The sequence below is a fragment of the Nicotiana attenuata genome, chromosome 7 (genome assembly GCF_001879085.1).
Source record: "Nicotiana attenuata strain UT chromosome 7, NIATTr2, whole genome shotgun sequence".
NCBI lineage: Eukaryota > Viridiplantae > Streptophyta > Magnoliopsida > Solanales > Solanaceae > Nicotiana > Nicotiana attenuata.
The window spans coordinates 108,870,604-108,942,692 of NC_031995.1; the positions used below are offsets into that span (position 1 = coordinate 108,870,604).

The 72,089-nt window shown below is 38.2% G+C and overlaps 3 protein-coding genes and 1 long non-coding RNA gene across 5 annotated transcripts; 3 read left to right on the forward strand and 1 right to left on the reverse strand.

Annotated features, from left to right (window-relative positions):
• On the forward strand, window positions 18,016–21,147 carry LOC109230624. The gene is made up of 3 exons (XR_002068690.1): window positions 18,016–18,116; window positions 19,491–19,566; window positions 20,890–21,147. It is a non-coding gene; the product is annotated as an uncharacterized LOC109230624 (long non-coding RNA).
• Window positions 34,357–40,323, reverse strand: LOC109229680 (ferredoxin-2-like). The gene is made up of 6 exons (XM_019395208.1): window positions 40,017–40,323; window positions 39,871–39,934; window positions 37,872–37,960; window positions 36,842–36,910; window positions 34,868–34,912; window positions 34,357–34,738 (listed from the first exon to the last, which is right to left on the reverse strand). Exons 1-6 carry the CDS (start codon window positions 40,254–40,256, stop codon window positions 34,694–34,696), a joined length of 552 nt encoding a protein of 183 aa, XP_019250753.1. The 5' UTR covers window positions 40,257–40,323; the 3' UTR covers window positions 34,357–34,693.
• LOC109229679 lies at window positions 41,499–48,949 on the forward strand. 2 transcript variants are annotated; one of them, XM_019395206.1, is made up of 12 exons: window positions 41,499–41,784; window positions 42,016–42,105; window positions 42,203–42,308; window positions 43,523–43,758; window positions 44,082–44,203; window positions 45,094–45,514; window positions 45,585–45,825; window positions 45,907–46,119; window positions 46,223–46,315; window positions 46,396–46,494; window positions 47,175–47,504; window positions 48,718–48,949. In XM_019395206.1, exons 7-12 carry the CDS (start codon window positions 45,823–45,825, stop codon window positions 48,808–48,810), a joined length of 831 nt encoding a protein of 276 aa, XP_019250751.1. In that variant the 5' UTR covers window positions 41,499–41,784; window positions 42,016–42,105; window positions 42,203–42,308; window positions 43,523–43,758; window positions 44,082–44,203; window positions 45,094–45,514; window positions 45,585–45,822; the 3' UTR covers window positions 48,811–48,949. The 2 variants fall into 2 exon arrangements, with proteins under 2 accessions (XP_019250751.1, XP_019250752.1); XM_019395207.1 differs by lacking the exon at window positions 43,523–43,758.
• On the forward strand, window positions 42,070–44,603 carry LOC109230346 (magnesium transporter MRS2-I-like). Its single transcript, XM_019395854.1, has 6 exons — window positions 42,070–42,105; window positions 42,203–42,308; window positions 43,523–43,615; window positions 43,714–43,758; window positions 44,082–44,203; window positions 44,595–44,603. The coding sequence occupies exons 1-6, from the start codon at window positions 42,070–42,072 to the stop codon at window positions 44,601–44,603; spliced, it is 411 nt and encodes a 136-aa protein (XP_019251399.1).

Here is a 72,089-nt window from a genome sequence, read left to right on the forward strand (position 1 = left end):
GATCAAACCGATTGATCCTTTGGGATCCCAATCATCTTCTATTTCAATCATGTGAACACTTCCACCCTTGTGATCTGGTAGAGGGTTGCTGCGGACGTTCGGAGCAGGCTCCTTTGCCACGATAATCTTGTTATCAATTAAAGCCTGGATCTTGTCCTTCAGGGAGCGGCACTCATCAATAGTATGTCCCTTTATGCCAGAATGGTATGCACAGGTTTTGTTTGGGTTAATCCACTGGGAAGGGTTTTCAAGAGTTATGGCAGGGACAGGGGTGACATAACCAGCGGCTTTGAGTCTTTCGTACAACTGGTCGATTGGCTCGGCAATGGCGGTGTATTATTTGGGAGGTCTGCGGTCAAAATTTGGTCGGGGTCTAGGAAAGTTTTGGCGAGTAGGAGGTGATTGATAGTGGGATGGTTGAGTGTTGTAGGATTGGTATACTTGTGCGGGTTGGGAATATTTTGGTGAAGTGGGTTGGTATGTGGGAGGTGGAGGTGATTGATAGGTAGGTGGTGGAGCTTGGTAGGAAGGTGCGGGGTAATTTGAGGTAGGTTGATATGTAAGAGGGGGTATAGGGTAGGTTTGGTATTTGATTGGGGATTTTGTTCTCTGTGCAACCATCACGGCACTCACATCCTTTTTCTTGGATGTGCCACCAGACTATAGAGCCTTGTTGGTAGCCTGTAATGCTTCAAAGTTAGTGACCATACCACTTTTAATACCTTCCTCGATCCTCTCCCCTAGCTTGATGATGTCGGAGAATTTCTGGCCTTTAATCAGCATCAACCTTTCGTAGTACTGTGGGTCTTGAGCCCGGACGAAAAATCTATTCATTTGTTCTTCTTCTAAAGCCGGCCGAACCTTAGCAGCTTCTGATCTCCAACGAGTAGCATACTCGCGGAATGTCTCCGTGGGTTTCTTTTTCAAGTTCTGGATGTAGAACACATCTGGCGCATTCTCCATGTTGAATCTGAACATGTCCATGAAATCGGATGCCATACTTACCCAGTTTGACCACTTCTTCGGGTCTTGGCTAATGTACCAAGATAGCGCATCCCCTTTCAGACTTCTCATAAAGAGCTTCATGCGAACCTTTTCATCCTTTCCTACTCCGACCAGCTTGTCGCAGTATGTCCTCAATTGAACTCTGGGATCCCCGGTGCCATCTAACATTTCAAACTTGGGAGGTTTGTACCCCTCGGGCAGCTCGACATCTGGTTGAATGCAAAGGTCTTCGTAATTCAGTCTCTCGATCCCCTTGCTTCCTTCGACACCATGAACTCGGCTAGTCAGCTTCGTGAGTTCTACGGCCAGATTCTTCATAAGAGAGTCTTTGCCATCAGACTCAGGTGCGCTTGAGGCGGGCTGAATGGGGTATGGTATGGTTTTCACATAGATGGGGGTGTTGTGGTGATGATCATTTGTGGAGTTCAGTGGTTCGGGGATGAGCAGTGAGGTGTTGCTTGAAGTGTGGCATGTGTTGCAGTGGTGATGGGGAGTGGGTTGGTTTTGTGGCTTCGGGATGTTTTGAGGAGGTATGGGATTTTGAATGTTGGGGAAGCTGATATCCGGGGTAGTGAGGGAAGACAAGCTTGCCATGTTCCGAACTTGGTCCAATTCTTCCTGAAATTTCGATAACTTCTGTTCGAGCTGGGAGGCACTTTCCTTGGAAACCTGAATACCCTGAGAAGTCTCTACCCATTCAACTGAGCTCTCCTTTCTGATGTTGCTCAAATCTTCCAACTTTCCTTTGTTCTTGTTTCTGATAGGACTCGGAGGAGGAGGAGGTGGAGGACCCTTGGATCTTGTGGAATATGATGACGATGCCAGAGTGCACGAACTAACCTTTGGGGAGGGGAATAAGAAAAAATAAAAACAAAAGGTAACAAGTTAGTAGGGATCGTGAGAAGAAAATATTGCAATATTTAAACACATAGCGTAATAAATTGTGTCCTAAATTGGGAGCCTCGTTGTGCCCGAGGTAGGCCTACCGAAAAGTAATTTTGGAGAACTAGAATGCTAAATGCCTCATTTTATTGATAAAAAATAGACGAATCCCAAAACGACATTAAATAACAGGAAATAAAAATGTCACTAATGGCCACTAGCCTTATTACATTTTATAAAGTGGAAATGGAAACTCCTATCTATTTGGTCCAAGAAGGACCTTCCCCAGACTCGGCATCATTGGCTCCATCGAACAGCTTCCCTAGCTCGCGCAGTCCCAGCAACAGGTAGGCTATGGATGATCTTGTTGTTGGGTTGGATTTCCAAGAGAGAAGGTAGGTTCCCTAAATATCTCTGGATGAGAGTCTGATTACTGGAGTGAAAATCCTTCCACCAGCTTAGCAGTTTGGGGTGGATATTGGTGACCATCCGAATCTGGGGACTTCGTGCCTCATGTTTCTGCAAGACAAAGGGTTAGGCCCTTACCCCCACCGGACTCGACTATTTGAATATCAATAATTGGCATAAAAAGCATTTAGTTCTCCAAATGAATGCACAGAACGTGGTAAGGTCCGTTTGGGTTTCAAGGAAACCCAGTGGACTTTGGACAAGGCTATCTTAAAGAGTCATTATGCGGACAACATAACTAACTCGGCCAGGTTTGACCATGATGCATGTACAATTAAACGGAGTAAGGTTTCTATGGAGTATTAGACTGGTACCCTTGAGCGGACAACTCAAGAGGGAAAGGCACGGAACCGTCGACTACACCGTTGATCGACTGGTTTTACCGCAAGTATGCCTTTGCCGGATTTAGGGGGTGACAATATCGGAAGGGCGCAACCACTCATTATAAGCGTTGCTATGGTATTTTGTTTGGCACGAGTGGAATATGATGTTGAAAAAAATGCAATACAATAATTAACAAATTATCATGTATTTTCACAATAATTGCTCATAATTACAACAGTATTGAAGGAAAGCAGTAAAAGAAAGCATTAAAGAAAAGAAAACAAAGAACCAAGTCAGTTTTGTAGTAGAAGAAAGAATAAATACTTAAAGGCATTTAAACAAGTAAAGAAACATAAAGTCACAAATAGCATGAAATGGTAAAAGCCTTAAAGAAGTCCCCAGCAGAGTCGCCATGTTGTCGATGCCCCCTTTTTCTCGCGAAATCGGGTTTATGACATTTGGGCGGACAACTCTTTTCCTTTTGGGAATTGGGTTTGCAATTTAGAAGTGTCGCCACCTAATGATTAAGTGCATTAGGACACTAAAGAAATTTGATTTAGAAAAACCAGAGATTGGGTAAGGGCTTGAAATTATCTCGAGGGCAAGGTGTTAGGCACCCCTCAAGATCCACTAGTGTGGTTCCCGGCCATGCTACAATTGTGACTTTAAGGTACAAATAACATATAGACAAATAAGGCTTCAAATAAGAGGGGATTTTTCACGTAAAGGTTGCAAATAGATGGAGTGAAAAGAAACGAAAGAAAAGCTGAATTTTGAGAAAAAAAATAGTTTGAGAAATTTGAAAACGATGAAATAAACCAGTAAAAGAGAGGGGGGTCCTAGGTTTATAAATAATATGGATCACCCCACACAACACCCGGTAATCACTTATACACGTGGTGTTATAGCGTGGTCATCATATCCATATCTACCCTTTCCCACCCGTTAAGGTATTAAAGCGCGGAATGGTCTCGTTTACTTATTGCATGCTATTACCCGTCCCGATCCTATCAGTCCCGGAGGCATTGAGACTACTAATCCTAAAAGGGGAGGGAGTTGGGGCTTTTCAGAAGTTTTAAAAGGATAAAAGTCTAGGCGACAAACAAAAACACATAATCAAATAGGGGAGAAGCAAACAGCAGTTAAGGCTCAAATAGGCCTCCTCACTTAAAGACAATATATGGCATGACTTCAAATACTGGTTATGGTCTGAATTAAATTTAAAAGCGTTAGGACAGGCTGATTTATCACATATTTCTCAGATGAGGAGTCCGAATTAGCCTTGTCTGGTTGTAGTTATCAAAGCTGACACAGTTAATTAATTACCTAATGATTTGCCTAAGTGAGACCTACAGGCATGGTATCTAACAGAGCGTACTGATTTTAAAGAAAGGGGTCACTAGTGCTATAAACAAAAGATCTGCAGATTTTAAACGAACTTGTGACTGGTTTTAAACGTATAGATAAAATAGACGAGGCTGATTCGATTGATTATTCCTATAGGCAAGTTATCTAAGCGTTATTGGTTTCAAACGATTACATAGATGCAAGAGTCCTATAGGCATGGTATCTAGAATGAAGTTGATTATTATTAGACCTATTTGTTTGCCTAATGACAGGTATATGCAGAAGTGCAGAAAAGAAACCTAGGATCATGATTTCTATATGCAGAAATGCAGGGACTTAGAGACAGGATTTCTATATGCAGAGATGCAGAAATAAATGACCTATAGGCATGCTGTCTATGTGAACGCAGGAATTAAAAATCCTATAGGCAAGTTATCTAAGATGAGAATGCAGAAGTTTATAGGTAACCAATAGGCATGTTTTCTAAGATGAGAATGCAGAAATAAATAACCTATAGGCATGTTTTCTAAGATGAGAATGCAGAAATAAATAACCTATAGGCATATTTTCTAAGATGAGAATGTAGAAATAAATAACCTATAGGCATGTTTTCTACCCTTTTTCATACATTCATCCCCATCCCTTTCCACTAATCCATCCCTAATGGTTATTACAAATTATTACAGACCTGAATGAATCAAAAGAAAGAAAAGTAAAATTACATCAGAAGTTCCAGCTACAACCAAACAGCCTAATTCAGACTCAAAGTCCAACAATATGAGATAAACCAACTTCCAGGATCAGATTTCCAAAAGCCTTTCTCATCCTTTGGGTGTGTCAAAGTTCCAAGGAGCTTTATGAACTCCAGGAAGGCTTACACCCAATTATATTGCAGAATTAAGATTATGGTGCAGTGTGGAATAGCCAGCCCTCGAATGTCCAAGTTTAGAGGGAGCTCCAGGTCCCAAGGCAAGGCTCATAAGAGGGGGGAAGAACTTAAGAGTCTAAGAATAAGTGTAAGTGTATCGGGGGGAGGGGGGGAATTAGGAAAGCCATGGCAGGCTGGTGGTCATGCCCAGCAATTGGGAATGCTGGCACACCCCTGACCAGCCTGTCAGCCCAAAACTTGGGAGTTAGGATCCATTGAGGACCAGGTTCTGACATGGGCAGTAATTTGGGTAATGCCAGGCCAAGAACTCTAACTCAGACACATAGAGGGGAATGAGGGGTAGGGATTTACAATAGAAACAGATGCAAGGAAGGAACATATTAGCATAAATCATTGAATCATGCGCAGTAAAGTAAACAGGATTGCAGAAACTGTAAGTAAACACATAGGGGTGAGGCAGGAATGTTAACTCAGAACATACCAGTTTCAGAAGAAATAAGTAAAACCAAGTTGCAAGCAAAGCAATTCCAAAAGATCCCAAGCAAAGCAGAATATCGAATTCAAAACAGTATTGCAAGTGTGCAAGTATTGTTTAAAGACTAGTGGTGTGAAGGTTGTGTGAAGAATGAAGTCGCGTGTAAAAGTGCAGAGGGGCAGTCCCTTTTATAGTGCAGAGAAACAAGTAAGAAAGGCAAGGAAATATCATTGAAATCAGTCTCCCTTTGGTTAAGGGATTCTTATTCCAATGGGTAAAAGCCAGTTAAGGAAAGAAACTTTAATTAAAACCTTTCAAAGTAGCACAAAAGGGGTAAATGCATAGAAGTTATTTAAGGAAAACAATTAAAAGTACACGGTTTGTGCCAAATATGGCAAGGGAATCAATCAAACAGCCATGAAACCAAAATTACAAGTTCAATTTGAATGAACCAAGTCAAGAAAGGTAAATGGGGTTCAATCGAAGAAAAATCAGTGGCAATTCGTCAGCCTTATTAAAAGGATTTCAGAATCAATCAATTAGTTGGCAAAAAACCTTTTGAAAAAGAAATTTCACATATATAAAGCACACCAATCAAGCAGAAGGAATCGTCAGGTTACTTAGAAAAAGAGTCTAACATTGAAAGCCTTAGAGTCACAAGCTAAAGGGATTCAAGTTCAGTTGCGGACTCATAGTGAGTCTGAAAGCCTAGGGTCCCAAAGTGGAACCCTAGTACCACTTGCCAAAGAAACTCCCAAATCCTAGGGTTTCGAATTGAGTCAGACATAGAGGTGAGAAAACAGGTCATTGAAAGAGGCTCAGAAGTCTTTTCTAAAGACTGAGAGAGACAAACACACACGATAGAAAGAACACTGATTCAAGGTCATGAGAACACGTTTAAGAAAACTCGGAATTTAAACAAGTTCAGAAGAAAGAGATGATACGAGTTTTAAACAAAAGTGGATGAAATATGCTTAGCAGGAACACAAACAGAGTTCAGTAAAGTGAACAAAATCAAAGAACTCAACCATAAACACATATAGCAAACAACACGGATTAACATGCGAGTACAGGAATAACAACAAAAATAAAAGAATCTTGCATAATAGAAAGAGAAACAAAGAGCAACCTCATGCGTAGTAGAAAAGAAAACATACGAGCCTAACATAGATGATCACACATAAAGAAAGAACAGAAAGAATCAAAAAGACATTTGAAGAAACTTTTTCAGAAACCCTAAAATCGAAATTGAACGATTTTGAAAAGGAAATTTGGGGAAAACCTTTAAAATGTCAAGTAAAGCCCAGACATATCACAGATCTATGAAAATAAGCAAGTACGAAACCTCAAACGGCTTAGAGTTGCAGAGAAAACCCTAGAAATGAGAAAGGTCTTGAGGAGAGTCAGATCCTGAGTCGAAAAGACTCATATTGCTTGAACATGCCGGAATAATGGCCGGAGAAACCATAGATCTACAGATCTGAAAAGGGCCATCGAAGTCGGGCTTCAAACCTTGAATAGCATAAGTCTGATGGTGAGAAAAGATGAGTACAGACCGTCCATGGCCGGAGACGCCATGGATTCCAGTGGAAACATGGTGAGATAAGGTGGAAAACGATTAGGGTATCGGAGAGGTTCGAGAGAGTTTGAGACGAAGAGGGTTCGAATGCGGCGTCTCAGGTGAAATGAATTAGGTCAAGGGAGGTTTGGGAATTAAAAAAGGAGAGGGGAATTTATGGCCGTTGATCAAAATGATCGACGGCCTGGATCAAAGGGGAGCCGGGTGGGTTTTTAAATTGGTTTAGGGGTCGGGTAATTTTGGTTTAATTTGGGGCGGAATTGGGGTCAATTTAAGGTTAAAATTGAAAGGAAATGAGGCTGTAATCGAAATAGAAATGGGCTAAATGTTAAATAGCCAATTTCCCCCTTTTTATTTTATAAAAATAGTAATAATGATTTTAAAAGTAAATTAAAAACACTGAGCCAACAAATACCATATAAATATTAAAATAAAAATAATGGAAATAATTTTATAATTATAAAATGCCACTAATCGTAAAATAGGTTGCAATTACATGCAATTTAGCTTTAAAAATGCCAAATAAATTTGTAAAAATATACAAAAATCACCTTAATTATATATTTGGTGTAGATATGAGAATAGAAATAAATTATTCACCAAAATGATAATCTTGGGAATAATTATTGGATTTTGAACTGCTAAAAATAGACAATAAATTGATTTTAAAATCTTTAAAAATTAGGGAAAAATACCAACACTCTTGGGCATGCTTATATATGCATGTACATGCTATTTTGAAAGTATTTTGCATATAAAAGTACATAGGGAAAAAATTGGGAAAAAACCCGATTACCCATTCCCCCACGAACCCAAATATATAATTTATTTTGAAATCGGACCTCAAATCGAGATCCAAATCCCCAATTTTTGAAAAACCTAGGTTCTATCCAAAACACCCAATTTCCCCCATGAAAATCCTTGATTTTAAGTTGAAATCATGTTAAAAGATGCTAAGAATTGAAGAAAGTTAGTTAAAAATGAATTACAATTGATTTGGAGAAGAAGGAATTCTTGAAAAATCGCCTAAGTGTGTTTGTGTTTGAGAGAATATGAAAAATGGGGTTTAAAATCGGCTAAGTATAAAATTACAGGTCTCATATGTGGGAATTGCGAACAGGGGTTCGTAATTGCGAACCAACCTCTGCTGGCTTGGGAGTTGCGAAAAAAGTTTGGGAAATGCGAACCTGGGAATTGCGAAAAAAGTTTGGGAAATGCGAACAATCCTGGGAATTGCAAAAAATGTTTGGAAAATACGAACCTAGGAATTGCGAAGAAAGTTTGGGAAATGCGAACAGGCCTGGTAATTGCGAAAAATGTTTGGGAAATGCGAACCTGGGAATTGCGAAGAAAGTTTGGGAAATGCGAAGTCTGCAGGCCTGCAATTCCTTAAGTCCAAAATTTCACCCCGTGGCCTATCCAAAACTCACCCGAGCCCTCGGGGCTCCAAACCAAATATACACACAACCTCAAAAATATTCTACGGACTTATTCGTGTACTCAAATCACCAAAATAACATCATGAACATCGAATTAAACCTCAAGATCAATGAAATTTCTCAAAACTTCTTTAAACATTAAATTTGCATTTAAGGTCCGAATCATGTCAAAAATGATATCCGTTTTTCATCAAATTTCACAGAAACATCTTAAATCATATATAAGATCTGTACCGGGCGCTGGAACTAAAATACGGGCCCGATACCATCATGTTCTAATCAAATTTCATTTCAAATTTCCTTAAACAAATTTCAGAAAACAATTTCCTTCAAAAATTCGTTTCTCGGGCTTGGCACCTCGGAATTTGATTCCGGGCATACGCCCAAGTCCCATATTTTCCTACGGACCCTCCGAGACCGTCAAATCACGGGTCCGGGTCCGTTTACCAAAAATGTTGACCGAAGTCAACTTGAATGCATTTTAAGTCAAAATTTCAATATTTCACAGATTTTTTCATATAACAGCTTTCCGGCTATACGCCCGGACTACGCACGCAAATCGAGGTGAAGGTAAAAGAAGTTTTTAAGGCCTCGAAACACAGAATTTAATTTAAAAGCAAGTGATGACCTTTTGGGTTATCACATGTTGTTGGTATTGTTGTTGTTGTTGCTTGTAATAGGGATTTGGTATGCTGGCAGGTGGTGTAGCTGCCAAAACAAGCAGTTTCTGCCAAAATTATACCCAGAAAAGCGACCAACTTTGGTCGCTTGTTGGTCGCTTTTCTATTTAAAAAAATTATTTTCTGGGCAATAGCGACCAAGGTTGGTCGCTAACTAACCCAGATTTCTCAAAAAGCGACCAACTTTGGTCGCTAGTCTATTAAAAAAATATGTTTTCTGGAAAATAGCGACCAATTTTGGTTGCTTTTGTTTAAAAATAATTAAATTCTTGAAATTAACGACCAATGTTGGTTGCTTATGTTTTAAAAAATTAAAAAAATTAAAAAGCGACCAACTTTGATCTCTATTTTTCATATTTTATAATATAATATTTTGTTTACAGACCAACTTTGGTCGCTAAATTTATATTATTAAAATATTAAAGCGACTAAAGTTGGTCGATATATTGTTTACCCGGAATATTTGGTCCTTTTAACTTAGAGACCAAAGTTGGTCGCTAATTAGCGACCAACTTTGGTCCCTAAGGTAAAGGGACCAGCAAAATATCGACCAGCCCTGTTTGGTCGCTTTTCGACCTGTAAGCGACCAACTTTGGTCGCTTTTTTCCGGATTTCTAGTAGTGAAATCACATTAATCACAAAATTATAACAAATAATCCATTTAAAATATTTATAAATTATAATTCAACTATGAATAATACAAAAAGTATGACATACATTAATATGCAAATTAGCTGCAACGTCGTTACAACTCAAACATCAAAAGTAATGTATTCGATGCGAAATCTTATATGTATCTCTTAAGGAGTAATGAATCTTGAAAGAATTTCGATATTACAATTTGATATTTTTTTAAAATATTCGTTTTATTTAATAAGATTTCAATTTGAAAGAGAATTTATATAAAAATATAATTCACAATTTAAATATGATTTTCTAGCTTCATTTATTTTTAAGTTTCAACAAGTTAATAAAGTGACACATAATTCACCATACTATAACATGATAACTAATTATTTATAAATAGTTACTAGCTAATACTGAGTTATTAAATTAATACGTATTGTATCTCGTAAACGTGAAAAAAATAATATTTAGGAAAATAATTATAAAAAAATTATGGACTAATATAATAAAGACATAAAAAAAATTAACTAATAAATACTTTTAAATGAAAGATTTATTTAAAATCCACTATCATAGTAGTCTTAGTAGATAACATGCAATAATTTTATTTTAATTATGATATAAGATACACCCTTCGCGAACCGCAGTCACATTTGTGCGGTCCGCGGTGCTTATGTTCTGAAGGTTGACTTGTGCCCAGCGCGGCCGAATTGCACTTTGTGCGGTCCGCGCTGACCCACCGCGGCCGCGATACCACTTTGTGCGGTCCGCGGTGGGTAGATTCAGAGAGCATGTGTGGAGGGCCTTTGACTTGTGCGGACCGCGGTCAATATTGTACGGTCCGCGGTGGCCCCTATGCAGCCGCACGTCCATTTTGTGCGGCCCGCACTGGCCAGTTACTGCAACTGTATCTGCAACTGTCTGAAAGTCTGTTCTGCAATTCATTCTGCATTTGTTTCACTGCCTGTGCTTAGACTAACAATGTTCGATGAGTGTGCTTGCAGACAATGGTTAAACAAAGAGGTGGCAAAGGCTCACAACAACCCGGGAGAGGTGGTTCCTCCCGAGGGGGCAAAGGAAAGAGAGTGGTAAGACTCACTCCCCAAGCTCGGGAAAACATCAAAAAGACTCAGAAATTGATAAAAGCTGCAGATAGAGCTGCTTCCCATTCCTCAGGGAGTGAGTATATGCCATCCCAGGACATCTCCTCAGACTCAGTCCCAACTCACATCACTACCTACTTCCAACTGACTGATACTCCTCCAGCATCACCCACTATCAAGAGGCCAGTAAATGCAGTTTCTGATTCATCTGAGGGGTCGGAAGCAGGTAGTGGAGACGACTCCACCTCCCCCACAGCTTCATTATCTGGGGAGAGTGCAGGCAGAAATGAGGAGGAGGTACAGGGTTCTGAGGGTGGTGAGCCTCAAGTCGGAGGCGTTGCTAGAACTAGGAAACCTGAGGAGTGGGAGGATAGATTTTTAAGCCAAGTTGCATATCATAAGTTTAGGGAGTGGTGGCCGGTGAGACATTTGATACCGGAGAGGAGCTTTATTGACAAAGATCTACTTCCCCACAACCCGAACGTGCAAAGGGAGTTTAGAACTAGAGTGGGCTAGGAGTTTTTCATGGAGAAGTGTATTGAGGCAAATGAACATATGGTCAGGGAATTCTATTGTAATGTGGCCCACATCTTCAAGGGTTCTAAGGTGACCAAGGTTCGAAACAAAAAGGTGTTGTTCGACGGGCAGTCTCTGAATAAATATCTGGGCTTCAATGAAGAGGACGAGACTCTATACTTGGCAAAGTTAGAGATGGGTGAGGGGGTTCGTCCATGGTTAGCACAGTACTTGGCAATCCCAGGTACCGTTCCCGAGTGGTTGACTGCGGGGGTAAAAATTCTGAGAGGGACTCTGAACTTTGAAGCTAAGGGTTGGGAAACCTTTGTTTGCAGTAGGTTGGACCCTACCACACATGACCAGACTCTTCCTATATCCCGGGCTATGTTTGTTGCATCAATCACGGCGGGTTACCCCATCAACGTGGGGAATGTGATGTCCCGCATCATCTCTCTTGTGGGTGCGGAAGCTAACCGGAACTACCCTTTACCCAACACTCTCTCTATGTATTTCCGTGACTTGGAGGTGGAAAAGAAGCCATATGATGTCAATGCCAAACTGGTTGCTCCATTCTCCTGGTACAGTTTGAGGGGGCCAGACAACCCCAAGGACAAGAACTACAAACCCCCGACTTCTGCCCCAACTGGCCAGTCTGAAGAGCCAGTTGAGGTAGAGGTCTCCACTGAGCCTGCCTCAACAGCTGCTGTTATGCCTCCCGGACCGTCCACTACTGCAGATTTGCCTCCTGGTCCTTCCACCTCAGCTGGCCCGGAGATTCCATCTTCCCGGGCCCATCCTATCACTGCCCACAGACTGCACCAGACACTTCAGAGCCTGAACAACTGGATGTATACTGCTTCCTTCAAGTTGTCCACTTTGACCTCCACCATTGCAGCTCAGTCGGCCCCTATGCCAGTTCAGGTCCCACAGTCTATAGAGGATGCTTTGAAAAAGTTGCTTGATAACCAGGAGAAGATCCTCAGCACCCAGGCCGAGTTGGTGAAGGCACTGACATCACATGGCAAGGCTCTCAAAAAGCTTGCCAAGGAGCACAAAAAGCTGCGCAAAACACGGGCTTCCAGGGAGTCCGTGAAGGAGCTCAGAGAGGATGTAGAGAGACTGAAGGCAGATCAGCTGCCTTTAGATTTATTATTTGAGGACCCAGCTTCAGCAGCAGTCCCAGCAGCAGCCACAGTTCCGGAGCAGTCACAGAGGCCTCTTAAGAGGAAGAGGACTATCCCGAGAGCAGATGATGTCGTTATCCTGTTGGCAGACCCTCAGGAGGCTTCATCCAGTCAGCCACAGGATGTACCATATCCACAGCCAATCCAGGTCCAGTCCCAGGTCCCAGCAGTTGAGCAGCAGGAGATCGGGAACCAGTCTGAGGTTCCTGAGCATACCCGGGACCACTCATGCTCCTATGCAGACGGACGAGGCTTAGGGAGTCTTTATATCCTTTAACTACTTTTTGGTGCTTATTTTTGCTTTAGTTGGCATTGAGGACAATGCCAGCTTTTATTTGAGGGGGTGCGCCCTACTTTTATCCATGGATGACTGTATATATAGATTGACTTAGTTTATGCTTTCTTTGATCTTTCTTTTGGTCTGTATATAAAGTTACATTATTCTATATATTCATCCCCCATTGTATATTCTAATCCCCTATTGTAGATATTCATTCTATTTTCTATTTTCGCAAAAAAATTTCGTTTTTAGCTTCTTATATAAACTCGTAGCCTTTTGTTTTATTTTGGACATTTTTAATAAGCCTTTGGTTTTCTTAATGCCACGGTTCTTTCCAAAGGTAGAATTTTATGTGAACCGGGTGGCTCTTCCCAATGATAGATGGCGTGACAACCTTCTTAAGGGTTTGAGTCCGTTTTTGTTTTTGTTTTTGGTAGTTGTAGTTAAGGGTACCTCAAGCAAAGCTTCACTTGGGCCTAGCACATTTGCCTTTGATCCCATGGTCAAACACAAGTGGTTGTGTTTAGGATGGTGAAAGTAGTGACCTTGAGACTCTTGTGTTGACCAAACAAACATCATGTGGTCTTTCGGGACTATTGTGTGCTCAATCGTGTCTAAGGTTGTTGTGGACCGTTGACTCTAAGTCTTAAGCAATCCTTGAGTGTGTGTGGTGAGAAATCGAATTTTGAGTCCAAGTCTCGAGCCAATGGTCTAGAACTTGCCCTGAATGTTTGTTGAGGCGAAATTTGAGTGAAATTAGACTTGAGAAGCGATTATAGGCTCTCCTTGATCCAAAAATAATTGAACAAATTCCATAGCCTACCAATGAGATAATCCCTAGCTAACCCTTTTGAGCCTTAAACCTTTTTCTTTCAAGAACCAATGTTACAAACCTATACCCGTTCTAAATTCTACCCTCTCTTGGCACCCAAATCTTCCCTTGAGTGATGGCAAAGTCTAAGTTTGGGGGGAGATACAAGAAAGGAAACAAAGTGGTAAAAGGTACAAAAGCAAAAGAAAAAGAAGGCAGTGAAAAAGAAAGAAAAGAAAAAGACAAAAAGAAAGCCCAATGTGAACAAGAATAAAAAGGGATTCAAGGAAAAACAAAAGTGAAAAAGGTGTGGAAAAAGTAGAAAAAGGAGAAATGTTTTGAATTGCATAAGAAAGAGTGACAATGCGTCTCTCTAACCCCTTGAAAGGAAGTGAAATACTCAAAAGAGTCAAAAGAATTATACCAAAATGAATCAAAAGAAGTGCTTTAGGGAAGATGGAACCCATATAGACCAACAACTTTTCCTACCCTCAACCAAAAGCCTTCACATTGACTCCACAAAAGCCCTATATGATCTTGAGTCGGATGACGCTCGCATTAGTGGATACTTACATGAGGGTCAAGCATATGGTACTTAGAGCCGGACTTGTGACCTTTCCTTGAGAAAGACGAGTGAATTCCCATTAACCTCGGTTTGTGTACTTGTACTCTAAAAGGTGAGGTTTGCTTAGGGAGAGTTGAGGATGTATGAGTTTGGGTTCCACAGCGACCAAGGTAATTGAGAGAGTTCTTTGATGCAATGAGTCAATTCTTGATGCTCTTGTGTCACTCTTGATCCATAGTTTTCAAGGTTTAAATGTTGTTAATGATCTATTTGTATTGAGGGCAATTGTTAGTCCCAATTGATGCTTGTTGAGGTTACTTTAGGTAAGCTAGAATTACTTGGATTTTCCTTTAAGGGGTGGGTCTTACTTTGTTTGCTTGAGGACAAGCAAAGGTTTAAGTTTGGGGGAGTTGATAAGTTAGGATTTTAACATGTTTTATGCCCCTACTTGCCTATGCTTTGATCATATATTTGTACAAAATAGTCCCAAAAGGCTCACAGGTTGTGCTTGTTTGCAGGTTTGATCGACAAGGCGACGAAATGTCAAAGATCGGCTCAAAAAGGAGTGAAACTTGTTCAAGTATCAAAGACCAAGAAATCTAAGGGAAGAAGGCCTAGTGCGGACCGCGCAAATTGGTATGCGGCCGCACTAGAAGATTTAGAGAGCTGGCAAACTGGGCTCAAGGGCAATGCGGCCGCGGTCCATATCTCGCGGTCCGCGGTCAGGACTCTGTGGCCGCACTACTCTTTTGTGCGGTCCGCGGTCAAGAGATTCAGAGGACTACAATTTTGCCAAGACAATGCCATGCGGTCCGCGGTCGTTATTGTGCGGACCGCGCCAACTCCCTCCGCGGCCGCGGTCCATTTTACGCGGTCCGCGGAGCCCAACTTCAGAGAGCTAAAGTTTTGAATTTCAAGAGCCTTGTGCGGCCGAGGTCCATTTTGCGCGGCCCGCACTGACCCCGCAGGGGTATTTTTGTCCTATTTTTTTAGCCTAGTATAAATAGGTTATTTTACCATTTTTTGGTCATCTGTTATCTTGAGAACACAGTTGCGCTTGCGAGAACAACTTTTGTAGCCATTTTTGTCATCTTAGCTTCAAATTAACGATAGATTCTTGCAATTTAATTTAGTATTTAGTTATTATGTCTTGTTCCTCATCTATTTCTTCAGTTTCTCTTCTAAGCATGTGTAGCTAAACCCTTTATCTAGGGTTGTGGTTCAACCCTAGTGTGGGTAATTGATGGGTGTTGCCATCTAGGATTAGATTGACTATGGGTGTTTGCTATTTGGGTTGATTTTATGTTTTAATTTAGAATTGGTGGTTGCAAACACTGATTCAATCTTGGTGGGTTTAACTTTTCTTGGGAAAGAGAGTCTATGACCCCAAAATTAACCCAACAAGGAATTGGGATGGACTCATGAGAAATGATAGTCCCAATTAACGAGTTAAATCTCGAGAGAGTAATCACCCTACTTGAACCCTAGTTGCTTGTCCTAATCTGCCTACCCATTTGGTCTCGAGAGAGTCAATTGGGCAAAATCACTCTCTCTACCGAGAGGTGTGAGAGTGGGTAAAATTGTGCAACGGTTATAGCATGTGCCCCAATCATGTCAATCGAACCTTAGTAACATCTACCCGTCAATTAGCCACCTAGGTGATGTCACGACCCTAGTGCCTTCTTCCCATTAGATACAACTTTAGCAATTATCTCGTAGCATAATCTAGTTTCAATTAGTAGTTTGATAATAGTAGTTTATAATTGAAAAAATCCAAAAATGTTAGAAGTGACATTTAGAACAATTACACGACTCTAGTCTAGATAGATACCCAGCTCCAATTTCTAGCTCTCTGAGGAATTCGATCCCGACCCTCATATCGGATAAAAGCTATTGCGACCCTCTCTTCCTACTTTATAGTAGTGCAGAGTTGGCAGCGATCAGTATGCGAACGCGAAGGGGCTGGGTAACTGGCCTTCGCGAACGCGAGCGACAGGCCGCGAACACGAAGAAGGGCGGACCTGGGCTGGGCTGGGCAGAATGTTTAAAATCGGGATTGAGTTCATTTTACCCATTTTTCTCTTGGCTTGGGCGATTTTTGGAGCTTTTGAAGAGGGGGTTCCGTCATTCATCATGAGGTAAGTAATTTATGCTAGTTTTGAGTTAAATACAAGGTTTATATGTGGATTTAAACATGGAAATTTGTAAAAAACTTGGGGTTTGAGGGAAAACCTAGAAAATTAGTGTTCTTGGATTTTGACCATGATTTTTGGTATGGAATTAGGAGAAAATCACATATTTGAGTTCGTGAGTTTATGGGTAAACTTTGTCTTCGAAAAATCTAGGAATCCGGGCACGTGGGCCCGAGGGCATTTTTGTCAACTTTCCGATCGGGGTTAGAAATTGTTATAAATTGAATTAATATGGGAAGTTTATCATATATTAATGGATTTTCATAATCATTGGCTAGTTTTGGAGCGTTGTGCATCAATTTGAGTCTTCGGAAGGGCGTGGAATGCCGGTTATGGATCTTCGGAGCGAGGTGAGTCTCCTTTCTAACCTTGTAAGAGGGAATTGTCCCCATAGGTGAGTTAATTGGTTATGTGCTTCTATTTGTGGGGGCTACGCACGCACGAGGTGACGAGAGTCCGTGCGTAGCTACTATTATGCTATTGTCCGGGTAGTCTAGGACCCAAAAGCGTGCTATACTTAGATTAATTATAAACTTATTGACAGCTCGAATTGCTTAAATCACATCGAATTAGTAAATGAATTTCAAAAAAGGATTAAACTTATTTTTCTTAAATTGTTAAAAGATAAGTGGCTTTTATTTGGATAAATGTTCCCCGATAAATTCTTAATTGGCTATATGAGCATGTATTTCTATGTGTACCTGCGTCGCATGTATGATTCGCGAGCAGGGTGATTGTTATTTTATGTTGACCGCGTCGCATGGATAGTTCACGAGCGGGGTAATAGATGCATCTATGGTTCGCGCCGTTCGACCCTCGGCAGTGCACAGTTTATTTTCTGTTGGATCGGGCTGTACGCCTCGGCATGATTTGCGCATGCTTGTATTGTTTGCCTTGAGATTTATTGACATTGATAATTGCTCTCCCCGACTCGAAATAATTGAAAACTAATAGATCATGAATCCGGAGATTTTTTAATATAAAAAGGAACTTTCATCTGTTCGTCATTTACTTGAAATTCGGTCACTCTTAATAAATCCCTTATTATTCGCATTAATAATATATTATTATTGGACCTTTAGTAAGTGTCAAAGTCGACCATCTCGTCTCTACTTCTTCGAGATTAGACGGGATACTCATTGAGTACACGTTATTTTCGTACTCATACTACACTTCTGTGCATTTTTGTTGCACAGGCATATGCACCTCTAGTGGCCTAGTGGGCGTAGCAGCATGGTTGACACGAAGACTAGGTGAGCTGTATTTTCTCGAGGCGACCCGCAGCTAGTATAGTCTCTTTCAGGATTTTATTTATTTTCTGTCCAATTGTATTCCGGACAGTTGTGGTACTTTATTCTGTTTTCCTTAGAAATTGCTCATGCACTTGTGACACCGGGTTCTGGGGCGATTTTGAAGTATTTTGTATTAATTGCTTATTATTTAATTTGAATTGAAGCGATTATCTTTTTATTTATAAAAAAAGAGAAAAATTATAGATTTCAAGAGTATTAAAACGAGAATTTAATTAAGTAATTTGGTTGGCTTGCCTGACGGTGTTGTCCGGCGCCATCACGACCCTTAGTGGATTTTGGGTCGTGACAAAGACCCTCGAGACAAAAAAAACATAGAATGAAAACCGTCATGCCAGAATAAGAGAACAGCCGGGACTCTTTTCCGTCACCTCGATTCTGCTTTCTCTGCTTGCCTCTGACTGAATTATTCTTAGGGTTCTGTTCTACTTCTTGCCAAGGTATCCTTAATTTTCTGAATTTGTATTTGTTAGGTAGTAGAGAAATTTTTAGATTATTAACTACTACTGTATCTGTTCATTTTTCCTGTTCTCCTTCTCGTCAAAGTATGGTTCAGCCGAATCAATATATTCTTGTAGTAGATAATTTTTAGGATTATTAACTGGTATGGTGTCTTTTCCAATGCTCCCCATTTGGAGATTTTCTATTTTTCTAATTCTTCAACATATTTTGACTTGTACAGATCTGAAGCTGATTTTAAGGAGTTTTAACTACTATCGAAGAATTGTACGGCAGTAGCCTAAATAGAGTAGAATTATGCTTTTTTGGATTTTGAAATGGACAATTCACCCCTGTACTTATGCTCTTTTGTGAAAAGGGAGATGGTGAGCATTAACCTGCAAAATAGACACCACACAAATTGTTCTTCTTCCTCAATTTAAAGGCACGCTCCTAGAGTTACTGCTTAGATCTGAACAAAAATAGACATTGAACATAAGGTGAAATACCCTTTAGTAAAATGGTGTACAGGGCAAATTGTGGTGGGTTGAAGAGGTAAAACACATGTACAACAATAAAAGCAATAATACACTGTTAACCATGGAGCTACACATCCCTAGTGCACAAAAGCATGTATCCCCCTACTAATTAAAGACACAATGAAATAGAAGAAAAAATACTTTATACAATAGATTAGAAAAACTAAGCAAAGATGTGCAGTTTCTTACACTTCTATGAGCATGAGATTCCATCATTATTGTAAGAAAAGACATTACCTAATTTATTTATCTAAAGAGATAACAATAGTTAGGGAATCACAGTAAAATAATTTTTATTTAATACTTGCTGATTTTGATAATGTATCTTACTCATGTGACTATTTTGAATTATGGATTTCAACATTATATATATATATATATATGCTGTGTGTGTGCGTGCAAACTCATGCATATACCACTATAATTTAGAAGAGCAGTACATTGATGGAAATATTAGACAATGCTCTAAAAAAAAAAAGTGACAGTACCAACACATCATATGAGTTAGGACTATTCTTAGATTTCATCTATTACAAGTACTTCAAATATTCTTATTTTCCCTTTTAATCTTCTAATCTAGAAATAGAATTGGAGCATTGACTGATTGAGAGATTTCGTAACTTTCGTTTCTTCTTAACACTTTTGATTGATTGTTAATTGTATGGTTTAGTTTAATGTACTGTTAATTTGATAAACTGAAACAGCCACTGCTTAATGTATTTTCTAGTATTTTTGTGACTCTTTGCAAATCTAAATTGTACAAATATAGTTCCTAGATCTGATAGTATATGCTAGCTATTGGTTTTATAATTCCCTAATTTTGGTGCTTGAATCTAGCTACTAGTGGAGTTCCTACATCTGATAGATTACTATGGAGCTCCTCAGTATCAGAATTTCTCGGCCCATCTCCAAGGTATCATATGGTTTCAATCTATATTCTTCTTTATTTTTTTCTTTATATTGTTATAAGTTATTACTTGTAGGTGATGACAGTTGGAAGAAGAACTTTTTTATTCTAGGTAAAGAAAGGATTAGCTGTTTCAAAAAGTCAATTCAGAGTAGAATAGGGAAGTTGATAACATGTAAAACTCCCTCAGATCAATTGTATGGCTTTTGAAAGAAGATGAACAAAATACTCAATTTAAATAAAAAGAAAAGAGTTTTCATATAGGAGAAACTAGAGCTAAAACTATGATATTAAATTAGGAATGCAACTTTTGCATTTCTTTTAATATTTGAGCTTGAATATTTTTTTTATTTTAAAAACATAGCTTTCACCTCCCATGGTGTTGGGGAGTTTGGCATGGATCCCTACCTCGTATATAAGCACGACAAAAAAGGATTACAGTGGAGAGGGATATAAAATCAAAGCCTTCATGAGAATACCAAAGTACATAGCTACTTATAACATAGAATAAAAGTAAATCAGGTTCATAAGACGATCCCAAGAAAATCCAGAGAACCTCAATGTACCTAGAGCTAAATTTGAGCTTGAATATGCAATTTTAATTTTAGTAAATATGTCATGGTATTTTTAGAACTTTCACTGTATTGCTTCTGGAGCTTTTACTTTATATAGAAATCCTGAAACTTAGCAGTTTCAAGTTGGTTGTTGCCGCTGCTTTAAGTGGGTTATGCTTTTATCAGTAACAACAGTAATTTTGGTTTCGTCCTGGTTCTATAAAGTTCACGTAAGTACTTGAGATTTCTCTCATACTTTGTCATCCTTTTTCTAATCAGATATATTATTAGTTGTCTATTCTCCATAATTGTGAGTATTGTTGGCTTTGCATCAGTCTTCCGTACGAGTTCTGCATATTGAGTGCGTATATTGGAAATGTCTGGACGAGTCATATGACATACTTGATGCTCTTTGGTCTGCTATTATTTTGCTTGGTTTTGTCAATAGAAGCTTTTTCTAGATTGGTTTGTTTGATATATTATGTTTATTTTGCTATTGTTTGGTGTAATATTATGATGTCAGGTAGTATTGCTTTTTTGTAATATTATAGCTTGTTACATATAATAGATTTAGTGATATTTTATTGTTGAATTTAATGATGTTAGTGTAAGAAGCTCTAACATTTCATAATGCTATAAAATATATTTTTACATCTTTATTTTATATTCTACAGTGTTAGCAACCTAACCATCTTAAGTACTCATTTATGTCCTAAACAAAACTAGCTAGTAGTAGTTTGCTTTCTAAACTAACATGAATTTGTTCTTTGAACAGATCAAGAATTTGAAGATATGAAGAATCATCTTTGAGACAATGTAGAGTGAGTTGAAGTTTAAAGAACAAGTTGAAGTAGAAGAAGAATCTACATTATTTTGCTAGCAGTTGTTTAAAGATGTTATCATTTGTACATGCAACAATTTCGTTTTTTTTTTCTCTAGGAGTAGGAAAAGAATAATATCATACAATTAGGATACGTATACTTTTTGTAATGCGACTCTTTAGTTCTTTGTAATTAAAGAATTATGTTTTATATGAGAATTGACTATTTTGTACATTTTCCTAAGTCTGTATACATGTGAAAGCATAACTACAATTAACAGAAGAAATTCTAATCTCTAAAAGCACTTAAAAACGACCGAAGTAGTTGCCGTTGTTGAAGTTTTTTATGACCAAATGACAAATAGCGAAGGGAATTTCTAGTCCCTAGAAGGAGATATAATGACCGGATTTGTTGTTGTCGCTAAAGGGTTTTTAACGACCGGAGTGGGATCCGGTCGTGTACTTTTAACGATGGGGCTTTTAACGACCGGCGACGACCGGATTTGAACTTTTAGCGACCAAATTTTCCCTCGTTAAAGGCCCGTTTTCTTGTAGTGTAACCCATACAGATTCAAGACCTAAAATTCAAGACCCATCAAATACCAACACTAGGGTTGGGTTACAACCCTAGCTATGGGTTTAACTACTCATGGAAATAGCAGAAATCAAAGATGAAATAAGGATAAAATTTATAATACTAGATTAAAAGATAAAAATCTAATGTTGGAAGATAATTATAGTACAAAATTGCCCAAAATAGAATTTTCAGCCGTCTCACGTGCTCAGCAAAAATATAACTTAACCTAAAATGTCAAAAAGATCTATTTATACTAAGCTAAAATTTCCGGACAAAAATGCCCCTGCAGAGGTTTTGCGGCCACGTAATTCTCACCGTGACCGCACTCTTGCTTTTGCGGCCACGTAAATATGACCGCGGCCACATTTTTAACTTCTGGATCTGGGATGAGCATTGTTTCGCAAAGCGCGTAATATGCATCGCGGTCGCGTGGTGGATTTCGCTGCCGCATAATTCATACCGCGGAGAGCACTCCTTGTTTTTGCTTGAAATGTGAACTCTCTGAACCTCAGCAACCGCAGTCCGCATAATTTCAATCGCGGCCGCACTTTTCTAGCGCGAACCTCGCCCAACATTTGGCCTGAATATGCACTCTCTGATTCTACCTTTCGCGGACCGCGTATTTGTGGCCGCGGTCGCGCAATATTTGTGCGGTCCACGTTTCAGGTCTCCTGGCCAGTCTTGGTTTTTCTTTCAATTTTGACTCCTTTATGAGTTGATTATGCCTCCTTTGGCACATTTTGATCAATTCCAGCAAGATGAGTTTCCGGAAATACCTTTACGCATTTTAGGCCCAAAACGCAAGTAAAAGAAAGCAAATAATAGACTAAAATCCTCACTTATCAACGCCCAAATGAGGGGCCCCAAGGGGTGGTAGACTCCTTCCTCATAATGGGGATGTAAATTCCTTTTGTGGTACCACAAAAAAGGTTTTTAAAAATAAAGTACTACTTTTATGTTAGCGGTGTGCCGGTGATTTACGATTCTTTCCCTAAAAGGAAACACCTTTTTACTTGGAGAACAAGGTTTTCCTCTCCTATAAATTTAATTTTGTCATCCTGGTTGTTAGGGATGTTCATAAAAACCCGAAAAATCGAACCAAACCGAAAACCAAATCAAACCGACCAAAACAAACTGATACTTTTTTATTTGGTTTGGTTTTGGTTTTGAATTTTAAAAACCGATCAAATTTGGTTTAGATTTGGTTTTAATCAGAAAAAAACCAAAAAAAATTGAACCAAATCGACTATAGGAGTAGCTATTTCAAATTTATTATTACACCTATATATATGTATATTTTTATACAAAGTTTCAAAATTTTTATGGTAAATGTTAATAGTTTGCACTTTTAGTATAGTTCTTTACCTTTACATTCTAGTTTGATTGGTAGTTTTCTTTTGTGAAGTGTAAGAATCCATTTCGTGTTAAAAATAATATATTTTTAGTTGAGTCCTTAAATTATTCATCACTATTTGATTCAATTATCATCAATATATCTTGGTAAATAATAGATTTCTCAAAGGGCAATTGATTTGATAGTGTTACGTTGAAAATGTGGTCGCCAAAATATGTGTTTGGTAGTGTATATCTTATATTTAAGAAAAAACAGACAAAGAACCAAAAAAAACCGAAAAACCGACAAAACCCGACATAAACCGAATCGAGAAAAAACCGACTTAATTGGTTTGGTTTGGTTCTAATATTTGAAAAACCGACTTACTTGGTTTGGTTTCTTTTTAGGGAAAAACCGATCCAAACCGAATCATGAACACCCCTACTGGTTGTATCAGAATTCTTGGCAATAAGAATCTCTACTATTTCTCTTTTATATTTCTTGTTCTCCTAATATTATATTTTACGGAGTAATAGAATTTTACTCCTATAACTCTAGGGTTTTGCTTCTACAGAACTGAAAACCCTAGGTAGGGTTTTAAATAGGGCAAATATTAACGTATCCATTCCACAACAAAAGACCCAAAAGAAAGCAGGCGTTCACTTCAAACACCAAAACAGACGAATGGCAGATGTACCAAACGAAATCACAATCATTATTCTCTCAAATTTACTAGTGAAATCCCTCTTACGATTCAAGTGTGTTTCTAAGTCATGGTGTTCTTGGATTTCATGTCCAAAATTCCAGCTCTCTAATCAACGACGACAAGGAGCAATCGTCACCATGTTTGAACGTTCAACAACTATACATGGGACATAAAACCTTCTTTCCGAATCATAAACCAACAACTCACTTTGGAACAACTCAGTTATCCTTCACGAAATGAAATAAGATTTATATACGATATAGTAAGCTTTTGGGTTCTTGTCATGGTCTTATACTTCTTCATATAAGGAGCATATTTGCATTTGGAATCCTGCTACTCGATTTTATACCAAGGTGCTTCAGCTTGACGACTTGAATGATGTTGGCTCCTACCATGCACGTGGGGGACTTTGTTTCGACTCCTCGAAGAATGTTACAAGGCTGTGATTATTATGGACTATGAGAGCCCAGATTATGGAGGCCAGTATGTTACGCAAAAGCCGAAGGGGAGTAAAGTTGATGTCATGTGACCAGGAGGTCATGATTCGAGCCGTGGAAATAGCCTCTTCCAGAAATGCAGGGCACTGCTAGAAATCCGGAAAAAAGCGACCACGAAAAGCGACCAAAGTTGGTCGCTTATTGGCCAAAAAGCGATTAAACACGCCTGGTCGATATTAAGCTGGTCCCTTTACCTTAGGGACCAAAGTTGGTCGCTAATTAGCGACCAACTTTGGTCTCACAGGTAGAAGGACCAAATTTTCCGGGCAAAGCATATAGCGACCAACTTTGGTCGCTCAAATATTTTAATATTATAAATTTGGCGACCAACTTTGGTCGCAAGATGTAAATAACGTTTTATTTTTATTTATTGTTAATCATATCAAACGACCAACTTTGGTCGCTATATTAATAATTTTTATAATTTTTTATTTAATTTGCGACCAAAATTGGTCGCAAATGGCAAGAATTAATTTTTTTTTTTTAACTATAAGCGACCAACGTTGGTCGCAAAATTACCAAAAAATTGTTTTTTTTAAGTGAAAAGCGACCAACTAGAGACCAAAGTTGGTCGCTTTTTTTGGTATATTTTTGGCAAAAACTGCCTGTTTTGGCTGCTACACCACCTGCCAGCTTATACCAAATATCCTAAACAGGCATTTTATGCCAACAACAACAACAACAACAACAACACTAAAAAGCAACAAAATATAAAGATCAATAGAACTAAAACAGTAAGCTAACAAAACTAAGTTAACGTTTATTACAAGCTCATTCGAAAACTAGTTCTATTGTCTAGTTCAAAGTATATAAAGTACTCAAGGAGTGTTCTTTTAGCATCCTCGTTCGAAAGTCGGATTGCCTCGGCCGACTCGTTAGGTGGCTGACTGCGTATGAATTCCCCCACATCAGCTGTGTAGCGAACCTATAAGAAAAATTATATTGAATTAATATTTAAAATTTATATAAAAGTAAATCAAAATACTTAATGAAAAGTAAAAAACTTACATATATAGTCGAGGCTCGACCCTCGACCCACCTTTCTGAATCAGTCTCTTTCTTCTTCTTTACAATACGAGTTTCATTGAATAGCTCATCTTGCTTCATTGGCATCATTAAGCTGTTTGGTGGCTTTGGTGATTATCCTCGTGGTACTATTACTCGGGATGAACTTGGATACAAAGAATAACTTAGATACAGTAGTTGATAGGGTGTGTCTTTTGATCAATTGTTGTTCTCGTTAGCGATAATGATGTTGAGACTGCAACGGCATGTGTTTCAACTAGTGATGGTATAGGCAGGAATTTTAACATTTCCTAAGTAGATAAAAGAAAGATTATAGAGGAATTCTCTACTTCATTTTCCAAGAAGAAAAGAAGTTTAATTGAGAGTGACAAGGGTAATGGTGATGGAATGTTTTCCGTTGGTCATGGCAGTTCCCATAAAACGGGGATCATAAGACTCTATGATGACAAAGATCATAGGAAGTTTTGTTCTCAACTTTCTTACAAGTCTGATCCGTACAAGCTTAATGGGATATTGGTGATATATTCTTCTGTATCCGAAGAATATATCACCAATATCCTACTAAGCTTGTACGGATCAGACTTGGAAGAAAGTCAAGAACAAAACTTCCTATGATCTCTGTCATCATAGAGTCTTATGATCCCCGTTTTATGGGAACGGCCATGACCAACGGAAAATATTCCATCACCATCAGCCTTGTCACTCCCAATTAAACTCATTTTCCTCTTGGAAATTGAAGTATAGAATTCCTCTATTACCTCTTCATTTATCTACTTAGGAGATGTTAAACTCCTACCTACACCATAACTATTTGAAACACATGTTCTTGCCTTCTCATCATCGTTGTCGCTAATGAGAAGAACAATTAAAGGCACACTCTGCTAGGTACTGTGTCTTAGTTATTCTTGGTGGAAGTCCCATTGCATGTCTAATATTACCATCAACCTCCTTTACAAAATCCTCCCGCAATCTAAAATTCCAATACATAAACCAAAATTTTAATTCATATCCTAAAGGTTCAACTCATATCCAAAAAAATTCAATTCATATCCTAAAATTCCAATTCATATCCTAAAATTTCAAGTCATATCCTAAAATTCCAATTCATAAACTAAAATTTCAATTCATATCCTAAAATTCCAATTCATAAACTAAAATTCCAATTCATATCCTAAAGGTTCAAGTCATATCCTAAAGGTTCTAGTCATATCCTAAAATTCCAATTCATATCCTAAAATTTCAAGTCATATCCTAAAATTCCAATTCATAAACTAAAATTCCAATCATATCCTAAAATTTCAAGTCATATCCTAAAATTACAATTCATATCCTAAAATTCCAATTCATATCCTAAAGGTTCAATTCATACCCTAAAGGTTCTAGTCATATCCTAAAATTTCAAGTCATATCCTAAAATTCCAATTCATATCCTAAAATTTCAAGTCATATCCTAAAATTCCAATTCATAAACTAAAATTCCAATTCATATCCTAAAGGTTCAAGTCAAATCCTAAAGGTTCTAGTCATATCCTAAAATTCCAATTCATATCCTAAAATTTCAAGTCATATCCTAAAATTCCAATTCATAAACTAAAATTTCAATTCATATCCTAAAGGTTCAATTCATATCCTAAAGGTTCCAGTCATATCCTAAAATTTCTAGTCATATCCTAAAATTCCAATTCATATCCTAAAATTTCAAGTCATATCCTAAAATTCCAATTCATAAACTAAAATTTCAATTTATAACTAAACTATCAAGACAATACAAAGATTCAAGGTTATAATTCAAACCTAAAAGTTAGGATTCACAAGAACAAATCATAAACCCTAAAAGTTTAGGGTTTCTTCTCTTCAAACCATTTTTCCCCAAATTAGTAGGTAAAACTAAATATTTTAGCTACTAACAATTATCATAGATTTAATTTAGCTAAGAACAATTAATTTTTACAACTCAAACTACAAGGAATTAAAATAAATCAGTGTATTTCGAAAAAAACAAGGAAAGGAGAGAGAAACCTACCTGGACAGTGGAGGACACCGGCGGTGGAGCTGCTGCTGCCGCCGGCGGGTGGAGGGTAGAGGGATACGGTGGCGTCGGTGGAGGGAGACGGAAGGGGAGGGGGGGTTTGAGTGTGAGAGAGAGAAGAAAATAAGAGAATATGAGGGGAAACCCGTTTTTTAGCTACTGTATTTACAAAAAGCGACCAACTTTGGTCGCTATTTTTGGAAGCAAAAATGTATTGACTATTTTGACCAAATTAGCGACCAAAATTGGTCGCTAATTTCTGACGGTTTGACCAGAATAGCGACCAACATTGGTCGCTATATCTAGTGTATAGTACAGCGTAAATATATTATATATATATATATATATATATATACGCCATATATATTCGATATAATAGTACCTAATACACTTATACTTAGTGCATTGTACAGCGTAAGTGTGTATATATATATATATATATATATATATATTCGATATAATATTACCTAATACACTTACACTTAGTGCATAGTACAACGTAACGATATATATATATATATATATATATATATATATATATATATATATATATATATATATATATGCCATATATATTCGATATAATATTACCTAATACACTTATACTTAGTGCATAGTACGGCGTAACTATATATATATATATATATATATATATATATACGCCTTATATATTCGATATAATATTACCTAATACACTTATATTAAATGCATAGTAGAGCGTAAGTATATATATTATATATATATATATATATACGCCTTATATATTTGATATAATATTACCTAGTACACTTATACTTAGTGCATAGTACAGCGTAACTATATATATATTATATATATTAACGGCTTACATTTATATTATTTAGATAGTAAATACAAAAGTAATTTTTAATTTTGACCATTGTTGACCTTAATGGAGACCAACTTTGGTCGCTAATTATACATGAAATTAATTTAGCGACCAAAGTTGGTCGCAAAATTTAAATCAGATTTATTTATATTTTATATAATATTTAAATTAANAATTAACTTCATGTGGTTTTTTAAACGGATAGATGGACGAAGTGCATTTATTTGAACGGATAGATGGACGGAGGGTATTTATAAACCATTTATCAAACGATAGGGATAGTTTTGGCCCTTTTCCGTATTTTATATTATATTTAAATTAAAAAATATAATTATTAAAATTTATAACTGAGTCCCACTTTAGCGACCAAACTTGGTCGCTATCTGCCTACCCTTTATTTAGCGACCAACGCTGGTTGCCAAGTTTAAATTATATATATTTAAATTTTATATTTTTTTTAAAATAATAATATAATTATTAAAATTTTGAAGGTGGGTCCCACTTTAACGACCAACATTGGTCGCTAATTTCAGTAAACATTTGACCAAGCAAGTCTGACCAGTCCAGTCAACATTTTGACTAATTTAGCGACCAAGTGGCGACCAAGCTTGGTCGCTAATTAGTTTCATTTATTTATTTTATTATTTTCGCTAGTTTGGCGACCAACGTTGGTCGCTTTTCTCTTTAGACCAACTTTGGTCGCTTTTTTCCGGAATTCTAGTAGTGGGGTATTAAGCCTGCGTACAATAGACCCTTGTGGTCCGGACCTTTCCCGGATCCCGCGCATAGAGGGAGCTTAGTGCACCAGGCTGCCCTTTTTAATCAGATGCAAAAGCCATTTCCTTGTTCAGTTCTCTGAAAAGTGCAGCTTCCCAAAGGATTGAGTATACTGCTTTTCTTCCATCCCGTTTTCTGTAAATTCTGGTAAGGATCATGTATACTTCTGTATCCATTTCATAGGTGCTGTAAATTTTCAAAAGAGAAAGAAAATGCAACAATTTTCGCTCTTCGTGATTTCTACGAGCAAATGCTCCGTTCATTTTTTCTTCCTTTCCAGGCTTTAACATGGTTTTAAAAGAACAGACTTCAGATCTGTAGCATATTGCATAACTTATAACCTTCCCCAGTAAAGGTAGGCAATTTCACCTAGCTAGCACAAAATAAAATATATTCGATAGAACTCGCACACTACACAGTCCTAGTGATACAGCTCCCAACATATTTCCCTACAAGCACATGTGGTGTATCACCTGTTATAATGGACTGGATACTGAGTTTAGTTCATCACCTAACAATGAAGCTTAGTTAAGCTGTGCCGGGGAACTCTTCTTTTCCCTTATGTAAATACTGAGAATGCAGCATACGAGTTCTCAAATTGATCACATTGTACAAGTTTGTTACTAGAAGGGGAGCCTTGGAGCAACGGTAAAGTTGTTTTAGTAGGTTCGAGCCGTGGAATCAACCAATCAGAGTAGGCTGCCTACATCACAGCCCTTGCGGTGCTGCCCTTCCGCGTGGAATCCAACTTTTCTTTCCTCTGTCCTGTTAGGATCCCGGTCCCCAAAATTAATCCATTGTTTTGTTATTTCCACTTCTCACCTTCATAGTCTCTCAAATTCTCTTCCTTCACCAAGTCAAATGGTTTGTTCATAGTTCATTCTCCTTCTTCTTTTGGTCATTCTCCATTAATGTTTCTCTATACTTTAACCAATTTAAGAATTCTTTACCTAACTTAAACTGGGTACTTGTACAACACAGGTTAAAACAATGCACCATTTTACATCCTTGAGATTATAAAACTAAGCTCATTCAATAAAGTCAAGGAGAATACTGTCAGGATGGCTAACTTTCATGTCTATTTCGGTACATACCTTGCTTCGCAAATACGGACGAAACATGTATGAATATACTTCCTCCGTTACAAATTAAATGAGGTAGTTTGACTCGGCACGGAGTTTAAGGAAAAAAAGAAAGACTTTTGAAATTTGTGGTCTTAAAAGCTTAAGGGGTAAAGCTTTGTGGGGCCATGACTTTTGTGTGGTTATAAAAGCTTCTCATTAAGGGTAAAATGAGTAAAATGAGTAAAATGAGGAGTTTAAAGTTGAACTATTTTCAAATTTAGAAATGTATCATTTATTTTGGAACAGACTACAAAGGAATGTACAACAACAACTACCTAGTAAAATCCCACATAGTGGGGTCTGGGGAGGGTAATGTGTACGCAAACCTTACCCCTGCCCCGATAGGGCAGAGAGGCTGTTTTCGATAGACCCTCGGCTCAGAAAGACGGAAATAAAAAAACAAGAAAAGAAAAGAGAATTCATTAGTAACTCCAGCAGAAACCGTAATAGTAACAGAAACATAAAAACCAAAAAATGAATGACATGCAATAACAGTAACCAGAGTCTAAGGCCCAAGCTAAGTTAAACAGCAAGAATAGTGTGGGTTCAACATAAACTGCAAGCCATCTAATATCAACCCTAATCCAACCCCGCCTCACCCCCGGTATGAAGTAAGGAAAGCTCTACTACCCCTATCCTACAACCCTAATGCTTGACCTCCAGGCCTTCCTATCAATGGCCATGTCCTCGGAAATCTGCAGTCGTACCATGTCCTGCCTGATCACCTCTCCCTAATACTTCTTAGGTCTCCCTCTACCTCTTCTCGTACCCACCGCGACCAACCGCTCACACCTCCTCACCGGTGCATCAAGGCTTCTCCTCTGCACGTGCCCGAACCATCTGAGCCTCGCTTCCCGCATCTTGTCATCCACAGGGGCGACGCCCACCTTCTTTCGAATATCATCATTCCTAATCTTGTCTATCCTAGTGTGCCCGCACATCCACCTCAGCATCCGCATCTCTGCTACTTTCATCCTCTGGATATGAGAGTTCTTAACCGGCCAACACTCTGCCCCATACAACATGGCCGGTCTAACCACAGCTCTATAAACTTACCTTTGAGTATCGGTGGCACTTTCTTATCACACAAGACTCCAGATGCAATTACGGAAATAGTACTAGTAATAGTCTTGGCAGCAATAGTGGTGATGGTAGCAATGTGCATATGTACTGTTTCTTACCCTTACGACAGGTCATGTCTGTTCAACTATAAAAGATTAACTACTCCATGGTATTACGTCCATTACGTCCACTCCCAGATTTGTTAGGACTAGATATATGAATCCTCTGTGTTCATGTGGCTCTACAATATTATTCCACTCTATCCAAAATTTCAGTGTGATGGAATTTAATAAACCTATCAGTACAAGTAGCAATGAAACCAGTAATAATTTACTTCCACAAAGTTCTTCTATCAAACTGTAGTGTTCTTGTAGATGTACAGTCAGTAATTATTACAGTTACGATCAATGTATGAATATACAAAAAAGTTTTACGGCCTTTAAAGCATTCCTTAAGTTTTTAAATTTTACTTGACGAAGTGTTCGATGGATAATACAGGTTTCAACGAGCACAACTGAGCAAAAGCTTAACAGCTAATTTTAAAGCAGCTGAGCCAGTACTACAAACTTCTATGACTGAAGTTGTGTTATGTCTCAGCACAATTGCAACTACCATCCACCAGAGGAAATTTCTACTTACTACAAGTATAGAGCTACTATAGAGCTATATTTCCCTCGCGTATCTGTAATATGAATAAGCAGTTTTGCAGGTTGGGCCTACAAAAGGTTTGTATATAATGGTATTGCGTTTGTAAGTCTAGTTACAAAATCCTGGAAAGTAAAGCCTCCTTTTCACCTACCATCATATCATTTTGATTTTGGGAGGCCTTAAATACAATTTCAAAATGTCTCAATTGAAATAATTTCAAATTGATGCAAAAAAAGCATCCATATGAAAGTCATCTTATGACTGTCAAATGAACTTTCTGGACTAGATTCATATCTACCATAAAAAAGAAACAAAGGGAAGATATCAACATTTCATTGGTCAGTTTTGATCAAGAAATTAAAAATGAGTGTTTAAGATATGACTATTGAATTGCAAGACCTGAATGTCAACATCAGACATCTTAGTTTAACAGAAGAAGATCAATGCCTCCACCGTACTACAAAAAGAGTTGCTGAGGGCTAAAGGAGGTTCAGTACTTTCAATTAGATAGGCAATCCAGCCTGGTTTCCCTCTGCCACTGGTTCCTTTGCTAGAACCCACAGAAACAAGAGAGGAGGTATATCTCAAGTTTCATCATCCCATGAACTAAGCACAAAATTAATGAGAAAATAATTTAACAAGTCACTTCAATATACACATGTTTTCAGAAATTACCCACTTCAACCACATCATTTAGTTGCTTGTATGAGTTGTCTCCCCTGTCATATCAGTAACCACAAGCTTTCATTACTTTCTTGTCTTTATTGTTAGCCTATGATGCCCTTGTTTTCCCATACTTTCGGATAACATTCACTAATAATGAAATCTTCCCTGATATTACCAGAAAAACCATTGCCGAGATTCCGAAGTAAATGTTGCACCCAGCTATTGTGACCACATGCAACTGACACCAACATCGAGTCACATTCATTTCCTTCCACAAATCAGTTAATTGAGGGAGCCACAAAGTTAAGCTGTTAGAAATTTGAACTAGTCACACCGCTAGACAAACCAAATAGGAACTCAACATCCTAACTAGTGCTACTTTTAGCAGTCTGCAAAGATTTTATGACTTAAGTTTAAATCATACCTTTTGGAATCAGAATGCAGTAAGAAACCTCTTCATGAGGAACACTATGGGAGTCCATATCTATTTTCTTTTCTTAATAACTATAACCACAGACAATATAAGGACATGACCACCCCTGCTAAAAAATTAATCGTGCCATTCAAGAAACTAGCTAACATAGTGTGTAGCCTATGGATGTATATCAACACCCAGTCTTTGTCCAAATGAAGATATAAATTTAAAATATCTACTAATACATGATTTCCACATCAATGGGAACTTCAGGACCATTTAGATGAAAATGTTGTGCTTGATTTTCCAACACATGATAAGACAACAGGAAAACCTTAATTTGTCCATAATATGATCCTTTCACATGGGTGATCTGGGCATTTTGAGCTCTGAAAGCTACACCTTTGATTTTAAAAGAGAATCAAACTAAACAAAATATACCTTTTCATCAAAAATTAAAATGATATCTTCACATAGCATGGAACTGAAATGGTCTGTAGAGGGTTCTTCCGTTTGCCCCTAAGAGATAATCCCTGTATAGGCTATGTACTCAGCCCTTTTCTGAATGAGCAAAGACTAGAGTCAGCACTTCATCATGACAGATGTTCCAGTTGTTTAGTTTTTTGCGATTATGTACTTCGCGAAGTTGTCACCATCTTATCTAATGATGACTAATGGCTCAACTTGTCGATGCAATATAGGGCATATGCAGGTTGAGGTTACATACTTCTTTTTCTTATAAGATAAACTTTATTAAATAAAATGTGACTGAAAAAAAATAAAAAATAAAAAAGTCCATACCAAGAAGGTAGTGATAGGCAGAAAATGTATACAAAAAGAAGTTGGATATTCCTTCACTAATTATCTAGACCATCTATAAGAATTTATTATATGCATTTACGTCATATCCCATCTCTTTCCTGTTTACCATTCTTATTCCTTTTGGACAAAAGGATATGCGTTTAGTAGATACGGGTGCCTTCCTAAGTTTTCTCCCTTGACAATTGCAAGAGTTTTAAGAAGAAAGAATAAATATCTTAAGATAGTTTACTATCTCAATCTACCAAATCGAAAAAAAGATTATATACAGTGGAACGAGATACTGCAATAATTTCTTCATCTAATATATCAAGATGGTGTAAGTGTTTTTCTTAATGACCGAGAAATCCTCGAGGGCCAGTGGCACTCGGTTCGAAACCCCACAATGGGCCTTTCCTTTTCAGGATGGCCAGCAAGTTTGGGTTATAATTTTACATCTTGCAACAGTAAGGATGTTAGCTGAACAACCTAAAATATTTCAGCCTTGAATGCATGCAGTGGTGCGACGACCATTTTCATTACTTTTTAAGGAGAATGACTGTGTCACTACATGTTCACTTAAATTGCATAAAGGAGGACTCCACTATCAAATCTGTTTTTGGACTTCACCAAACGTGGTATCCAATACCCTGGTTAAGCTTAATTTTCTGGTGATAGTATAGGCTAATTTCATTTAATGCTTCAGATCAAATGTTATTAGGCAACACAGTATTCGGAAGAAAAGATAAGTCCTTTGCTCTGCATCAGAAATAACCTTTTTTTTAATTATTATATTTGCATAATCTATGTTCCATTCACATGAGTGGTAATAAGTCTGATTCAAGAAGTTTGTTTTGCCGGTCAAACCACCAAAGGGAAGAACAACATGGGACCTCTGGAGTAAGACAATCTCATAATTTAAAAAGTTTTCCTCCATTAGTTGACCAGAGTTGGGTGTTCAACAATGGCTCAATAATTAGAAAGTACTCTAATTCATTCCGAAGAAAGTGCACCTCATACAGATGTCATCTTCAAAACTTCGAATACATTAAGGGCATAACAAGATGTCATTAAGCAGGCTCCTATCTGACAAGGAAGAGAACATTAATTTTTATTCATTATACTAACGGTACAAGAGAACAGCCAATCCACTGAGGAAAAGGCAATGGAGAGCATATTACCCCAGATATACAACGAGAGGCAAGAAAATTACACATTTGTTTTTGACTCCACATTCTCTAAACTCTTGACAGGTTATTCATCTCCCATTGCTAATTCCAATGCATAATCATCTCTCTCCTGCAACAGGGAAAAGTAAACCTTAGGAACTTAGAACAACTTGTATTACTTGTCCTTTCTTACATCATCAGTATCCCCTCTCGACTGCTTTCTTACATTAATAGGAAATTACAGAAACGTAGAACTTACAATAGGTCCTCGAGCAAAATATCTCCCAAATTGAAGCCAATATACCTGAAAATACAACATGATGTCAGGTCCGTGGTAGCATAATAGATCAAAACTACACAATTGATCATTTGGCTAAAACTTCAGAGGGGAGTTCTGAAAATAGCTGTCAGTACCTTTACTGTAAACCCCACCATTTCAACTACAAAAATACCAGCAAAGCTTCATGCTCTACTGATATAATTTTCTATCGAGGTAAAGTTTCCATGAAAATACTACAGGTAATAAGCTAAAATCTCTAAAATGTTCAAAGAGGAAAACATGAATTCCACCTGGTTACTGGAAATACAATACTCGTAACTTCAGTGTCTCGCGGAAAATAAAGCAGTCAGAAAGGTTAATACATATATTGAAATATGAAAAGTTTGTTGCAGGCTCATCTGAACATCACATCTCGCAAAGAACGTATGCCAGAGCAACACACTATAGAAGAAACTGGAAGGCCAAAGAACAAACATGTTGCTGCCTTTTTTGCTTAGCCCTGTTCGAACAGAGTCACAAACTTGTTTCTGCTTCTTGTCTAGTCCTCTAAGAGATCAATTTTTTCTTTCTAGCCATTCATTTAGAAAATGAATACACTATAATCTGAGCAGTTAATCGCAGTCATTTGGCGCTCTTAACTAGCTTTGCATCTGCTGCATTTTTTGCATAAGTTGAGGCTATAGATTTTTGGTCAGGCTTGATGTGACAAATGCACGGGCTGAGTGGGAATGGCATGAGTTAAAACCAAAACACCTCATTGTTAGTTCTCATAATAAAAAGCCCCACCGTTAATAGGCTAAAAGTAGGTTGGGCTAAAGGGTACAGGTAATTCATTATTGTTATTTAAGCACTCATTAATTCATTTTTGCTAATCTCATAGAGCAACAATTTCTCTATATTTTGTTTTCTTTTTTGAAAAATCTTCTTATCAAAGGAACCACATGCATCCTGCTTCTACAAAAGGGAGGGTAACTGTCTTTTATAGAAAGTGAGAAAGGAAGAAGTTTAGAGGAGTAAAGAATGTGTATTGCACATAACTCTTTGAGGTAGTGTGTCAGCTGCATGGATATGGCAAGTATTATTGCTGATGATTCAAAGGAAAACTTTGGCATTAGGCATGCGCCTAAGATGAAAAACTTGGTGTGCCCTTTGGTTTCAATCTAAGTTGCTCCGACACGGCAGCTTAGATGCCGCACTCGTGTGACACGACACTAGTATGGGTGTGGGTATGGGATCTATACGGGATGTGGTCAAACAATTTTGGGTACTTTAACCATGACACTGGGTTTGTTGTTGTTGTTGTTGTTGACCATGACAGACGGAAAAATTCGAGACGAGATACAATTGATTCGATATCAGAACCAAAACTAGGGTAAATTTGAAGAAAATAGCATATCTTATCTAGGAAATCAATCCTACACTTATCTACAACTTGAGAATAAAAAAAAAATCCATACTTTACGAGTTATACATTAGTATTCCACAAAATTTCTCATAATTTAAAGATATTTTTATATTTTTATTTTTTTTGAATTGTTTTTAGTCCGATCCTGGCACTCGCATCCGTACTAGGAACCGTATCCCCGAATTTTAGAATTTACATCTCGAAGGATCCGACCTCTAGATCCGCACCCGTGTCGGATACCCACACCCATGTCCGAGCAACTTAAGTTTCAATTGCTTAAGGGCATGAAGTTGAAAAGACAGAAAAACATAAGAAGAAAATTGGGATATCGTCAGTAAGTATCCAGAGAGGGTCATCAACTGTTGATTCCTAACAAAGGTATGAATCTAGTATGCAGCCATATATTTTGTACCCATGCTTCATAGGCCAAACTGAACCTATAAAAGGTGGACGTCAAATGATTATTTAGATGGTAATGGTTGGTCAAATAGATTTGCTCTTTATTGCCACCCAAAGCCAAACTTTTGCAATTCCAAGTGGTTAATTACCTCATCTTCATCCTGTGTTTCAACTTCAAGGTCAGATGACGGAAATCCCACACAAAGAAGTGCATAACCCTACAAATCAAAGCATATTCGATTAATCCTGGAAAAAGGCAGAAGAAGACAGGTAAAATGAAGACCGTCACTTCGCTTATATCTAGTTCAAGATACATGTAAAAAGCCAGGACTTCTTTCAGGTATTAGCAACGCGGACCTCTGCGAAGAGCCGAAGACCCTGTACCTCATCTGTTAACCTTAACTAATAGGTCTCAATCATTGTGATCCGAGCCTGTATTTTGGCTCATAGGATTTGACAGACTAATGGCTACCATCAGATCTCTTATAAGTCTAATGAAAGAAGAATTAATGATAAGACCATTTTTTTTTTTTGAGAAGATGGGGAGTTGAGCATGGAAGGTACATCTCCAAGTCATGGCCAAATAGTTGCAAAGAGGGATTATTAACGAACTAATGAAACATTTCGTCAGTCATCTTGTCATTGAGTATCACATGAAAACAGTGGAGTTACTAGCTTGAGCTGGAAGTTTATGAATTCCATCTTCCAAAACCTTGAGGAACAACATCTCTCCATTGTTTTGTGGACAAATAACGTGCAGATGAAGTTCACATGCTTCATCAGTCTCGACTCTTGAGACCAAGAAATTCCTAGTTACATCACATATATGATTTTTTAAATAAGGAAAATGAATTGCATCACATGTCTGATGTCACGAGGAATTTCAAAACATTCCAAAACCTTTTGGAATAAAAGCTCGTCATTGTTTCATGGACAAATAACATGCAGACAAGGTTTGCATGCTTTATCAGTCTCGAGACCAAAAAATTCCTTGTCACATCACATAAATATCATTTCTTTTTTGATCAGTTACATCAATTATATTAGCATAAAAAAGAGAGAAAAATTACATTTAAGGTATAACAAAGGAGAAACAATCAAAACTACCAAGAATCGACAGTCAAACAATAAAAGCAAATAAGAACTGCATCCACAGAAGCTCAACGTGATTTAAAGTACCTTAGACTTCAACTCTGCAGAAATCCCCAGTGCCTCCGGTTGTCTAAGTTGCCCTGATTTTACACGAACAGCACAGCTCGTACAACATCCTTCAACATATTGGATTATTAAATTAGAAAAATGTAACAAGACCATCATATGGAGAAAATCTGATGAAAAAGAGGCTAACGGTTAAAGGTCAAAGTTACACAATCAAACCCCAATGCATTTGACCCTAGATCAAAGAGAAATGTGCATTTTGTGAGAAACAAACGAAAGAGAACCTTAAGGTTAAAACTGTTGGGATATATACTATTAAACATGAGTTTTGGTTTAGATATAGTATTTATTATGAAATAATTGTTTATTCAGTTTAAATAAAGTTTTAAATAGATCATATATTAGTCTCTGTCCTTTGCTTATATAGTAGATGATTTAGTGTATAGAGTATAGTTTATACACGGAAGATTAAATCATCGGTTCTTATAAGTATAAAGTTTGAGTTCACAATCTAATGATGGAATTGGACAAACCATCAGGAATGATTGTAGCACAAGATTAAATATAATTTATCTTGATTATGGAAATTGTTTAATTCCACCTTCTTGTGCTAGTACATTTTGTATGTATTGAACGGGCCAAGTAGAGATAAGTATTTTATACTGACTAATAAAATAAACCCTCTAGCCATTAAATGTACTTATACTTTTAATCTTGAAATAATTATTATTAGTTGTATATATTATTATTGTTTTGCTTTATTAAAAGGCGAGATTCTAAATTGGACAATAATAATGTACATTGACGAAGTAATAGTTAGTTGATGGAATCTATGTCTCGGTTTAGAGATTGATGATACACCTTTATGAAAGCTTATAAGTTTTCATGTGTAAACCCGACCAATGAATTTTGTATCCGACACATGAAATAAGTTAAGCGAAAGTCTAAAGAAAATAATCAATAAATTAAATCGTCATTAATTTAATTTAATTGATTAGTATATGAATCTTAACATGGGAAGCTAAATAAGATTTAATGGATGAATTTCGAAATTGAACAAGGAGTGCAATTACGGATTTTTAGTGGAATAATTCGTAATTAATTATGGTGGATATTAATTTCGAAAATTATAAATTAATTTCATAATTGGAAGCCTTGTTAATTAAGTTATGTGGTCCTTGCTGTGCCTAAATAACTGGAAATAAAGGAATCATTTTTCTGGTGTAAAGGAAAACCTAACAGGTTTTGGAAAAAGGGTTTTAACTCTTAAAACTTATGCTATAAATACAAAAGGTTTTCCACCTAGAGAAGAGAGAAATAATGGACGAATTTCAGCCATATTTTCCTAGAAAATTTCGTCCACACGAAATTACTATTTCCGGAAATTATTCGGGTAACACAGTAGAAGACCGTGGAATGTTCGGAAATCGCGATCGTGCGGGTGGTGGAGATTTCAACGAGACGATGTGAAATTGAAGGCTCACGTGACTGAAGAGTCGTGTTCACGCTTCAAGAGGTAACCCGTGAAATCCCGTTTATACTAGTTATTTAGATTACATGTGATTTTGATACTGGGATTGTTTCCGCTGCTCATAATAATCCATCAAAAACAAACCACAAACAAAGTGCATGGTACTCCTTAGTGAAAATCAAACCCGCTCCTTTTAAAGTTAGCAGAGAGAGATAACAGCTTCATTAATAGGTTTAAGCATGGAAAGATCCTGACAAGTCAAATCTTTGTGTAAAAGTTGGTGGAGATCTATAATCCCACAAAAGCTTTCCTACCAAAAGGTAAGATGACTATAACAAGCCAAAACTTAACTGCCAAATGCCCAGCCCCAATTTTTAAAAACCAGTAAACCTTCAGTTAACTCAAACCATTCCAATACTCACAGTCTGTTAGTAGTTCAAGTAGTATCATAAAATAGCAGCTTAAATATGCAAGAAGAAATAGACTAACATATAAATAGGGGGGGGGGGGGGGGAATGCTATTGTAAATTATTGGATATGAACCAATACCATGCCTGCAAGCGAATGGGAGCGCAATGTTCTGAGCCTCTGCTGTATGCAATATGTATTGGTCCTACATTCCAATTCAACTCTTCAAGTAACAATTTTAAATATAACGCACGAATTTAGCAGGAAAAAGTATTTGGAATTAGTACCTCGGGAACGAGGAATTGGTGAACCACGCCACGTTGGCGGTCGAGAACGGTGACTTTATGTGTGGGAACTGAGGGAGAATAGCTGCTACCATTTTGGCCGGCGACGGGAGTTTGAAATTTCGGAGTAGTTTTGCGGCGGCATTTGACGGAATTCAAAGAGAAGTTGGCGGAATTGAGAGAAGATAGTTGCCGGAGAAGAGGGGAAGTGCAAGCGCTACAAGGAGGTTGAAGAAGATCCATTGACGGAAGAAGAGGTTCTGTTGTTTGTGTTTCTGGATAAAGGTCGGAATAAAACTAATGATTTCCAGTGTTCACTATTTGCAAATACTGCCGACCAAGGGCAAAACGGTAAACTCAAGCTTCTGGAATTACGGCCTCATCTGTTTGCACTTAATGGAGGTCTGAATCTTAATCACTCAGATCTCAGACATTAAGTGCGTTTGTTTTTAAAGTCTGAATCTTAATTATTCAGATCTTAATCATTAAGTGTGTTTATTTTTTTTACTTCACAACCACTTAATGAGTCTGAATAGGTCTGTATGATTAAGATCTATAACAGAGACTTAATTTCATTAAGATGCTATCATATATTCATTATTAACTGCTGCCACCGCCTACCATTATCAACTACGACCATGCCGCCACCACCACCATACTCAACCATCACCACCACCACCACCCCCCACCACCACCACCACCTCTGCCCCACCACCACGCCACCATCATCCTTAATCATAGCCTCTATTATCGACCATCACCACATACTATCCACACCACTCCGACCACCATCATTCTCACCCACAATCAATACTCATCCGCCTCAACTACCACAACTGACCACCCCATCACCATCAACAACCACAGCCGGCACTGCCCATCAATATAACCTACCACCACGCACCCACCACCTTCCTCAATCACAACTACTACCACCACCCGACATTATTAACTATCACCACCCACCACCACCATCCTCAATCATAATCGCCACCACTACCAATCACTACTAGCTACTAGCATGAACCACCATCATCAACCAAAAATACCACCAACCACCGCTTGTAGTCGGCATTCACCCGTTAGCCATCACCACCAACAACTATCATATTTTAAAAAACTACATATTTTATTGATAGAATATTAGATTAGTTAGTATTTCATTTGAATTTTATGTTTATTAATTTTCAAATAAAGATAAATTTTATACATTCAGATGTTAAAAATCAAACAGTCTTAATTATTTCTATTCAGATCTTAATACACATCTTAATATATTCAGATTCAAATGTCTTAATCTTAATACACATCTTGATATTCAGATGCGTGTTCAGATTCAGACTTCTTAATCTTAAAAAAAAACAAATAAGGCCTACGTCATCTTTGTCATACATAAACTAGCCACTTCATTATTATTATTATTATTATTGACGCATTTTTGCCCTTACTTTATGAATTTATTACATTAGATGCCCTTTATTCTTCCAGAAAATTCAGCTGAACTTGAGACTGCTCCTTGATCGTTCTCTTCTCCCTCTTTCAGTGAAAGACCATCGCTTTGCTCCTGCCGATCTTCTATTAGACTGTTGTTTAGCTCTTTCTATCTATTTGTCCTTTTTCTTTGGGTTGCTTTTCGTGCTTCTAATTTCTGCTTCAACCGTCCATGATAAGCATAATCAAAGACAATTTTAGAAGAGTCTTCAAACACTCTTTGCCGTCCGCCATAGACATAATGTTAAAAGTGACTCAACTTTCTACGTATTTATTGCATGTAAGACTCAACTCTTTTCCCCCTTCTATTTTCTCTGTTCCGATGCAATATATAAATGTTAGTTAGTGTTGGGTGTTAATTTTCCTCCATTTTCATGTATTTTCTTTCTTACAGTTTTTTAAATATTTTTCCACCCGATTTTGTACATGCATATTCTGATTTACGGTCTTTTAAGTTGGTCTTGAGATTACTGAGAAATTATGGATTACAAATATTTTGTGGTCCTTCCAGTTTGTTAGTCATGTTCGACATATGCCTCAGTAAAAGGAAGCATATCATGAAGACATGCCAAAATCCAGTTTGGATATTCTGAGGCCAAAGGTATTATCTCCTACCGAGACACTGAAAATGTGCTTTAATCGTTATATTTTTGCATCTTTCACCTGCTAAAAGTTAAATGTGTTTTTTTTTTACCTAGGGTCAAGTTCTTGTCTATTCCTTCTCCAGAAAAATAACCAGTATGAGCATATCTGTCTTCCATGAACTCAGTTTGTTGCAGAAGAGGGGTGCAAACCTGTTTGGTGGTAAGTTCCTTGATGCTAAAGAGCTTTTACAAATTAATGAGCCATGTCTTTATATAGAAGTTGCTATTTTGGTTATGTAATTAAACATAACAAATAACTTTCAAAGAGAAAACATAAATCTAAATTTTGGACTTTAGATTTGCGGACTTGTGATTTTACTTTATTGTATTACTTCTTTTCTGGTAATGAGCTTGGGTTGACATGGATTTGTGTTAGTGAAATTAACACAAAAACAATATAGTTCCCAGAGATGCAAAGCTACGATGTTATGTGGTTCTAAATAAGTATCTCAAATGGTGTAATAAGTTTTTTTGCTGAATAAATAATTATTTTAATATGAACAAAATAATAAATGATTTTTACTTTTCTGATCTCACTTGAAGCAAAATGTTGATCTTAATATATGATTTACTTTTGGAGTACTTTAAACCTTAATATTTGTGAAGTGTGTGGTTAAATCTAAATTTTGACAGATTTAGCACAAATTGAAAAACTTTGGAGCACATGCATCCACAAAATTGATCTGAAGGTGTTCTTCCGTTATCTTTTAAGTCAAATTTGAGATTAGCTGGGGCTTCAGGGTAGTAGAGTGGGTATTATCCTAGCTTTAGATCTATTCATCTGTTATCACTACAAAAAACCGGAATTATTGCGGCGGTTAAATAACGGCGGTTTGCCAAAACCGCCGCAATATAAATCATAATACGGCGGCGTTCCAGACGCCATTAGTGCGTATGTTAAAATGGCGTTTTTTTTACAATTACGGCGGTTCCAAACCGCCACTAATGTTTAATATTAAGAACTTTATCAAAAACATTATGCCATCAAAACAGACGGTCTCTCTTTCTCTTTAAACCACAGACCTTCTCTACACCTCTCTCTTTCTCTCTAAAGCCCTAGATAAATATGTATCAATTTCATTCCCCCAAATCGTTTAAGGTCTAAATAAACAGACGTTTCGCCATAGCTTTTATGCAAGGAGATCAGATTTCAAGTTGTTTAAGGTAATGCGTTTGAGACGATAGCCCTTTTCTGATAATCCGGTTTCAAGTCGTTCGTGTAATTCCTTTCAAAATGCCGTTGATTTCACTGATTTAAGGCGTGCATGTGTGTGTATTGGATGGGTATCAGTTTAAATCACTGATTTTAGCCGTGAATTTCACTGATTTAGGTTTCGATTTTGCTGATTTAGCCATTAATTTCATTGATTTTAGGCGTGCATGTGCGTGTATTGGACGAAGATCAGTTTAAATCACTGATTTTAGCTGTCGATTCACTGCTTAAGCCATCAATTTCACCGTTTGGCAGTCAATTTTTTTGATTCAGCCGTCGATTTCACTGGTTTAAACATTTAAGGGAGTGTGTTGCTTCTCTGGATCAAAGTACTTCTTTGTGTGTTTAACAGCTGTTAATGGGACACGAAATGAAATGCAAACTGTTGAACCTACTGGTATGTACCTGAAATGGACAATTCTTTGGATTTAATTAACTTATAGATACTGATTGTTAAAAAATTTACTCTCGTAATGTATTTTAACCCTATTATAGAAGATACTTGTCTAATTTTTTAAGGTTACTAATCCCACACTTTTACTATCAATGTATGGGAGTTAAACTCCAGCTCTTTTGTTGCTTTTATTAACCAACTTTTCTTTTGCTTTTTCTTGTTTTTTGTGCTCCTTTATTCTCTATGTCGTTGATTACTACATGTTCTTTTGGATTGTTTATCTTGAGATCCTAATTGACTAATGTTATCTTGTGGATATCATGCAGAGTTTCCATTTGAATTTCGAGCTTTAGAAGTAGCACTAGTAGGTGTATGCAGTTATCTTGACACTCAGACACGAGAACTAGAGACCGCTGCTTACCCAGCTTTAGATGAGCTCACCTCCAAGGTAAGATTAGTAAACCAAAAAACAAGCTTAAATGTTTGATTAAGTGATTATTATTCTTTTGATTTTCATATAGTGGCTATGAACTAGCTTTTTCATTTTGATATTGTGATGTTATCTTATCTTCTTTTCTAGCCATGCCAATTGATAAATCTTGGATTAGCAAACCACGAAATACACTTGAATACGCAGATGGGCGTAGAAAATTTCTGGATTTTGCTTTTGAGTATGGGTCTATTGATGGGCGTGTAATTAAGTAATAGAGAGGAGACATGCTACAGCATCTGTATCTGATAATAAACATGCTGCAGTTTCTTCTACTTGTGCAACTTCTTCTTTTTCTCTTCTACTTCTTCCTTACCTTTGATTAATACATATTCTTGTTCTTCATCAGGAGAAGTAGAAGAGGTACAACTCAAGTTCTTGGCATGAAATGCAAGAATACCATTACATCATATGCATGCATGTGTGGCCTTTTGTTTTGTGGTGATAATAGAACTGGAATTGAATGTAGAGGTTTTAGCAGATGCATAAGGTTCTTTGTTTGTTGATTGAGGTTTGATTGGTGTCCCATGTTCTTGTGTGGCTTTTTGTTTCTTAATGGTGTTTAGAGCAGAAATTTTAATTCAGAAGTTTGGGATTAATGTTGTGTGCGTGGAACAAATTCAATTGGTCGAGTTGTTCAATCGTGGAAAGCATGTTTTTGTGTTTGTTATTCCCACTTAATTCCTTTCTTGGGAAACAACAAAGGTTTTGGATTATTCCTGTCGGTATTTGAATTCTGTGATAATAACAGAATAACTAGTTGTCCAAAACATTTTCCAGATGCATGTATATATGTAGAGCTGTTGGGGTCCTAACTAATCACTTTGTTCAACCATGTATATATGTAGAGATGCCGAAGCAAAATCGGGTGAAAAATCTGTTCAAATCAATCAAAGGGAGCTCTTCACTTGCTCCAGAGCAGTCATCACATGCTCAGTCTCACGCTCAAGCTTCATATTCATCTTCTGATCGAGACTCTTTACGTCATACACAACCCATCATTCCATCTTCATCAACTAATAGAGTCTCGTCACAAAATGGCATTCCAGCTTCATCAATTAATAGAGTCTCCTCACAGAATCGCATTCCAACTTCATCAACTAACAGAGTCTCGTCACAGAATGGCATTCCAGCTTCATCAACTAATAGAGTCTCGTCACAGAATGGCATTCCATCTTCATCATCTGATGGAGTCTCTTCACAACCAACTACACGTAGACGAGTTACAGATGACTCGGAGCCTCGTGATTGGGTTGTCGATGTTTATAGGTACATATGAATTATAAATGATTTTGTTTTCCTCGATTAATATTTTTATATGTTCTTTATTTTGTTGCAGATGAACGTCAAGTGATAAAATCTATTAGGTTGAAGGTTCAGGATGTCCATAACTTGGAGAATGGATCGCGTATAATTGTAGAATGTGATGAGTTTGCTCAACCTATTGGAAAATCAGCCGGCCTTCTTGCAGGATTTTTGGGGCAGCTTGCTACAAATCCTCAATACTTTCCTATTGGCTTCGAGAGTTGGGCATCCATGCCTAAGCCTTTTGTGAACCGTGCTTTTAATGATTCGTAATGGTAATGCCTTTTAATTCTTTTGCTTAGTTTGTATGTTATAGTTCTGTCAGCAGTAAACTAACATATATTATTTTTGTAAAGTCTCGGTTTTCCTTTACGAGTGATCCGCAAAAGGTAAAAGGTTGGATTAACAATTCACTTAACAAAAAGTGGAAGGAATTCAGGCTTAAACTATATCATGGGGCTGAGGATCCATTGTTGAGTAAAGAGGATATCATCAAGAATGTTCCAGAAGGCATTCCCATGGACCAATGGGCATTGTTTGTTAACTATCGTTTTAAAGAGGAAACAAAGGTTGTTGTTGTTGTTGTTCTTCTTCTTGTTTCACTACTTGTCTCTGCTGCTGCTTCTTCTCTGCCACTGATGTGACTTCTTTTTTTCCCTTTTTGACTCGTAGGCGCTTTGCTTGAGAAATCAATGGATTCGAGGACAACAAACACTTCCCCATACTAGTGGTGCTATGAGTTTGGCTAGAAGAAGGGCTTTGATGGTTGTTTAATACGACGTACTTACTGTCGCTTTAATGTGACAAGAGTTATTTAGTTTAATTTTACTTTTTAAAACTTTCAGAAGAAACAGGGAAAAGAAGTTGATCGCGGCAAAGTGTGGACTGAGACTCATAAGAGGAAAGATGGGAGTTATGTGAATGATCAAGCTAGGGAGATTGGGGTAAGTGTCTATCACTATTTTCTGCATTCCATATTCTGATCATGTTAGTTCTGCTAAGTTGAATATTATCGGCTGAGTTGGACACATTGGTGAATCTGTAACAATTTTGGCATTAGATTTCTGAGTTTGGGGCAGTGGTTTGACAGTCAATTTCTGTATTGTACACCAGTTCTCTGTGCGCTAAGAGTTTGATATTCTGAAGCTTGATCTGTTGAAGTTTGCCACAATTTCTGGAGAAGTTGAGGAGTAAATTAAGCTGAAATTTCTGCGCAGTTTGGCTCTAGTTTTTCTGATCAGTTGAGAGAATTCTGCACATTTTTGAGTATTGCATTGTCTGGTTTAACTGTGGGATTAACTGAAGCTTAGGGAATTTAACCTAAACTGGAATTTCAGTAGTGTATTGCGGCATACATCCTGCAATGTGAAGGGTAGTCCAGTTTCTGCTGTTAAATTCAACAGTGAGAGTTGTTGAATGTGATAGAAGCTGCAGATTAAGCAGTTCGCTGATCTTCTGCCCAAAATATCTGCAACTCCTGTCCATTCTCGCTGATACATTGTCTGCAAAACAGAAATTCCAGCAGCTTTAGTTTGTCCTGCTTCTTTTAAAAAGTTGTGCACTTCAGAATCTACCCATTGACTCGATCCTTAGCTTTTGTAATTATATTTTGTCTCTCTTGTAGGAAAGAATTGAAGAAATTCGAAGACAGAGACCAGAAACTCGGGCAGAAATTTCACCGAATGACGCGCTTGGTGTAGTCTTCGGTCCCGAGCACCCTGGCCGTGTTCGAGGCTTAGGCATGGGTGCAGTTCCAACTGTAGTATTCAAGCAAACATCAAGACAAGGTGGTTGTTCTTATATGGGCGCAGCTAGCACTAGTGCTCCACCTCCACAATGGGTGCAAGAGATGGCAAATATGAGATCACAATTAAATGCGCTAACCAGCTTATTTCAAATGAAAATAGGAAATATCCCCGAGGAGTTTGCTCACTTATTTCCGACTCCTTCACAGGTAATTTAACTAATTACCTAGTCTTTTACGTACAGTTCTCCACATTCCACACTCTGGTTTTTCATTTCTAATAATATGCTAAGTAGTGAATTAGAGTTAATTTTGACCCTACAATTTAGGTTCACCGTGATCCCAATATTTTCTTTTACACATGGATTTTGTTTTATGTGGTCTGTAAGCCAATACTGGAACTTGTTTTTAATTTTTTATACAATGCACCAGCTTAGGACCTTAGGTGTTAGAATTTGTTAGGAGATCTTACTGAACTGAATCAATTAGTTGAAGAATGATGATCTTTTCCGGATGAAAATAGTGTTGAAGAAATTGAATTCTTAATCTGGAAGGCTTTATGAACATTGACAGGATGGAGGAAAGGTGTTGTTGGGTGTCTAATGAAATGTATTATCAAGTCATGTAATTGTCTTGTTTGTCATGTTTGCCCAGTTCTTACGTGCTTCCTTAAATGCCTATATTCATATTCTTGTGTGATGTGAGATGGCATGTGATCGCAATTTATTATCTGGTACATCCGATTCAGGTGTCTTCAGCAAGACTACTTTATCAATAGGTGAACTTCAGATTTATGACATGCTAGGCCTATCGTCTGGACATTGCTGCACACACAATAGACCTACATGGAATGATCTTTGCACTTGAGACAGGTTGCTTGACTCCCTTAGATGTGCATTTATTAGTTCCAAAACCCTGCCTTCATTGAAGAGGATCCACACCTGAACATTTGATGTCATGCAGTTAGATGAAATATGTTCTACTAACATGATTTTTGCTCCATAACAAAAAGAGTTCCTACATGTCCTAGAAGATTATGGTGATGGTCTGGATGGAAGAACCCTCTATTTCTTAAATCAAATAATTTAACAGGAGAGTTGCCATATTCGTTAGGTAATCTTTCATCTCTAATTGCCTTAGCAGCACCAGAGAATAGATTAGAAGGAAGTATACCATATTCATTAGGCTCGATTGACTAGCTTGAGCTATATTTCTCTTGGTGTTAATATGATTTCTGGTGCTATTCCCATTTCACTCTTTAACTTATCATCTCTTTATCATTTTGCTGCTCCAGTTAACCAACTTAAAGGAAGTCTTTCCATAGATATTGGGTCGACTCTTCCAAGTCTTCGCTTACTTTATTTGCTCATTATGCATGGTATTGTACAATACAATTTGAATTACTTAATGTTATGTTATGCAGGCACCCAATCTAGGAGATGGCGTTCCGTCACCAACTGGGCCTAGAAGATCCTTTGACGGAAGTAACTATGAAAATGGAGCAGGCAACAATTAGTAATCATTGTTAGGATGAACTATGTTTTTTTGTGTTGTAACTATTGAGTAACTCTCTTAACTCTCTGCACCTTAAACTTGAATCTTGGATGATGTAACTATTGAGTAACTCTCTTAACTCTCTACACCTTAAACTTGAATCTTGGATGATGTGGATTTTGGGTATGTTTTAATATGATGAATATTTTGCTAAGTCTCTACTATAATTTATGTTAATTATTATGATGGGTGCTTGATAACATATTATGACGGATATTGTGCAGTAGAAAGGATAAAGGATTGGAATTGAAAAATTAACATTAAAAATATTACAATTATGGCAGTATAAAATGGCCAAAATCTGAAAGGGACAGCAATTACGGCGGTTACAAACCTAACCGCCACAATAAGCAAATTAAACAGCCGTATTTACATATGCATATTGCGGCGGTTTTATCTACATATTGCGGCGGTTCGCCTTGAACCGCACGTTTTGGTGGTAGCGATTACGGCGATTATCTTGGACGCCATTAATGATAATAACGGCGGTTCTTAACCGCCACTATAAGTAACTATGACTGGCGCAATTACCCCAGTTTTTTGTAGTGTTAGGATACTAAGGAAGTTGAGATCAAGTTTATTTTTCCTGGCTTGTTAGATTCTGTCTTATTCTTTTTCCGGTACTTATTAGTGCTTTGGCACTTTATTTAATAGCTTTTAATTCAATGAGAGATAATATATAAATTCGGTAGAAGTAAAATGAAGATGGGAGAGAGAATAAAGGAGTAACACAAACGATACATATGATGTTGCAATTGCAAGAAAGTTGTTATTTGATGAAGCAAACAATTGATAATATTACAAACGAATTTAATATTTTACCTCAGAAATTTAGATTTGCAGAAGTGGTGAATGTAGGTGTAAAATGGTGAAGGAGAAGTTGAGTGCATTATAAACTGTATTTCTTTTTCTTCATTCCATTATTTGTTTTTTAGCTTTTCCAAATTTTGGGAGAAGGGATGAACAGTATGGTAATGCACTTGGTGGATCATCATGTGAGCCATATAGATTTCTTTTCTCTTTATTAGAAAAGCTCATATTTTTGCATTCAACAAGAAATTTGAGTGTTGAGCTAGCTGTAGGCATGGAAGTGAGAAGCATAGCCACAAGTTTTTTGTTTTGATGGGTCCATAGCTGGACTTAAAGACATATTAATAAAAATGCTAAGGAATACAGCCTAAGACAGAAGTAACAGTGGTGATTGATGTCATAATTAAGGAAGAGTTTGATCAGTAGCACAAGCCAAACGTGGCCAATTACAGGCTTTTCTACCAGGCCATATTTGGATTCTATTTATTGCTCACCAGGAGACAAGACAAAGTGGTTTGATTTGGTATCCTTGATATCCAGCACTGCCAACGGGGTTGATGCGTTTATATGTAGCAGATGGACTAGGTATGAAACTATTCAACTGAGCATTTCTGAAATTATCACTCGGCCTTTTGGAAGGAAAATGTGGTGATTCAATTCAAGCATGGGTGCGTTTGGATGAGAAAGACATGTCTGAGCATCATAGAGACATTTGCAATTTTTCTTCATTGTATTAAATCATAAAGAAATAGTTCAGTAGAGTGAATGGAATTTTAGGGCCTACATTTGAAGTGTTGATGTACCTTTTGGGCCTGTGCACAGCACGGGCAACCATATCTAGTTGTTAAAATAAAGCATATTTGGTGTTACTAATGGAACATGGTTAAAATCTAACTATTACTACGCATGCTACTAAGGTGTCACCATTAAAAATTAAACTCCTAGTTTTGAACTTATTGTCACGACCCAAACCGATGGGCCGCGACGGGCACCCGGTACCTTACTCAACCGAGTACCAATGTAATGTATCTTTCTTATCACATCATCATATATACGTGACATACGGGCCTAATAGGCCAACATGATCATTGGATATGAACCAATACCATGCCTGCAAGCGAATGGGAGCGCAATGTTCTGAGCCTCTGCTGTACGCAATATATATTGGTCCTGCATTCCAATTCAACTCTTCAAGTAACAATTTTAAATATAACACACAAATTTAGCAGGAAAAAGTATTTGGAATTAGTACCTCGGGAACGAGGAATTCGTGAACCACGCCACGTTGGCGGTCGAGAACGGTGACTTTATGTGTGGGAACTGAGGGAGAATAGCTGCTATCATTTTGGCCGGCGACGGGAGTTTGAAATTTGGAGTAGTTTTGCGGTGGCATTTGACGGAATTCAAAGAGAAGTTGACGGAATTGAGAGAAGATAGTCGCCGGAGAAAAGGGGAAGTGCAAGCGCTACAAGGAGGTTGAAGAAGATCCATTCACCGAAGAAGATGTTCTGTTGTTTGTGTTTCAGGGGGCAGTTGGATAAAGGTCGGAATAATTAACTAATGATCTTCCAGTGTTCACTATTTGAGCCTTTTGGCAAATAATATCCCTTATTCCAAAGCATGTCTATTTTTGTCCTTTAAATATTGCTCTGGACATCTTTAGTCCCTTATATTTGTTAAAATAAAGCATACTTGGTGTTACTAATGGAACATGGTTAAAATCTAACTATTACTACGCATGCTACTAAGGTGTCACCGTTAAAAATTAAACTCCTAGTCTTGAACTTATTGTCACGACCCAAACCGATGGGCCGCGACGGGACCCGGTACCTTACTCAATCGAGTACCAATGTAACGTATCTTTCTTATTACATCATCATATACACGTGACATACGGGTCTAATAGGCCAACATGATCATAGGATATGAACCAATATCATGCCTGCAAGCGAATGGTAGCGCAATGTTCTGAGCCTCTGTTGTACGCAATATATATTGGTCCTGCATTCCAATTCAACTCTTCAAGTAACAATTTTAAATATAACGCACGAATTTAGCGGGAAAAAGTATTTGGAATTAGTACCTCGGGAACGAGGAATTCGTGAACCACACCACGTTGGCGGTCGAGAACGGTGACTTTATGTGTGGGAACTGAGGGAGAATAGCTGCTACCATTTTTGCCGGCGACGGGAGTTTGAAATTTCGGAGTAGTTTTGCGGCGGCATTTGAAGGAATTCAAAGAGAAGTTGACGGAATTGAGAGAAGATAGTCGCCAGAGAAGAGGGGAAGTGCAAGCACTACAAGGAGGTTGAAGAAGATCCATTGACCGAAAAAGGTTCTGTTGTTTGTGTTTCAGAAGGCAACTGGATAAAGGTCGGAATAATTAACTAATGATCTTCCAGTGTTCACTATTTGAGCCTTTTAGCAAATACTGTCCCTTATTCCAAAGTATGTCTATTTTTGTCCTTTAAATATTGCTCTGGACATCTTTAGTCCCTTATATTTGTTAAAATAAAGCATATTTGGTGTTAGTAATGGAACATGGTTAAAATCTAACTATTACTACGCATGCTACTAAGGTGTCACCGGTAAAAATTAAACTCCTAGTCTTGAACTTATTGTCACGATCCAAACCGATGGGCCGCGACGGGCACCCGATACCTTACTCAACCGAGTACCAATGTAACGTATCTTTCTTATTACATCATCATATACACGTGACATACGGGCCTAATAGGCCAACATGATCATAGGATATGAACCAATACCATGCCTGCAAGCGAATGGTAGCGCAATGTTCTGAGCCTCTGTTGTACGCAATATATATTGGTCCTGCATTCCAATTCAACTCTTCAAGTAACAATTTTAAATATAACGCACGAATTTAGCAGGAAAAAGTATTTGGAATTAGTACCTCGGGAACGAGGAATTCGTGAACCACGCCACGTTGGCGGTCGAGAACGGTGACTTTATGTGTGGGAACTAAGGAAGAATAGTTGCTACCATTTTGGCCAGCGACGGGAGTTTGAAATTTCGGAGTAGTTTTGCAGCGGCATTTGACGGATTTCAAAGAGAAGTTGATGGAATTGAGAGAAGATAGTCGCCGTAGAAGAGGGGAAGTGCAAGCGCTACAAGGAGGTTGAAGAAGATCCATTAACCGAAGAAGAGGTTCTGTTGTTTGTGTTTCAGGGGGCAACTGGATAGAGGTCGGAATGATTAACTAATGATCTTCCAGTGTTCACTATTTGAGCCTTTTAGCAAATACTGTCCCGTATTCCAAAGTATGTCTATTTTTGTCCTTTAAATATTGCTCTGGACATCTTTAGTCCCTTATATTTGTTAAAATAAAATCATATTTGGTGTTACTAATGGAACATGGTTAAAAACTAACTATTACTACGCATGCTACTAAGGTGTCACCGTTAAAAATTAAACTCCTAGTCTTGAACTTATTGTCACGACCCAAACCGATGGGCCGCGACGGGCACCCGGTACCTTACTCAACCGAGTACCAATGTAACGTATCTTTCTTATTACATCATCATATACACGTGACATACGGGCCTAATAGGCCAACATGATCATTTATAAACTCAAAACGTAGGCCGACAAGGCCGTACAATCTTTCACGTACACGACATATGTCTACAAGCCTCTGAGAGTACATAAATATCATAAAGGTCGGGACAGAGTCCCGCCATACCAAACAATACACGTCTAAATCATACTAATCAAACACGCAACTCCGAAGCAAATGGAGAGCACCAACATCTTCCGCTGAGCCGATAACCTACTTGGAGGGCTCTCGACCTATCTATCTGGACCTGCGGGCATGAAACGCAGCGTCCCCAGGCAAAAGGGACGTCAGTACAAAAAATATACCGAGTATGTAAGGCACATAAACAAGTACATAACAGACATGGAAGAAATATGGAGTACATGACTCAACCTGTAAGTCTGAATAACCTTGTAAATCATGAAATAATTATAGTATCATGCATATGCGTATGAATGTCATGTCATGCATAGGTACATATTTCATAACATTATCAGCCTCTGAGGGCATCCCATCATATCATATCGGCCACTGTGGGCAAAATCATCGTCGTATACCAGCTGATCAGGTGGTGGTGCGTATATAATGCCGTAACCTTTTTCCATATCTCATATACATACATATATACGTGTATATAATGCCGTTTGAATCATATTTCAGCCACTGTGGGCAACATCATCATCATATACCAGCTGATCAGGTGGTGGTGCGTATATAACGCCGTAACCTTTTTCCCGTATCCCATCTGGTCATGGGTCATACGTAATAATCTCAATATTTCTTCCGGATAAATTTTTCCAACTGCATATTATTCTGAGACCCATGAACAGAAAATAATAATAATTTTCATGGGGAATCAAGAATATAGATACCCCTATTATTTCTATGAATAGAGTAATTTATGGAAACTGTGTGTTTGCTCGTTTCCTTAGTATCATATAGACCATGCCAAAAGAAAGAAGGGAGGGCCTTTAACATACCTGGAGTAGGAAAAACTCTGTATAATATCCCGTTGGATAATCTTCATTAAAATATTGGACGAAACCGCTTCTTCTCTTTTGAACCTAATGAACGAAATAGGCTTCCTCTAGTTGAAGAATTGAAATTGGACGAAATTTTTCTAAAGAACGTCTGTCTTCTACGTTTCCTTGATACAAATTGGTTTCTGAATTCCAATCTTAAGGAAGGAATCTTTCTTGCACTCTTTTGGGAGGGGTAACGTTACTTTCTTGATATGCATGACTTTTTCTTTGTCAATTTAGTTTTTAAAAAATTTCATTTTGTAAAATGAATTACACCCCACGTTAGATAACAAGGAATGACTTAAAAGTCTTATTTTGATGAAGTTACTTTATTTACTCCTTAGGTATAGACACCTATGTATGATTTGTTATGAGTCATCTTGTAATTTGGTGGCCTTGTGCCACGTGGAGAGTGGGTGAAGATTAATAATCTTTTTCCACTTATTAGTTAACTGGGTAATGTCCCGTTACCCGATAATTAATCAATTACTCGCATAATTAAGAATTATCTCAAATTACATAAAATACTACTTACTTTTAATACACTTTATACACCTTACTATCATAGCCATATGGTACCTTGTACGGTACTAGTCCATAAGTACTGAGTATTTTAGCTCGGGCTATATTTTATCCCAAATTGTCAAACTTCGACGAAATTCACTTTCTTCGACTTGCTTACCCTCTCACCTTCACAAACGTACTCTTCACTTGTTTGAAATAGCAGAATGCTTATAATCTCAAAATAATCCCATTCCCGAACTTACGTCGATTAACTGACCCAAATCTCCACACTCGAAGAAACCCTTTGCAGCAAATGGCGGTGGGGACTGAAGGGAGCCCCGAGCACCGGGATGTCCACTGGAAGTACTAGGCATAGATGAGCCCTGAACTAATGGTGCCTGAGTCGAACTCTAAGTTGGAAGGGCACTGAGAGACGAGTGACCCTGCTGTGAACTGTGTGAACCATGGCTAGATGATCCACCACGGTGGCCCGAACGGGCTTGCTGAGCATGTCTGAATAGACGGCCTCGGCCGTGCTGAAACTAACCCCCGAAGGAACACCACCAAAGCTACCAGATCCCCGAGACCTCTTGGCCTCCCTCTCATCTCTCTCCTGGCGGCGAACTAACTCTATCTCTCTAGCAATGTCAACCATCTCCCCAAAAGAAGCGCCAGATACTCTCTCTCTGGTCAGAAAAATCCGTAGCTGATAAGAGGTCATCAGCGAACCTCCTAATCCTCTCCCTATCCGTGGGAACTAGCCAGATAGCACGACGGGCCAACTCGTAGAATCTCATCTCATACTGCGACACGGTCATATCCCCCTGACGCAGCTACTTGAACTACTTGCACAGCTCCTCTCTACGGGAATGCGGTACATACTTCTCTAGGAAGAGAATGGAGAACTGATGCCAGGTAAGGGGCGTTGCACCAACAGGCCTACGCCTCTCATAAGCCTCCCACCAAGTAAAGGCAGCCCCAAAAAACTGAAAAGTAGTAAATGAGACCCTACTAGTCTCCAGAATACCCGTTGTACATATCATCCTCTAACACTTGTCCAAGAAACCCTTGGCATCCTCGCCCTCTACACCACTAAAAGTCGGAGGCTGAAGTCTACCAAACCTCTCCAATCGATGCTTCTCGTCATCATACATAACTGGAACAACATAATCCTGATCAGGTGCAACCGGCTGGGCTGGTGGTGCCTCCGGTGTCTGCAGTCCCTGAACAACTTGCTCGGGTGTACGGGCGGCAGGAGTTTGAGTGCCTCCCCCGGCCTGAGAAGTAGCTGTTATGGTAGTAACTGCGACCGCCTGAGCAAGACTGGTGCACACGATCAGAATCTGAGCCAAGGTCTCCTGGAGACCGGGAATAACAATAGCACAGACGGTGCCTAAGCTGGTGTTGCTGGAGCATCCTCCGCTGGAGCCTGATGATGAACTGGGGCGGCTGGTGGATCTGCAGATGCTGCCCTAGCTGCTGTACGGGCTACACCCCTGCCCCTACCACAACCTCGATCGCGACCTCGGCCTCTAGTGGCCCCAACTGGTGGTACTGGTGGTCGCCCGTCCTGACCGATAGCACGTGTCCTCACTATCTATGAGAGAATAGAATAACAGAAGTTTAGTACCAGAATCAACAGATTCTCACGACAAGATTGAAGAATGTGAAATTTTTCCTAAAGGTTATGCACCCTCCCAGGGATAAGTACAGTCGTCTCTGTACCGATCCACGAGACTCTACTAAACCTGCTCATGACTCGTGAGACCTATGTAACCTAGGCTCTAATACCAACATGTCACGACCCAAAAACCGACCCGGTCGTGATGGCGCCTATCGTGAAACTAGGACTGCCAACCTATTTCCAAATACTCCATATTTCATTTAAAACTTTAGAAAAACAATATATTTTAACAGAAATCCGATAAAAGGTAAAAGTAGGAATCAAACAAGAGGAAAAAAATACCAGCCTGGCCCCGGGTGTCACTAAGTCATGAGCAAAATATTACAACCGTTCGAAATAAGCAAGACTAACATAGTCTGAGAATATCCAACAAATATACTATGAGGAAGATAAGGAAGGAGAAGGCGAGATTGCAATCGCCAGGCAGCTACCTCGCTTTCTCCAAGGAAGGTCCACCACTGAAATAATCACCAACCGCTACCGTGACTCGAGATACCTGGATCTGCACACAAGGTGCATGCGGTAACGTGAGTACACCAACTCAGTAAGTAACAATTCCAAAGTAAGTAGACATGCTTGCAGTTCAAGTAAAAGCTCAGTAGTAAGTAAATACAATATGACCGGTACGAAGTATAAAGCTCAGGAATATCTAAGTACCAATGCACAGATAGCATGATCAATATTCCGTATGCCTCCAATCACAAGTGCTCAACCACTCGGTACTGTATATGGCCATCCGTCCCAGGGAAGATCCATCCCGGAATATATATACATCACTGACCGTAGTCATACAGTACGGAGGAAGGCTATTCCAGCCCTATGGAGAAGATCCATCTCCAGGTATAATTACTTCGGACAAGATCCATGTCCAGGGAAGATCCATCCCTCAATTTCATTAACTGCGTTCACTGGGGGTGTAAAGACTCTGGAGGGGCTCCACTTAGCCCAAGCGCTATATCAAGCCAACGAAGGCATGATCAATATCTTGCTGCAACGTGCAGCCCGATCCCATACTGTCACTCAATATGAGGCTGTCGGCCTCACTCAGTCATTACTCTCTAGTCTCACACACACGGGCACAAAAATGTCATGATACTAGCCCGAACAATGATATGATGTGTCAAATAGCAATAATCGAGACTGAGGCATGATATAATATGTATGAACAAGACTGAGTACAGAATACCAATGAAGCTAATAACATAACAGCAAGAAACGACCTCTCGGGTCTCAACAGTGTTGGCGTGAAGCCTTAACATGATAATTAGCATGATTTGCAGCTCATTAACTTAATCACATAATTACAACACAAATATCAACATGAAAGAGTCATTAAGCGGTGCCATGGAATGACCCATGCCGCAATTCTCACGGTGCACGCCCACACGCCCATCACTTGGCATTTGCGTCACCTCAATAGTAATCATAGAACACATAGTTCAGGGTTTCGAACCCTCAGAACCAAGTTTGGAAGTGTTACTTACCTCAATCCAAGCCAAACTCTAGCCTACGACGCCCTTGCCTCTCGATTCGGCCTCCAAATGCCCCGAATCTAACCAAAATCAGAACCATAACATCAATATATGCTAAGGGAACAAAACTCATGCAAAAATAATCAAATTACATCAAAAATTCCGAAATTGGTCAAACCCTACCCCCGGGCCCACATCTCGGAATCCGATAAAAATCACATCAATAGAATGGCCCCTTAAATCCCTAATTTACACTCTCCAATACCAAGCCCTAATTCTCCAATTTTAACCCTTAATTTCCATTAATTTCAAGCCTAATTAGTAAAATAATGCCATAGAATCGAGTATTGGGTTCAAAAATCTTACCTCCAAGCGTTATCCCTTGAATCCCTCTTCAAATCTCTCAAAAATACGAACAAGTCATTTAACAACACTCAAACTTGTTCCAACCTTCGGAACACTCAAAACAACATCAAATCATCAAATCACCCTCGAATTCATGCCTAAGGATTCCAAAACTTCCGAATTCTGAATTCGATCAAAAAGTCTATCAAACCTCGTCTGAATGACCTGAAATTTTGTACACACGTCCCAAATGATACAACGGACCTACTCCAACTTCCGAAATTCCATTCTGACCCCGATATCAAAATTCCCACTACCAACCGGAAAGCGCCAAAATTCCAATTTCGCCAATTCAAGCCTAAATCTTCCACGGACCTCCAAAACATATTCCAATCATGCTCTTAAGTCCCAAATCACCTAACGAAGCTATCCAAACCATCAAAATTCACATCCGAGGCCTTCTACCCATAAATCAACATCCAGTTGACTTTTCCAACGTAAGCTTACTCAAAAGAGACTAAGTGTCTCATTCCTCTACAAAACCACTCCGAACCCGAACCAACCAACCCGATATCACATAATAAAACTGAACAAGACATAAAGAAGCAGAAATGGGAGAAACGGAGCGGTAACTCATGAAACGACTGGCCGGGTCGTTACAAGTTAAAGGCAGCGAGGTTCTTTAAAATCGGGGTTGGGCTCATTTTCAGTCCATTTTTCTTTCATGGGAGCTGATTTTGGAGCAACTTGGGAGTACCATTTTCACCACCAAGCATGAGGTAAGTGATTTATGCTAGTTTTGAGTTAAATACATGATTATATACGGATTTTGGGCATGAAATTTAGTAAAAATTTGGGATTTTGAGGAAAACCTAGAAATTTGGTATTCTTGGATTTTGACCACGATTTTGGGAATGAAATTGGGAGTAAATTATATATTTGAGCTCGTGAGGTTATGGGTAAACTTTATCTTCGAAAAATTTCGAAATCCGGGCATGTGGGCCCGTGGGCAATTATGTCAACTTTTCGGTTCGGGGTTAGAAATTGTTATGAATGGGATTGTTATGAGCAATTGAGCATATATTAATGGGTTTGCATAATTATTGGCTAGTTTTGGAGCGTTGTGCATCGACTTGAGCCTTCAAAAGGGTGTGGAATGCCGGTTATGGAACTTTGGAGCGAGGTAAGTCTCCTTTCTAACCTTGTAAGAGGGAATTGTCCCCATAGGTTAAATAATTGGTTATGTGCTTCTATTTGTGGGGGCTACGTACGCACGAGGTGACGAGAGTCCGTGCGTAGATACTATTATGCTTAAGTCCGGGTAGTCTAGGAACCAAAAGCATGCTTTACTCGTAAATCTTTGCAATCTTGTTGTCAATTTAAATGCTTAAAACATATCGAACTTCGTAGATAAATTTCTAAAAGGCTAGACATCATTTTCTGAACTTTTAAAAGAGAAATTGATTTTCCCTGAATAATTGCTCCCTGATGAATTCTTGATTGACTGTTTGTTGTGTTTATTTATATTTGATTGCGTCGCATGTATGATTCGCGAGCGGGGTGATAGATGCATCTATAGTTCGCGCCATTCGACCCTCTAGCAATGCACAGTTTAAATATTATTGGATCGAGACGTACGACCTCGGCATGATTTGCGCATGCTTGCATTGCTTGCCTTGAGAATTTTAGATGTTGATATTGTTCTCCCTGGCCTGAGATAAATGTATAAATGATGAAAATGAATTTGGAATTTTCCTATAAATGAAAGAATTGTTTACTTTCTCATGCTATTGCGTTACAACCCTTTTTATGAAAATCCTCGATTTACTATATTATTGGTATATTACTATTGGACATCTAGTAAGCGTCGAAGTCGATCTCTCGTCTCTACTTCTTTGAGATTAGACGGGATACTTACAAGGTACACGTTATTTTTGTACTCATGCTACACTTGCTATGCATTTTTGTTGCACATGCACATGTACCTCTAGTGGCCTAGTTGGGCGCAGTGGCAGGGTTGATACGGAGACTTAGGTGAGCTGCACCTCTCGAGACGACCCCCAGCCAGTAGAGTCTCATTCAGAGTATTGTATTGCATTTTTTTTTGTCTAATTTGTGTTCCGGATAGTTATTGTATTACATTATTCCCTAGAAACTGCTCATGCCCTTGTGACACCGGGTTCTGGGTTGATTATGGGGTATTTTATATTAACTCCTAAACATTCTTTTATTTTATTTTTTTGTAAAGATTATCTTTTACTAGTTAAGTTGAAGGAAAATCATAGTTTTCAAAATTATTAAAATAAGAATTTAATTAAGTATTTATGGTTGGCTTGCCTGACACCGGTATCCGGCGCCATCACGACCTTTAGTGGATGTTGGGTCGTGACATGCTAGATATTTGGTGGAGATCAGAAAAGATTTTTATTTTTGGAAAAATTTAATATCTTAAAGGTATATTTAAAGGACTATTTTAAACCTACCCAAACATAAAATACCATTTTCGTCAATTTTTCCTAACCATTCATAGGTAATTTTCGTACAAATATCTCATTTTAGAACACAAAAGGCCAAATTTAAAAAATTATAAAAGTATATGGACAAATTATTTAGTTGGGGACTTGAGTTTCCACATCCCCTCATTGTGGGTGTCACTGATTGAATCCTCATGTCGAGAGAGATTTTCATGCGCTTCAACGGTATGTGCGGTGTTGATATCGCTAGCTGTCATTTTTGATTTTTGCTATGAAATAAAGAATCAAACAGGTTAGTAATAGATCAAGGATCAACTCAATTACACAATTGTCTAAGCCTCACGGTGGACGCTAAACTATTTACCCGTAAAACGATACAGTTAAATTTGTTACGTGGTTTATAGACAAACGAACTGATTTAATCCAAATTAAATTAAAAATAATGTTATCATGTTATTTTTACTTTTAGCAAGCACCTAGCATATTGTGATAAAATGCTATACCAAAGAACGATCTAAAAATGAAGCTTTGGCCAGCGGGTAGATATAATATGATAAGGAATCCAAATATTACCTTTATATATAAACTGAATCTGAAGGACCAACAAGTATGTGGATACATACGATAGTGGGTTGAAGATAATGTTCGCAACCATATTATGAATAAGACACATGCGAGATCATTGTGGGAAAAGTTAGAAACTTTTTATGCTTCAAAAACTGGAACAATAAGTTGTTCCAGCTAAGACAATTTATGACCTTTAAATACAAGGAAAGCAGCCCTATCCTTGATCACATAAATTATTTTTAGGGCGTCATTGATTAGCTGTCTGGAATGGGAGTTAATTTTGATGATGAGATACAAAGATTTTGGTTTCTTAATACTCTACTAAACTCTTGGGAAACTCTTCGTGTTTCTTTGACAAATTCATCTCCTAGTGGTAAGATGCCATGGAATATGCCAAGAGTGGTGTGTTGAACAAGGAAGTAAGGAGAAAGTCTCAGGGTTCTTCATCACAAGCAGATGTTTTAGTTACAAAAGACCGAGGGAGAGATAAAATAAGAGGGTCGAGGGGAAGAGGTAGAAACAAAAGTAAGTCAAGGTCCAAATACCATAATATTACGTGCAACCAGCGTGGTAAGAAAGAGCATATCCAAAAATTCTACCACAAGTTGAAGCAAGACATTAGAGAAGGAAAGAAAGTTAAAAAAAAATGAGAACAATATTGCTGCAATTGTTCGAGATGACCTTCTTTTTGCTTATGATGAAAACGTCATCAATTTGATATCCCATTATACGAGCTGGGTAGTAGATTCTGGAGCTACTTCACATGTCACACCAAGAAAAGACTTATTCTCATCTTATACTCCTTTTGATTCTGGAGTGTTAAAGATGGGCAATGCCAATGAAGTTAAGGTGTTTGGTGTTGGCACAGTTTGTTTGAAAACTAATAATGGTTCAACGTTAGTTCTTCAAAATGTCAGACATGCTCCAAACTTTCCTTTCAATTTGATCTCCGTAGGAAGATTAGACAATGAAGGTTACTATAATGACCTATTTAATGGCCAATGGAAGCTCACCAAGGGCTCATTAGTAGTGGCTCGAGGGGTCAAGTCTTCTCATTTATATGTGACACAGGGTTATATTCTTAATGACTCCATAAATCTGGTGGAAAGTGACACTTTATCAGAATTGTGGCACAGAAGATTGATTAATATGAGCGAGAGTGGGATTATGTGTTTGACTAAGAAAAGTTTGCTTTGTAGAGTAAAACAAGCAAAGTTGAAAAGGTGTATCTATTGTTTAGTTGGCAAATAGAGAAGGATTTTCTTTCATAGCCATCCTCCTTCAAGAAAGTCCGAATTATTGGAGCTAGTACACTCTGATTTGTGTGGTCTTTTTAAAGTAAAGTCAAAAGGTAGTGCACTTTACTTTGTGACTTTCATTGATGATCATTCTCGCAAGCTCTTGGTGCATCCTTTAAAATCCAATGATCAAACACTTGGTGTGTTTATAGAATTTCAGGCCTTAGCTGAGAGACAGACGAGGAAGAAATTAAAATACATACGCACTTACATTGGTGGTGAATATTGTGGTCCCTTTGATAACTATTGTAAAGAACAAGGAATTCGTCATCAGAAAACGCAGCCAAGAAGCCTCAATTGAATGGTTTGGCAGAGAGGATGAATAGAACTCTACTTGAGAGAGTTAGATGTTTACTTTCAGAAGCTAAACTTCCAAATACATTTTGGGCGGCAGCACTTAATACTGTTGCTTATGTTATCTATTTGTCTCCTGTTGTTGCTTTGGATGGTGATGTCCCAGACAGAGTTTGGTTTACCAAAGATGTTTCTTATGATCACTTGAGAGTTTTTGGGTGTAAAGCTTGTGTGCATGTTCCTAAAGATGAGAGATCGAAACTGGATGTCAAAACTAAGCGGTGCATCTTTATCGGTTATGGTCAAGATGAGTCTGTGCATCGTTTTATTAATCCAGTTGACAATAAACTTATTAGAAGTCGTGATGCAATATTCATTGAAGACCATACTATTGAAGATATTGATAAAGCTGGGAAAATAGATTCTTAAAGTAATGCGAGCTTAGTAGATATTGATCCAGCTTCAATTACAAAGGAACCTATTGCACATGAAGGAACTCAAGACAATAATGAATATAGTGATCAAGATCAAAATGATCATCATGGTGTAGATGTTATAGATGTTCCAGTTGATGAAATAGTGGTTGACCAGCAACCAATTCATGCTCATGTAACTACTTTAAATAATCCTGAGACCTCTCTTAGAAGATCTACAAGGGAGAAGCAAAAATCCACGTGCTATCCTCCTTATAAGTATGTACTTTTGACTGATATAGGAGAACCTGAGAACTATGATGAAGCCATGTAATATACTCACTGTCACGATCCCAGTTCACCCTGCATGAACATGTCGTGATGGAACCTAGTTCCTACAACTAGGTAAGCCTAACAGTGCGGAATAACGAGTTAACATTTGCGGAATAATAAATTAAAACTGAACATACGGAAGTAACAACTGTATATATAAGGCCACTCAGCCTATACAACTCAAAATATGCGGAAGTCTATAACTAAATCTCAAAACCCGGAAACTCACGGGAAACACAGGCTAATAGAATGTAGTAAAATGCTCTACACCAGAATGTCAAGGAACTATCTGCTAAAGCCGGAATAGAGTAGAGACTCCTGGTCTGCGAACATAGCAGATATACCTCAAGTCTCAGCTAGGACTCTCCACCACGAGGATGATACGTCTAGGAGGAAGTACCTGGATCTGCACATGAAAAACATGCGCAGGAAGGGCATGAGTACACCACAGCGGTACTCAGTAAGTGCCAAGCCTAACCTCGGTTGAGTAGTGACGAGGAAGGTCAGGGCCCTACTGAGATAACATAATAAATAATGAGATAACAGAAATAGTTTAAATAAAGTCTACAGCGAGAATCTAAACCAGGTAAAGAACAGTAATAGAAAGCAAAGGTAACAATACACGGAAAACTGCCCTCACAAGGAATAGTAGCCGGGGGATCTCTTGGTATCCCGAGGATCTCTTGGTATCCTCATCATCAACACTAGGGATCTCTCGGTATCCCGAGGATCTCTTAGTATCCTCAATAAGTAAGTCGGGGATCTCTTATATAGAACACATGTGCCAGGGATCTCTTGGTATCCCACACCCTCAGTCCAGAATATCTCAAGTACAGGGGATCTCCCGGGAAGCCGTCCCGTAGTCCCAAATTAAACACACAACAACAACGATTCCTAAATCTCGGAACAATGCTAAAAATTAGGACACGAAGTAGTAAATTATAGCCTAACATGCTTCATAGAGTACAAATAGCACAATTAAAGCAAATAAGCAGGTAAGTCAGCTAAACATGAGTCTCTAAGCTAGCACAGGTACAAACTTACAATTAAAATGAACAACTAAACAAGAAAGCTCAATTTAAATACTTCAAGTAGAAACGGATTTACAACAATTAGCTCAAGTACGCGCTCGTCACCTCACGTACGGAGCATTCAAATATTCAAAATCATATCCTAAGGGAAAAGGTCCCCCACACAAGGTTAGACAAGCCACTTACCTCGAACCGGCTCAATATCAACTAGAAATCACGCTCTTGCCACGAGTATTCGACTCCAAATGGCTCAAATCTATTCAATTCAATTACATATTATAAATAACATCGCAAACACCTGGTTTTGCTAATAAATTCAAAGCTACGGCGTAAAATTAGGTGATATGACCAAAATGCCCTCCAGGCCAACGCCTCGGAATCGAATAATTTTTACGTTTTCAGAACCCTCGTACTCTCATGAGTCTAACCATATAAAAATCTCCCAAATCGGAGGTCAAATGCCCCCTCAAACCCCCATAGTTAGGTCTAAGAAGTTTACCCACTTCCCATTCAAAAACACGAAATTAAAGGGTGAATTTGCGAGTAGATTAATGGGTTTTAGTCATAGGAGAGTAAAGAATCGTTATCCAGTGATTGCCCTTGAAAAACTCTTGAAATTGCTCCCAAATCCGAGCTCCAAACCTTGAGTTTTGATAAAAATGGCAAAACCTCGTTTTTGAAATGTTAAGTACTGTTCAGGGGTCTAAAGCATCGCGAACGCGAAAGGCAGCACGCGTTCGCGAAGAAGGAAAATATAAAGGGACCAAAAATGCCCTTCGCGATCGCGAAGGAATGGATGCGAACGCGAAGGCCTGGGTTCAGTGAGCTACGCGAACGCGACATAGGTCATGCGAACGCATTAAATGAAAATCAAGCCTAGCCTTTGGATTCCAATAAGTCTATGCGAACGCGGCAGCCCTGACGCGAACGCGGTTAAGAAACGTGTGAAGCTACGCGATCGCGGAGCACTAATCGCGAACGCAATGAAGAAACTTGTCATCCTCCAGAATTACTCTACGCGAACGCGTAGAGGAGGACGCGAACGCGAACGCGAAGAAGGAATTGGGACCTGCACAGCTGAAGGATTTTCTGCAACACTTTGAAACTCCAAAATGCTCCGTTGAGCATCCGAAACACACCCGAGGCACCCGGGACCTCAACCAAACCTACTGACATGTCCCATAACATCATTCAAACTTGTACCAAACCTTAAACCACCTAAAACAACGCCGGAAACACGAATTAATCAAGGATTCAAGCCTAAGAACTTCAAATTCCAACAAAACACACTTTCGATCAAAAACTTAACCAAACCTCGCCCGAATGACCTAAAATTTTGCACACACATCCCAAATGACATGATGGAGCTACTGCAACTTCCGGAATTCCAATCCGACCCTCGGATCAAAAACTCACTATCGGACCGGAAACTTCAAAAATTTAAACTTCGGCATTTCAAGCCTAAGTGAGCTACGAGCCTCCAAAATACATTCCGAACACGCTCCCAACCCCGAAATAACCTAACGGAGCTAACGGAACCATCGGATTTCCATTCCGAGGTCGTCTTCACACTGTTCCAATTACGGACCATCTTTCAACACTTAAGCGCTCATTTAGGGGCTAAGTGTCCCAAAACACTCCGAATCCTAACACCGAACGTCCGGGCATACCAAAATAGCAGAAATGAACTTAGGCGAAGCGGTAAATAGGGAATCGGGGCGTAAGTTCCAAAAACGACCGGCCGGGTCGTTACACTCACAAAAATCAGTGAATAGAAGCCATGGAAGATGAGATGAAGTCACTCCATGAGAGTGGCACATAATGTTAGTGAAATTGCTGAAAGGTAAGGAAACTTTATCTAACAAATAGATATTCAGAATAAAGCAAGATAACCATACCTCTACGCCTAGGTACAAAGCGAGGTTAGTTGTTAAAGGTTTTGTCAAGAAGAAAGGAGTTGACTTTGATGAAATTTTCTCCCCTGTTGTGAAGATGTCTTATGTTCGTGTGGTTCTAGGCTTAGCCGCGAGTCTAGATTTAGAGGTTGAGCAAATGGATGTAAAGACTGTTTTTTTTTATGGTGATTTAGATGAGGAGATTTATATGGAGCAGCCTGAGGGTTTTGTAATTAAGGGAAAAGAAAAATATGTCTGCAAATTGAAAAGAGCCTGTATGGATTGAAACAAGCTCCAAGTCAAGGGTATTTGGAGTTTTAATCTGTCATAAAAAAATAGGGTACAAGAAATCTTCTTCAGACTACTGTGTATTCTTCCAGAAGTTCTCTGATGATGATTTTATTATCTTATTGCTTTATATAGACGGTATACTTATTATTGGCAAGAATAAATCCAGAATTGTAGTCCTTAAGAAGCAGTTGAGCAAATCGTTTGTGATGAAGGACTTGGGGCCAATAAAGAAAATCTTGGGCATACATATCCACCGACACAAAGATATAAAGGAGTTATTTTTGCCCCCAAAGCAATACATTGAGAAGGTACTTAGGATGTTTAATATGATAGATGCAAAAGTGGTTAGTACTCCCCTTGCTAAACACTTTAAACTAAGTATTAGTCTAAGTCCATGTACTAATGAAGAAAGGATACGTCTCATATTCCTTGCTCTTCTGCCATTGGTAGCTTGATATATGCTATGGTTTGCACTAGACCAGATATTGCACATGTTATTGGTATTGTTAGTAGATTCCTTTCTAATCTTGGAAAAGAACATTGAGATGCAGTAAAATGGATGTTAAGGTATCTGAAAGGTACTGCAGATTTGAAGTTGTGCTTTGGCAGTGGCAAGACTGTACTTGTTTGTTACACAGACTCTGATTTATGAGGCAATCTTGATAATTTAAGATCCACTTATGGTTATTTGACACTATTGCACGGGGAGATATTTTTTGGCAATCTAGACTACATAAGTGCATAGCTCTATTCACCATAGAAGCCGAATATATTGCTGTCATAGAAGGTGTCAAAGAACTATTATGGATGAAGGAGTAATAATGATCTTGGCTTTGAGCAACCAAGATACATCTTATTTTGTGATAATCAAAGCGTTATCTGTCTCACCAAGCACTCCACTTTTCATTTTAAGAACAAACATATATATAGAAAGTATCATTGGATAAGAATAGCCGTGGAAGAGAAATTATTTGAGGTTGAGAAGATACACACCGATGAAAATCCTTCGGATATTCTGACAAAAGCGGTGGTTATAGATAAGCATCATTTTTGCAGAAAATTTGAAGGGCATGAAGCATGTCAATAGTTCCTCTACTTGAAGACATGTTTGGCCCCTTGGTTGGAGGGGGAGTTTGTTCGGCCCATGCCCAAGTTGTCAAGACAAAGGCCTAATTGCCTAATCCTATTCTCTTTTAGTTTCCATTCCTATTCGGAATTGGATTCAATTTTTTCCCCTATTTAGAGTTGGTTGTGACATTAAGAGAAAGCAACACTCATTATCTATAAATAGGACAACCTTGGAGAATTATTCTATTTTCATTGGTATAAGTCATTGAAAGACTTTAGCATATAAGAGTTTATAGAGCTTTCATCAAAAGAGAAGAGAGAAGAAAAAGTGTTTGTTTTGCTGCGGATTGTATTCCGACCAGCCAACTTTAAATCATATTTTCTGATTCGTTAACCGTTGGATCGAACTGAAATTTTGACTGAGTGTGCTAACATCTTATTCTTTGATTTGAACGGTAAAGATCGGATTTGGAGGCCTGTAGCATCTAATTTCGAGACCCGAACAACAACTCTATTTTTGTGACTTCTCCTATTTTGTTAATTGATTTGTTGTTGCTATTGTTGCTCCGTATTTGGCACTTGGTGTGTCGCCAATTTGGAGAATTTTGTAACCCTCTTATTGTTATAGTGAAGCTTTTTGAATCTTTGTGATCCCATGATTTTTACCTTCGATTTGAAGAGTTTTCTACGTTAAAATTTGATATTTTTATCTTCTTTATTTTGGGTTTGCCTAACATTAAGGATGGTAAAGACATATAGCGCAATAATAATACAAATAATCTCGAAACTGCTTCTACCGAAACTAAAAATCAACTAATTAAATGGCAGGATAATAATCTTACTTTTAGTCCTGAAATTGTTATCCTTATCCTATAATCTTACGACCCCAAAGGAATAAAGAATATTGACCATAAAATAAAAGAAGAAACAGAAAAAGGAAGGTGTTTTATTATAGTAAATAGTACCGCTCCGTTTCAAATTAGATGAGGTACTTTTCATTTTAGTCTATTTCAAAATAAATGACAAAATAATTCAACTTTAAACTCTTTATTTTATCCATTTTACCCTTAATGAGAAGCTTTTATAACCACACAAACGCTATGGTTCCATAAAGCTTTTACCCCTTAAGCTTTTAAGACCACAAATTTTAAAAGTCTTTTTTTTAAACTCCATACCGAGTGAAACTACCCCATCTAAATTGAAACGGAGGGAGTACTACAATTTCGAAGTTAGTGAGTAGTAATAGGTCAAATCTCAAATTAACTAGATGTCGACTTTATTGACCACCCTCTAGCTTCTTTCCCTCTATAGGCTAATTACCCCCCTCCCCTCACACCCTTTTTGGAGTCAACAAGTAGTTGGTGAGATTGAGACGTTGAGCTAAATTGTCAAACCCCAAGGGATCGTTTGGTACGCAGACTAAATTATTTCGGGATTATAATCTTGAGATTAAAATCTCAAGACTAATTTATACTACATGAGAGATGGGATAAAATAATCCCACATTTGATGGGATAAGGTGGGATAAGATGGGATATCTTAAATTAAGTCTGGGATTAAATTTATACCTTGTTTGGTTGAAGGTATAAATTTATCCCAGGATAAATTTATACCGCCAACCAAATAAATTATAAATTTAATCCTACATCTTATCCAACCTTATACCTCATACCAAACGACCCATAAGGTCCTATTTATCTCAAGACAAAATGATCAAAGTTGCCCATAAATTATTTGAAATTGAGTAATTTGTCATTCGTTAAAACTTTTGGTTTAATACTATTATGTCCTTAAGAAAACATATCCTTTTTGCCTCTTAACGGTTAACCCTCAAACAGAACTTTACTCAGCGAGTAATTTTAAACTATAATCAAAAGTTGAGGGGTATATTTATTTTTTTTCTTGAAAAAGAATTAAGATACATCGACCAATTGCACTGTATACATAGGTAAAATATTATATTTTAGAGGTATATAACACATATTGAACACCTTTTATCGGAAAATTTTTTCACTGCTTTTAAATTTGAACACCCTTGGAAAAATTTCTGACTTCGCCACTGGTCATGAACAATATGAGTTTTTCTTTTGGTAATGAAGACTTTTGTTCCGCCCTGTTTAAAAGTTATTACAAGATGGGACTAGGGTACAAGATTCCTAGCTTGTCCAGTTCAAAGGTAGATACAACAAAAGGGGGCGGGGTGAAGTACAACATAGGATTTCTAAAAACGTTCGAGTTGCTTCCATGCTTGGCCAAAAGATCAGCGACTCTATTAGCTTCCTTGAAGACGTGAGTCACCTTAGGCTCCCCTGCTCTAGCATCCATCTGCAATCAATAATCAAGTTTTGGTATAGACAATTATTGTTAGTAAGCATGTTAACTAGAATGCTGCAGTCTATTTCAATCTCTAATGGCATGATGTTTTGTTGCAGGGCAATTTTTAGACCATGCATAAGGGCAAGGCCTTCCATGTAAATATTAGTTGCGTGGTGGATGGACATGCTGAAACCTAGGACCCATTACTGTCATTGTTTCTAAAGACCCCCCCCCCCCAATGCTTCCCTTTCTTGGGTTGCCCATGCTTGAGCCATCAATGTTTAATTTGAAGGTGCCCGTATCTGGTGGCTTCCATTTTATGTAGATAGTAGTCCTTAGGCTTGACTTCTTATTTGAAGCCGTTAACATTTTAAAATCAATTGTGATTGACTATATTTTCTAACAAGAGAGGATTTTTATTGTTGTTGAAGATATGATTGTTTCTGTGTATCCAAATGTGCCCAAGGGTGAAAGGCAAGATGTCTGCCTTGTTTATAAGACTGTTGAATTTGGATTTTGATTGACATTGTATTTTAACCCAGTTGTGCACAGTGAGGTCATTGTGGGGTTGGTTTGGGTATTTGTAAGAGCTTCCCAATTGATCCCATATAGGTTTTGAATGAAGACAGTTAAAGAACATATGTTCCATATCTTCTTCTTCAGTCTGACAGATATTACAAAGACTAGAGGCAATGATTTTCCTATTAAAAAGTATTTTTGATGTTGGGAGTCTGTTATGGACTACCGTCCAGAGGAATGTTTTGATTTTGTTTAGCGTATCTAGTTTCCATAATCAAGAGTAGTCTGCCAAGTTTCCTTCTACTTTTGACTAATTTGCAATGATTTGATAGGCTATTTTTGTGGAGAAGTCCCCGTTGGGTCCTTCCACCCATGTGAATTTGTCAATTGCCGGCTCGATTTGTTTTACATAGTTGCTAAAGATTTTTTTGCAAATTTTTTCTAGAAGCTCGAAGGAAAGGTTATTAAGATTGAAGGAGCTGTCCTCTAGGATGGTGTTTAGAGGGAGGCTTTGATCATTGGGGGGTAGGGGTCCCTGTATGAGGGATCTTAGAGGTCCTGAGTCGTTTATCCAGGCATCTTGCCATAGGTTGATAGATTTCCCATTACCCACTTCCCAATGAATGTCTTTTTCACAAATTTCTCCTCCAGTACAGATATTTTTCCAGATGTGTGATCCTTTTTTTTCCTAAAAAGTTCCATTTATTAGAGGGGTTGTTGTTGTTATACCTACTTTGGAGAACTTTTACCCAGAGAGACTCTTTTTCCTTTGCATATCTCCATGCCAGGGCCGCATTGAAGGAGTGGTTTTTCCATTTGGATTTGTATAGCCCTAGTCCTCCTTCCTTTTTTCCCCTAGATATGGTGTTCCAATTTATCAGGTGGCATTTTCTTTTTTCAGATGTGCTCCCCCATAAGAAATTTCTTTGGATAGTGTCAATGTTTTTTAGGGTGGCTTTTGGGAGGATGAAGATCTGCATAACGTGGTTAGGAATGGTTGCTAGAGTCGCTTTTATTAGGGTAGTTCTACCTGCTATATTTAGGTGATTTATTTTCCAACCCTTTAGCCTACTGTTGAGTCGATCAATGATATATTGAAAGTCTTTTTTGGATGGATTTGAGTTCAGAATTGGGAACCCTAGGTATTTCCCTACTTCATTAGAGAATCTCATGGATAGGCATTGGCTAATGCATTCCTTTTTTCCGGAGGGGGTATTGTTGGAGAAGATAACTCTTGACTTTTGAAAGTTAATGGTTTGGCCCGAATAGTTGCAAAATTTATTGAGAGTGTCTATTATTGAGTTACAATTTTTTTGATTGACCTCTGCCATTAAGATTAGATCATCGGC

Coding starts and splice junctions, on each gene's coding strand:
- LOC109229680 (XM_019395208.1), bottom strand. CDS start 40,256: ATGGATCTTCTTCAACCTCCTTGTAGCGCTTGCACTTCCCCTCTTCTC. Junction 36,911..37,871: donor CTGCAGAGTTGAAGTCTAAG/GTACTTTAAATC, acceptor TTTGATTTGTAG/GGTTATGCACTTCTTTGTGT. Junction 34,739..34,867: donor ATTTTGCTCGAGGACCTATT/GTAAGTTCTACG, acceptor TCCCTGTTGCAG/GAGAGAGATGATTATGCATT.
- LOC109230346 (XM_019395854.1), top strand. CDS start 42,070: ATGCCAAAATCCAGTTTGGATATTCTGAGGCCAAAG. Junction 42,309..43,522: donor GGGTGCAAACCTGTTTGGTG/GTAAGTTCCTTG, acceptor CATTGATTTTAG/GCGTGCATGTGCGTGTATTG. Junction 43,759..44,081: donor GCAAACTGTTGAACCTACTG/GTATGTACCTGA, acceptor GATATCATGCAG/AGTTTCCATTTGAATTTCGA.
- LOC109229679 (XM_019395206.1), top strand. Junction 46,120..46,222: donor GTTTTAAAGAGGAAACAAAG/GTTGTTGTTGTT, acceptor TTTGACTCGTAG/GCGCTTTGCTTGAGAAATCA. Junction 46,316..46,395: donor CTAGAAGAAGGGCTTTGATG/GTTGTTTAATAC, acceptor TAAAACTTTCAG/AAGAAACAGGGAAAAGAAGT.